The following is a 72,089-nucleotide window of genomic DNA, read 5'->3' on the forward strand; positions in this document are numbered from 1 at the left end:
CTTTTCCTAAATGATAATGGATTGTACAATCATAATCTTTTAAGAAATCCATCCATCTTATCTGCAGCATATTTAAATTCTTTTGAGAGAAGATGGATTTCAAGCTCTTATGATCTGTGTATATTTCGAATTGCGCACCATATAGATAATGCCTTTACATTTTCAAAGCGAATACTATTGCAGTCAGCTCCAAGTCATGAATTAGATATTTTTTCTCATATTCTTTCAACTGTCTGAATGCATATGCTACTACTTTCCCATATTGCATTAATATACAACCCAAGCCTTTATATGAAGCATCACTACAAATCACAAATCTCCCACTCCCCTCAGGAATAGTTAAAATAGGTGTTGAGTTAATTGAACTTTTAGTTCGTGAAAACTCTCATCACATTCACTTGTCCACTCAAATTTGACATTTTTCTGTGTCAATCGAGTCAATGGGGTTGCGATTCGAGAAAATCCTTCTACAAATTTTCTATAATATCCTGCCAATCCCAAAAAGCTTCAAACTTCAGTCACATTGCTTGGTTGTTTCCAATTAACAACGGCTTCAACCTTTGAAGGATCAACTGATAGACCTTCATTTAATATGACATGTCCTAAAAATGTCACTTGTTCAAGCCAAAATTCACATTTACTAAGTTTGGCATACAATTTCTTTTTTCTTAATATTTGCAAATACCATTTTAACATGCTGCCCATGTTCCTTCTGATTCTTGAAATAAATGAAAATATCATCGACGAATACCACAATAAATTTATTCAAAAAGGGCCTAAAGACCCCATTCATCAAATCCTTAAATGCAGTCGGCGCATTGGTTAATCCAAAAGGCATGACTAAAAATTCATAATGGCCATACTTTGTTCTGAAAGCTGTCTTGGGAATATCTTCACTTTTAATCTTAAGCTGATGGTATCCAAATCTAAGATCAATTTTTGAAAACACTTGTGATCCTTGTAATTGATCAAATAAATCATCAATTCTAAGTAATGGATACTTATTTTTCACTGTCACTTGGTTCAACTGTCTATAATCGATACACAATCTCATGGTCCCATCTTTCTTTTTAACAAACAATACCGGAGCACCCCAAGGTGACACACTGGGCCTGATAAAACCTTTAGCTAATAATTCTTCCAATTGTTGTTTAAGTTCCTTAAGTTCTGCAGGTGCCATTCTGTAAGGTGCCTTAGAAATTGGGGCAACCCCTGGCAATAAATAGAGAATTCAATTTTCCTGTCAAGCGGTAATCCTGGCAATTCTTTAGGAAAAACGTCGGAAAATTCTCGGATAACCGGAGTGATATCCAAATTTATTTATTCTTTCCTATCTTCTTTGATATAAGCAAGAAAGCCTTGACACCCTTTTCGAAAGAGGCGATTAGCTCGAATACAGGAGATTAAATATGATAGGGAGTCTTCTTTGATACCATTGAAGTAAAATACCGGTTGATTCGGAATACTAAAGGTAACCACTTTCTTACAACAATCAATACTTGCATGGTATGCAGAAAGCTAATCCATGCCTAAGATTACATCAAAATCTTGAATTTCTAGAAGTATTAAATCAACCAATATTAAATCAACCAACAGTTCATTTTCTTCTATCTTCATTACACAGGATTTGTACACTATATTGGAGTCACTTGAATTTCTCATCGGTGTGGCTACCTCTAGAATGTATTCTAATTGTTCTGGTTCTACCTTTAAGTGGCATGCAAAGTGTGGTGACACAAATGAATGAGTAGATCCAGGATCAATCAAAACACGAGTTACTTTTTGGAAGATAATAAGAGTACTATGGATCACTAATTTTGAGGCCTGAGTGTCTTGCTGGGTGATCACAAATACTCTTCCCTTCATCTGAGGCTTTTGAGCTCTCTCTCCCTGCTTTGTAAGCTGTTGCATCGGTAAGCTAGGACATTCTCTAGTCTGGTGCCCCAATTTTTAACATTTAAAATAGGCTCCGGTATTCCAATAACAAGCGCTCGATCCATGGTTTTTCTCATATTTTTTACATGGTTCTATTGGGCTTTGAAGTGGCAAAAACCTTGGCTTCTTGTTTGCCCTTTCAAATTGATGTCGATTAGATGGTGTGGGTCTAACCTGACTTTTCTGATTTTTCGTCTTTTGGTAATCTTCAAAATCTTTTTCGACAATTTGGGCTCGATCAACTATTTCAGTATAAGTTCTCAATTTTAAGACTGATATTCTGCTTCTAATAGCTGGTCTGAGACCCCTTTCAAATTTATTCACCTTTCTTGCCTCATTGTTAATCATATGTGGTGCAAACCTGGCCAATTCAGTAAACTTGGCCTCGTACTGTACTACTGTCCAGTTTCCTTGGATTAATTCCAGAAATTCCATTTTTTTTCTCGAATAAAATCTGAGAAATACTTTTCATTAAATTCCTCTAGAAATACTTCCTAAGTCAATGGTTTATTTTCTTTGACCAATACTCCTTTTGCCATTCGCCACCAATGTTGTGCTTCACTTTCTAACATAAAAACTGCCAAGGCCACCTTCTTATCATCAGGACATTCCATAATTTCGAATATTTTCCCCAATTACATTATCCATCCCTCGGCTTCCAGTGGGTTTACAGCACCCTTAAAAGAAGATGGGTGCAATTTCTTAAATTGTTCGATATCACTCCCACCATTTCCTGTAATTGACTGCCTGATGAATTGTTGTTTTCCATCTGATGATGCATTAGAGCAACCATATTTTCCAAAACTTTGTGAATTCCTTCCATATTAGCTTCAGCTATTCTGGATCTTGACTTCGTCCCGGTCTGTACACGCAATAAATGTGATTTTAAGTACATTCTTTTTAAATTTTCTCAGAATCTTAAACATATTGCTCGATACCATAATTGTCACGCCGCAAGAATTTACAATACTGGTATTCTTGAGATGTGACAGTCAAAACATATATACATCTCATTGATCGGACAAATTTACAGTGGTGAATTCTTAAAAAGTAACAAAACAAAGTTTAAGCACAACTACAGTATCTTCCAAAGTTGATCCTGACGAGCACTCAAAATGAAACCGCAGTTGTCCTGAAAAAATGTTTACCATAATTTGATGAGTTTGGCTACTCAGTAAGTGATCATCATAATCCAAAAAATAATCATCATTAAAATATATCAATATTTTCAAAAAGGAGATCTATTAACAGAAATGCATCAACAGTTTCACTTTCAAAAAATACATAATTAGGTATAATCCAAATAATTGAAATGCATGTAACATTTTAATGGCAGTGCATAATTCAAAGGATTTCACAAAATACCCTACTGGTGTCCCAAGTAGGTCACCTATATACCCCATCAGCATCCTGATGGGTCCATTTAATCCCTATCGGCGTTCTAGATAGGTCCACTTAATCCCTACCGACGTCCCAGATAGTTCCACTTATACCTCACCGGCGAACCGGATGAGTCCACTTGCATACTTAAAGTATTTCTAAATCTCTTTAAATATTCGAAAGCAGTAATATCATGTACTCAACATATCACTGAAATCATTAATATGAATTTCACTAAAACCATTAATAACAGTCACTTTCAATAACATTTCAAAAATAACCAATCAAATATTTTGGGCTCAAATTTAGAAAGGTAGCAGTTCGTAAAGACATTCTAGCATAGTTGCTAATGTATAGAAAAACTTTTATAGAAATTCAAGAATACAGAATTATCACAATTTATAGGATGTCAATTCGCAAATAAACATTTCACAGACAATGCTATAATCAATTGCAAAAATATCAGTTTTCAGATAATAAGGCAGTCATTTGCACATGATTTTTACAATGTCTAAATATTCAAAAACAGTAGAAAGAAATCTCAATATTTTAGTAAAAGCGGAACTATCACATTTATTTCTAATAATTTTATTTCTAAAATTTTCTAACAATAGACAAGAAAAATAAATAAATAAATTTATTTATAAGATATTACAGCATTTAAAATTTCTAATATCATAATTTTATTAAAAAAATTATTTTTCAAAATAATGAGGTCGCTTGCGCATAAAATTTATCGCGCCTAAAATTCATGATAATAAGCATATATAATTATTTCATTTCATTTTTTTTAAAAAAAGGATTATTTTTCAAGATAATAAAGTCACTTACCTAAAATATTTGAGAGGGAGCTTCCGATAAAAATTCGGCTAAAGAGAGATCTCAAAACTTTCTAGGGTGGGAATCCTCACCTCTCCGAATTTAAATTCTTATAACATATAATTATATTATTTTATTAAGCTCCACTTCATACCTGAGGTGTTACCTTAATATTATGCGGGAGATGATTAAGGCCCACGTCAACTAAGGACATCGTAAGGGAAAGGAAAAAGCTTAAACCAAAAGCTTTTGAAAGTAATGATGGTCCCTAGGGACTATCATGCTCATATAGACCATCACGTATTAGAAGTTTCTTTTCTCTCTCTTTTTTTTTTTTTAAGGATTATTACAAAATCTCTACCAACTAAAAAAGTAGATATGGCCAAATCAATTCCTACAAACTAGAAAAGTCGAAGTAAATCTCTATAATTAGGAAAATGAGATGTACAATCGTCAATATCAGTTACCACCTTTGGGAAGGTTTTCTTAGGGAGAGAGAGAGAGAGAGAGTTGAGATGGGTTTTACATAACCAAAATGAAATGCGTAGAGAGAGAAAGAGGAGAGCAAAAATAGGCCGTCGAAAGTAACAAAATTTTGATGGAAGAGAGAAAGATAAACGTAGGTCATATGAAGAGCAATAAAAGAAAGGAAAAATTACATAAATATCCATTTTATTTTCCGTTATTATCAAAATACCTAAAACTTTATGTTATTACTCATATGTCCGTTTTTTTGACTTCATAATGATTTTTTTAAAACAAGATCGAATTACCCATTTTTGGTTTTTCAAAAACAAAAATGGGCCCAAATTCGGTTTTTGAAAAACTGAATATCAGGGCCTGCATCACACACAAGTTTCCAAATTATCTCTCTCGTGTTTCATCCTTGATTTTGGGGTTTTAGAAAAAGGAATATCAGGGCAACAAAATGTTGCAATTTTTGCAAGTTTTCTCTGTGGTGATACTTGGATCAGGCCATTGTTAGGGTAAAGTATTATCAGAGCTGGTTGGGTTGATGACGAACCAGATGGTTGTATCGATCAACCTTGGAAGAGAGAAGAGATAGAGAGTAGAGAGATCCTCCAAACCAGTGTAACAACTGCACTGTGTTTTCTAGTCTCTATGGAGTGGACACCCACCATGAAAGTAGAGCATTTCATATCAACTTGAGAGAGAGATTTAGTTGGGCATGTTTGGGTTTGAACAATTAATCTTCAGAGAGAGACTTTTCATTGGGCGAGTTTTGAACATTCTTGAGAGAGAGACCCTATGAACACTGGAAACTAAAGGGTTCACTGAGGAAAAAGGAGAGAGAGAGAGGGAGAGAGAATCATTGAAGAGGAAGTAGATAGAGCAAGAGTACAATTGGAGCACAAAGGATCACTAAACCAGAGATGTGAGCAGCTTTCTTAAAAACTAAAACGCCAAAATCAAGGATGAAACATGAGAGAGAGAATGTGGAAACTTGCATGTGATGTAGGCCCCCATATTCTGTTTTTCAATAACCGAATTTGGGCCCATTTTTATTTTTGATAAATCGAAAATGGGTAATTCGGTTTTTTTTTTTTTAAATAGTTATAAAGTCCAAAAAATGGACATATAGGTAATAACAATTAATTTTAGGTACTTTGGTGATAACATAAAATAAAACGGAAATTTATGTAATTTTTCCTAATAGAAATAATGTTTTTTTTAATGTTATTAGAAGAAAAAATATTTTGTAGGATATGTGCCCATTATGGACTACTCCACCTTTTCTAGACTATCAGGTTTTTTAAAGTACTCCCTCATGTTAGAGACCTGTGTAAGGCATATGTTTTAAATAAAATAAAATAAAAATCTGCTTTAAGAATATAATAATATTTTTTGTCATGAAAAATAAATTTAAATACAGGTTTCATAAGACTGTTTTTGAAGTGATTAGATATGCATCATAAAACCATCGAAGGGCAAAATGTATCATGTATATGATCCCATAGGAGCACACTATATGAATACTCCTAAGGGTTAGACACTTAGGAAATCATATTTTTTTAGAGAATAAAATTAAAATTTTTATCTAACAATATATTCACAAATTTCTCATAAGAATAAATCTATAATACAAACCCGTAAGCATAAGAATAAATCCATAATACAAACCCGTAAGAACAAAAAAGATTTCTTCTCACATTTTATTATGTTTACCACATAAAATCATAGTATGGATTTTGGCTAGATTTGACCTTGATTTTTGGACCCAATAGCACATTGATGGAGTGCATAAGTTCCGCATTGTACTAACACAACTATCGGGCATAAACCGAGTAATGTCGGATTGCCATCTACATAGTGCTTGAGCTTTGGAATCGAGTAACATCTATTGCCAGACCGCCTTTTGCAATTGCGAACCACACTTTGCATAGTATTGGAGCCATACTACCGCACCACATTTTATATAGTGTCAGAGCTTACTATTGAACCACACTTTACACAGTGCCTTACTGCTGGACAGCCAAATAACATCTATGGTTGGACTGCCCTTTGCAACTGCCGACCATACTATACACAGTACTGAAGCCCTATCACCGAACCACACTTACAGTGTTAGAGCCTACTATTGAACTGCACTTTAGACAGTGCGTTACTGCCTGACCGTATTTACACCACAGCCTCTATTTTGGTGGGATAGAGGAGAGAGACATGGATAAAGTAAAAGTTAGGAATGGCCATTTAGGTATTTTTTTATTATTTGATTGCAGGTATTTTACATAAAAAGTGTATTTTGAAAAAAAAAAAAAAAAGAGAAAAAATTAGCTCGGGCAAGATGCATTTTCTAATGTTCCCAAATTTAAAAGTTGCCTCCGGTCTCTAACCCTCGCCCCTCTTACAACCCTCCGCTCAGTCCTCTGTGCCTTAACGCCTAGCCCCCTCCCTCACAAACCCTAGCCCCTCTCTCACAACCCTCTCCTCTCTCGTAGCCGTGCCTTCACTCTCACCAGGCCTCCCTCCACTATCTCTCAATCCTCTGCGACTTCTCTCACAGACCCTCAAGCGAGGACCCCATACACGCTACCTCATCTTCTTCAAGCGATGATTCGAGGATTTATTTGCAGGCTTTCATCTTCTTCAACAAGGTATGGTTGTTTTTTATTTTTTATTTGCTGGTGTTCTTTTATGGTTTTTCTTCATCATAGTGTAAAGATTCTTCACCAAATCTATGAAGTGGCATAGATTTGAGGAAATAATTAGTACCTCCGAATCGCTTCCCAAAAGGAAGCCTCCGGAAGATGGGAGCATTGAATTGTGAATTAAACCCCAGATAATGAGTTCTGCAGAATATATTTCTGGAAATGTGATCTCTGTTTGGAATTTCAAAATAACTTTACCTGCAAACAACAAGATAGACCTACTTGCTAGCAATTCACAAAAAAAACCAACAAAAGATTAAGGTAATTCTCTAGGGAACCACATAGAATGGTGTCATTGAAACAAATCGAGGTAATTCTCTAGGGAACCACATCGAATGGTATCATTGAAACAAATGGAGCTACTAAACTGATACAATACATTAGAGCTCAAAATTTTCTCAATTTGCCCCAAACAATCACAACATGGTTTATTTCTTCAAAATAACTTTCTCAATGACGTTTAGTTACTTAAAATGAAATAATGAGTACTTTATCAAGGATATTGGAAACTCTTATCAAGATGGTTTATCGACTCAACATGGTTTTCATTGTCAGGTTTATTGACTGAGAACTGCAACTCAAAATAGTTTTTATTATCAGGTTTATTGACTGAGAACTGCAATTCTGTTTTCTTCCGTGATGAACTCATGCCCCACCATTATTTTGTTTAATTTTATGCTGATTTTTATGTTATTAGATGGTCTACCTTCAAAATTATTTTGTTTAATTTTATTCTGATTTTTATGTTATTAGATAGTCTACCTTCAAAGTTATGGTTTTTATGTTATTAGATGGTCTACCTTCAAAGTTATGGTTGGTAGATTGCGAACTTCAATTAATAAATGTCATAAGCTACATGTGCTTAGTCTAGACTACATAGTCATAAGCTACATGTGTTTAGTCTAGACTACATAGTCATAAGCTAGCTGTTAGCATTATCAACAACAATAATCCTTGCAGGGAATCTTGACTACATGCTGCTAGCTGTAAGCATTATATGTGATTTTTTGTTAGAGTCAAAATGGATTGTTCGAAAAGTGAAGTTTTAGTTGAAAAACCCAAAAAATATTTTAAGGGGAGAAATCATAAGTGCTTTTTCTATTTTTTCTTATTTTATTGAGTATAGAAGCACAAATTTGCTCCGTAGAAATTTGTTGCTTTTTGTTTTTTTTGTCTTGTTGGTTTTGTTGTATGGGTTAAGCATACAAGCACAATTTGCTTTGTAGAAATTTGTTGCCTTTTTTTCTTATTTTTTTCTGGTTTTTTCTTATTGATTATGTTGTTGGCTTTGTGGCTGGTTTTGTTGTTAGGGTTGTGCATACAAGCACAATTTTCTCGGTAGAAATTTGCTGTTTTTTTTATTTTTTATTATTATTTCTTGATGGTTATGTTGCTGGTTTTGTTGTATTGGTTTCACATACAACACAATTTGCTCTGTAGAAATATGGATTGCACATTCAAGCACAATTTGCTCTGTAGAAATTTGTTGGTTTTTTTTTTTCAATTTCTTGCTGGTTTTTAAAAATGTGGGTATGACTTATCAAATACTTCCTGACTATTGTTTTGGTCTCCTCAAGTCCTTGAACAGATAAATTTCATATCCAAAAAAAAAAAATTTGACATGCTTTTACCATATCTCAAAGAGGCCTCTTGGACTCACAGGGCTGCTTACTGGTTCAACCATTTCCAATGCAACCTCCCAACCATTCCTTAACATTGCAGCCACTTCTCTCATGAATGGCTCACTACCTCTTTCAACAAGCACACTCTCACCACCTTTGCAATCACAAACCTCCTCCTTCAGCACATCACCAACCACCTCATCTAACAGCTCCATAGAGCCTTTTAACATTCCCCGCCTCTCTAGTGCATCTGCTTACTGATTTCTCTATGTTTATAGCATTCATTTTTTATCTCTTTTGCTATGCTGAGTTATTTTGTATCAGGCTATTATTCTTTGGCAATGATGTGTGTTTTGGGCATATAAACCACTATCATTTCTTTGCATCAATATTGGTTTCTCAGCGTATGAATTTGAGTTGGGCTTGAACTTAATCAATATGTAAGATAGATGTGAGTACCAGTTCGTTCTTCCAAAATCCATGCAACCACTAGAAGAAACTAATTTGGTCAGTGAAGGATTTGGAATTTATTGATGTCTTGAGAATCAATATATGGGTTTTTGTTTTTTACTGCAATTTCTGCCATGAAATTTATAGTCTAGAAACGTATTGGCAATCCAAAGGTAGTGACAGGAGACAGCTAAGGTTACAAGTATTTTAATGGAAAATATTCATTTTAATATTTTCCATGTATTATATTATTTTAATATTTTTCTTCTTGAGTCTGGAAATGGTTACAAGTATTTTAATGGAAAATATTCACTTTAATATTTTCCATGTATTATATTATTTTAATATTTTTCTTCTTGAGTCTGGAAATACTGGGTTCTTGATATAGGTTCCAGGTATTTTAATGGAAATAATTTATTTTAATATTTTTATGTTATTTATTGAGTCTATGCAGTTTTGGGTTGCTGATATTCAATGAGATAGAAGGTTTTTGGGGTCTGATATTTCTTTATTTTATTTACTTTTTAATTGTGATTTTAGGGGTTTTATTATTGTGGGGCCTTGGATAGGCTGGAAACAGCAGGGATTGATCTTCTTGAAACTGTAATTATGGGGTCCAGTTTCAGTAATTCACAAATAAAACATGGCCACGGAGGCTGTTAATTTTTTTACTCCTTTTGTGGCCCTTGTTTATTTTGTTGGGAACTATTCATTCCTTTGAGTACAGAGTGGAATTACATGGGCTTTGGTTACTGTAAACCTAATCATTGAAGCAGATAAAATTCAATTCAAGGATACTGTGGAGATTGCAGGATCAATAGTATCAATTGATTTATCATTGCTTGCCTTTCATAATTCTCATTTAGTTGGCACAAAACTATGTAATTTGTACCATTTGTGTATTGATTGATCTATCATTGCCCTTATGCCATTTTTTTAGTTTCTGGTTGATTACTTTGAAGGATTAGAAAATGTTTCTTTAAAAAAATTGTGAAATATGCCTTATATTATCCCATCCATTGGTCAAACTAAGATAACTTCATAGGTATATATGACGATCTCTATTGTAAAATGAAGTGCTTGGATGCGACTCCTCTTATGGCTCACGAGATTTCCCCATCATAACGAGTATCCCTGGCTTGCTTAAAGCTAATTCGTTGTGAAAGGGTAACAATTTGCATCTTTGGCTGTGGTGTGATGTGGATGCACCACAAATAAATACCCACAATGGAGATGGATTTTGGACCTGAACATAGGGGCTCAAATCCTTATTTTCTTCCACATCCATAATCATGGAGGTGAGGAGGATGGACCTATAAAGTTTTGCGACTTGTAATCCATTTCCAAGGTGGTTTTTAAGGTGCATCTGCGTGGAACTATGGTCTTGCCATGACCTACCCTTTTCCCAAATGGAATTGGACATGCACCATGTGTGAGTAGGCAAACCTTTAAAACAGGGCACAACTTCACACTTGTTTAGTTGTGCTTAGTTGTGCATTTTATGCCTACTTATGGGTTCCTATTCATCATGGGGTGACGTATGCTTATGCCTATTTCTTAAGTCTCACTTTAGATATCCTAAAGTAGGGATTGATGTTGAAGGCATGCTTCTTCACTTTACTATATGCTTGGTGATATGGGTTGAATTTTTTATATACTATCTGTATTAGAAATCTGATTCAAATATACAGTTAATTTCCTGGAGTTGTGATTTAGGTTCATAAAAATCACATTCACCAATAGATTACTCTAATGCATTGGAGTTCATTCATCAATAGATTACTCTAATGCATTGGAGTTCATTCATCAATAGATTACTCTAATGCATTGGAGTTCATACACACATGCACACAGAGGGAGGGAGGCATAGTATAGCTGTTAAACTGAGAAATAAAGTGAATTTTGGTTGATTGCTAGAACCCAAAGCAAGTGTATAATGTAAAAAGATTCCACGATTTTCCTTTTTAAAATTTTAAAATCCATGTAATTAATTTTTTCCTTTTTTCAGAAATAATATATTTTTATCTAATTTAGTTCAAAGTTTTGATCTTTTACTGACTTAGGTTTTAAACATGGCTCATATATCCTTTGGAGCCTCAAGGTCCTTGCCTGTTTTTCTTATATGTGTATTGCTTCCCCATAAAGCAAGGGCTTGGTGCTTCAAACTAACAACATGTTAGATCAGCAGTGTAAAAGTAAGCAATTCCAGTTTGATAGGTTCACAGTACGACTACCCGCTGCGTTGTAATTCGATGCATCACAGTTTGCTCACTTACGTACATAACCTTGCCCCTGACAGGGCTGTAATGTCTAGTAGCATTTCTGATGAAGTCCTTCTTTGCACAAAAACTTCAGGGCAGGCATTCAGGCCTTCAGAGGTGTTTTTCAGCCTAGTTTGCTGGCCTTTAGGGCTGGCATGATGTTTTTTATTGTATGAGTTTGCATCGATTTCATTTTCTACATTTTCCAACTGTGGATATTTATTTCGTTCCTCCATTAATTGTGCAGGCTCATGCTGTTCTGAAACCTTTTTCTAGTTTTGTCATTTTGCAGTCACTTTCTAATAACTGGGTGTCTTTTGACCCTTCATTGTGTGGTTTGCGTACCATAACACATTTTTATTTTATTTTCCTTTTGGAGCCTTATGGGACAAAAGGTAAACGCAACTTTGGATTTTCTTTATGGCAGGTTGAAGCCTCGCTTATTTGTCTTGCAATTCTTATCATTATATTGGTGTCTTACACTCCTTACCTACCTCATCTCTTTGCTACTACTGCATACAACAGAGAGATGTTTTTCCATTGATCATGCAATGATTTAAAAGATAGTCAAAGATTATGACTCTAGAACTTATTGGGTAAACCCTAACCAAACTCATTAAATGGAGGCCTGACATTTGATGGTGCTGGTGTACTCAAAGTAGCAGCTCAAGTACCTTACAAGTACACTATAAGTGGAATTGTCTTTGGAGTTCTGATTATGTTCCTTCATTCCCTTCTTGTGAATGTTTGTAGTTGTCTGGAATACTCTAAATATGTGTTCCTCAGGTATATGTCAATTAACAGGGAAATCATTGTTGGGATGTTAGAAGTTAATCTTGTTTACTACTTTCTTGTTACTCTTCTTTAAGCTATTCCATCACATTTCACTTACTGAATAATCACCTATTATTAGTGAAACTTTGATTTCCTTCATTCTCTCCCTAAGCCTCTCTCTGTAACTGCTTCCTGTAGATAACATGGGTATTTAGATGTCTAGGCCCAATTCTGCCTCCAAACGCTGGAGCACAAAACCGGATAAGGTTGTCCCTGTGGGTGCTGCTGCCACCAAAGGTCGTCCCTGTCGCTGCTGCTTCCACCAAATGGAGCACAAACCCAACTAAGGTCATCTCCGCTGCTTCCGCCACCGCCGCTGCTGCTGCCACCGCCGCTGCTGCCACCGCTGTCGAATGTTTGCCCCCTAAGGTCATCATCACCATCAACAAACCCTGCTCAAGGTCGTGATCACCATCAACTGCCCTGCTAAGGTCATCATCACCGTCAACTGCACCTAACAGAGGCATGTTCTTGAGAGGAAAGTTCCATCAAGCAATTGCCTTTTGGTTGAATCAATTGAGAAATGGATGCCCCCCATATATTATAACTCCCTCTATCCTGGTTGAATTACTATGGAAACATTGCCGTATAGAAAGGCATAGAATGAGCGATGGAGGTCTTAGATGAATTGGAAATCAAGGGTTGTTATGTTGACGTAGTTCTGTATAATTCTCTTATTAGTTCTGCTTGTACAGTGCTAGTTTGACGATGTTGGGATGTCCCTTTATGATTTTGTTATCGAGGGGGTTAGAGCCCAACGCGATAACGTTCAACACTTTGCTCCATTTTATTTGTATCCTTGGCAGATGGCAAGAGGCTGAAGAACTTTTCCCTATTATGGACCAAACTTCAAATACCCCAACTATGGTTACTTAAATATATTGATCACTAGCCTGAGCAAGTTTGGTCCATAGTTACCAGAATCTCTTTATCGATCTTGCGTTTTCGGTTTCGAAATCCGATTTCGTGTTTTCGTTAAAAAATCTTCACGGAAACCGTTCTTTGGAACCAATGAAACTTGATTCCTTAATTTCGGAATCTCGAGTCGACACATCTTTAAAACTATTTTTCGGAATCAAGGAAACTCGATTCTTTAATTTTAAAATCTTGATTTAACACATTTAGAAATTTGAAGTCGTTAATTGTGGGTAGATATTTTCAAATATATCGAATTTGGATTTCAGCGATGATTAAATCTTGATTCCACATCAATTGGAGTAGAAATCTTCTTTGGACTGTTTCTAGTAGTTGTCGGGTTTTATTATTTTACTTGTGCCTGGATGGCTTTTACTTTAAATTTAAATATAACTGATAAATACAATAGATACAATTAAAAGTAAAACTATGGTGTAGATATAATCCGATTGTCTCTATAATAATAGAGTTGAAAATCACTATTGAGAAATATTTGTCTTTTGTATATAATGATCATAAGTTCAATGGTCAACACAATCATTTTAAAATTTGAGAAACCTTTTAATATATGTTCTAAAGTTGATGAGGTTCAAGATGTGCTTGTTGTTTCATTCTTCATAAAAATGAAATCTCGATTTCTAGTAGGCGTCGTTAAACGCATTATATAGTTTATATTATTGTAAATCTCGATATCAAACTGGCATGGATCTTTGATCCATATACTTCAGAAATTTGATTCCAAATATGTTAAATTCATGATTTGAAACAACATATTTCTGTTCCCCATATGTCAGAAACTCGATTTTATAGATGTCGGAAACTCAATTCCACATGTTAATGAATCTTGACTCATGGAGTGTCGATTTCAGGGGGATGGAGATTTTGATTCCTAGGACGGATCTCGATTCCAAGGACGGATCTCGATTCCATATGTGGATGAAACTTGGAACTATTTCGGTTGAAGCACAATTATCAAAAATTAAGAATCTCGTTCCTAGCGATTCCTATTGTACGGACAACGATTCTTAAGACAAATCTTCTAGTCGGCTGCGATTTCGGTTCTTAAAACAATTTGGGTTCCCAGACGTTTCCAACAACTATGGTCTGGTCTATTGGATCGGGCAATTGATTTCTTGGCTCAAATGGTTTATCAGGGACGCTCACCAGACGTAATTATGTATAATACCTTTTTAGGTGCCATGGGCAAAGACCTTTTTAGGTGCAATGTGTAAATAGGGTGTGATGGATGATGCCTTTGATGTACTTTATGTTTTAAAAAGCAAGGATGTTTCTCTTGTCCAAGTTATATATAATATTGTAATTGATGGTTTGGTGAAGGAAGGTGGTATGGGAAAAGCTTTAGGGTAATTAGGTAAGATGATTGTTGGGTATACTTCAGTAATATATAACACAAAGTACATTTTAACGAACCCTCAATAATGATTGAGGTGATTATGAGACAATGGTTAATGCACGCTCGATGAATGTCTTAATAATAGATAAGCCTGACGAATCCAGAAAACATGCCTTTGGTTGGGTATGTTTTTAATTCTCATATGAGGGTAAGTGTATTCTAACCAACCCTTGATAAAATGTCAATTTAGAAAGTGTTGAACCGATGCTTGATAGAGGGAGTAATACGAGCACATGTTTTAAACCGACGCTGGACAAGCAGTAGTTTTATAACGAACGTTGGATAGGTTGTCTTAGCTGACATTGGATGAAAGACGAATGAGCTGAACAAGCTTAGCCTTTGAAGATATATTTTGGATGATAAAAATGTTTCCTAGTCCTTATATAAGACTAAGTGCGTTTTAAGGAATGCTTGATAGATTGAAGATGTCAAATAGACAACAAAGTTGGTAATGCACACTGGATAACTGTCTTAACAGACAGTCTCTAAGATACGAGCTTGATTCTTGATAACACTTGCTCATATATGCTCCATGATATGAAGATATGATATGCATGATTCATGATATGAAGGCCCTAACATGCCTTCAAAACCCTGACTTGTCAGTCTGCTTTTATATGTTCTGACTTACAACCAATAACATATATGATAGTTCGTCAGTTAAGCATTTTCAAGTTTAACTACTGTTAATGATTAGATATGAAAGCCATCTCATTGTCAGAAAGTTCTAGGATATATATATTCCTAAGGCCCGATATGCTTATCCATGTGATATATGGAGGAATCTGATGCGGTTTGATATACATATTTCTTGAATCCGTCGTTAGTTACGCATGTGCATCATAACATAAGGTCTGTAACAAGAGATTATAAAGACGTTTTAATTTGAGACGAAACTCTGAGATACATATACTCCCATGGCACATGGATGCCTCTCTACTGGATATTAGAGGAGTTTTGGGTGAGAAACGATATTGACTATTTTAATCCATCATTAATTAAGAATATAAGATTTTAACAGATAGTGCATAAAAGAAACCTTGCAATATGTTGATATGTTGAGGTAAATCTTTGAAGGTATACATGTTGAGACCTTATATGCCTTGATGTCCAGGAGTGATGTAACTTGGGCAATATTTGGACTTGGCTTAACCCATGTCCATATTCACCATTAGTTAAGAAATGCCTTGATTGACACCGCATAACCTCATGTTTTGGAATTTAGCCAAGACTCTCAAGGGCTAATGTTTGAGGCATCATAGCCCTCATCTTGAAGTTTCGTATCGCCTGGAGGTGAATTCGTTCATTATCCGCATAGCCTGGTAGTTAAAAGCCTTAAATGCTTCATGCTCCGTGCATTATAACCAAGACGACACCCGGTCACTACAAAGAGGGTTTCTCTCTTAATATGAGGAGTTTTCTTATGAGGCCAGGACCACTGGATTCCTGACTCATGCTTTAACACTTTTAAAAGGAGTGGCATTAATTGATTTGTATACAGAAGAGGTTGCATTCACAATTGACTGTTATTGCTGAGAGTTGGACCATCGTGTTCTTCTATGAGCCATCTGTCAATATTCCAAATTTCATGATCAAAGGACTAGCCGTTTGAAAGCGGTTGAGGAAATATGGAAGCATGTTGCAACTGCTCTGTATAGCTGAACTTCCGGGGGATGGAAGAAGGATATAACAAATTTCTTGATTTTGCTCGTCAGAGGATTTTGCTGAATCTAGAGCCTATGAATTCAAAATTGCATAGCATAAAGGATAAGCATTGACTAAAAACAAGTGGTTATCATCAAGAGATGTTTGTGCGCATATAGATATATTCAAATCATACGATCATCATTAAAAAACAATGAGATAGGGATGCGTGATCTGCAGTTCCGTGATTTTAAAGAGAAGATAAGAGATGAAGGGTGCATATTAAAGAGATAGCATATGCATGATTATCCGTAAGAGATTATGGCTTATCAATATAAGAAAAAAGGATAAAAACCCATCTCTCGATGGGAGAAGGGTTTGCATTTTTAGAGGGTTCTCATTCTTTTCAAGAGAGACGCTTTTAGCTCGCATCTAAGAAAAAGTTAGCATGTCACGAGGAGTGGACCTGCTTGAGTTTGCTTCTGTGAGAACAGATAAAGTGATTGATATACACCAAGTGAAGAAGAGGCAGTCCCATATATAACTGTACTTCGAGAGTAATTAATAGAGATAGAGAGAGAAAGATAGTAATTTCCTGCAATCCACTTGAAGCCCGTTCTCGAAGGAAGACTAGACTTGAGGATTAGTATCCCTGCATGCAATCACATGTATAAAGGCCAATATGCCTTTTGATATTATTCACCCTTTTAATATGTCTGTATATTCTCTCCCTTAGAAACAAATGTATAGATTTCAATGCTAGAATCAAGGGTATTTGGCCTATTTTCCATTTCTTTGGCTAATGTAAATTGAGGATTAAACATCCGAAATTGTTCCGTTCCTAGTATATGATATGAAAAACCTGGTTTCTATGATATAAAATGCATGAGTAACTTTGACCTTGAGTGTGATGTCCTCTGGTCACTTGTTTGCAGTCTAATGTTTATTTAAACATTTTAATTAATCTAAGCATTGCATTTTCAGAGTGTCCAATGATTAAGGCAAAAATTGAACCTGATGAAATCACTTATACTTTGTTAATTGGTAGGCTTTGTAGGACTAATATGGTGGAGGAGGTTGTGAACATGTTAATGGAGATGGTAATGAAAAAATTTAGGCCTCGAATTGGTACTTATAATACAATGATTAAGGGTTTGTGCATTGGGAACAAGGTGGATGCTGCTATAGATATACTGGATATGATGGTTTCTAGGTGGTGTAGGCCTAATGAAGATCGCAGAGCCTGGATTTTCTATCCCTTCACTTTTAGAGAGAGAGTACACATTTTTCTTGTTGTAAACATTTTCTATCTGGCTTCTCATTTTATAGGGAGAAGAAGGGGTAACCATTGTATTTCTCCAACAGGTCTCTGAGAAATGAAATGGTTCCTTGATATCCAACGTGTGTCTGAGAAAATGAGGGGTTACGTTCATATGGACGTTAAATCATATGACCATTGGATATATTTGATTCCCACAAATGTAGGCTAAGATACGTAAGACCTCATAACCATATATGTCAACATCTCCCACTTGGCTATGACGATCGAGTATAATAAGTCACATGCATACTCCCACTTTTGAGTATGACCTATAAAAAAAATATCTTGTCTTGAGGTTTTCTCACGCAACTATGGATATGCATCTCATAACAAATGTCTATCATGAGGATTTTCACGCTAATGCTGATTTTTCACTCATGAAAACTGTCCGACTTAAACATTTTTAAGTTCTATTAAGCTAGTGTGCTTAGACAATACCCTTTGTTAATGGATCAACGATCATATATGATGAGGGCAATCACTAACGGTTACTTCATTTTTCTCAACTACATCATGAATGTAGTAATATTGGACATCTATATATCTTCCTTTGGAGCTATTTGCTCCACTTTCAATTAATTTAATTGTGGCTTGTTTATCACAAAATATTTAGATCGGTCCGTCGATTATTTGCACTTTCAAGTCATCTATGAAGCGCTTTATTTAGACGGCAAAAGTACAAGCAGTGCTACATGCAATGTATTAAGCTTCCTGTTTGTACCTAGCTACACACCCTTGTTTCTTGCTGGTCCAAGAAACATCTGCCCCTCCTAAGAGGAAAATATGTCATGAGATAGACTTACTATCATCCTTATCCGCAGCAAAATTTACATCGCTTATCTGCTTGAAAACACAATTTTAGATGCTTTGTTCCCTTAATGTAACTTAGAATTCCTTTTACTGCTTTTCAATGAGTTATGTCTGGATTACTTTGATATATACTAACAAGTCCTACGGCATAACTCAAATTTGGCATTGTACATCTTATTGCATATACCAAGCTATCAATAGCTTGTGCATGAACGTTAGGCTTTTCTTATCCTTTTACTGGTCAATCTTTCTTAGACAACTTTGATCCCTTTTCAACTGGAGTAGACAATGACTTATAATTTTTCATTTGAAATCTTTGAAGAACCGAGTCAAGATATTTCTTTTGGCTCAAGCACAACATTTTTAACTTTCTATATCTAGTTATTTTTATGCCTAGATATATCTTTCATCTGAAGAAAACCATGATTTAGTCTTATCAATCATTTCTAAGTAATTTCCAGCTATTATGATATCATTTATATATAATGAGGGTATTGTGAATTTACTCCCACTCTTCAAAACATGCATACAATGGTCCATTCTATTTATTCATATCCCATATGTTGAAATGTTAAGTACCATTTGTATTGAATATTCTTTTCAACCATATAAAGAATATCGTTGCTCGCCACTTAAAGTGGCATACACCTATTTTTTGGTAGGGAATCTTTTAAAGGGTTTGGACCCTAAAAAATTGACTCACAACTCACTTGAAAATAAAATAAAATTTTCTTTTTAATAAGGACAGGGCATCCATTAGTTGAGAACCGCATAGACTACTTGAAATTTTTTTTCCAAAACTTCTAGCATGGTGCATGATAGAACCAGGCAAGCCATCAATCACCCACTACAACCTAGGATATTTTGGGGTGTTAGTTGGCTGGGCGGATGCTGCTAGTCTGCCTTATGGGTGGAGCCGATATGCAAATTTCAGCGTCTGTATCATAAACCAGACTGATGGTAAGGCCACGAAAAGAGAAGGCAGTATCCTCTCCTTTTGCCGCACTGCATCTACAACAAAAGCATGTCAGGTAACACTAGTACCCAGAACTGCAAAGGAGCATCCATATCATTATTAATATTATTATTCGTATCACTTACAACTTTAGACGCATTACCTGAACAGCGAGTAGAAGATCACCCTTAGAATCATCAAATTATGTAATTTTGACATTATGAGTGTGGCAGTCACATTGTGCAAATAAATGGAATAAGCTATGTTTGCTGCATGCATGCTTACACACATGCAATCGTATATATTAAGAAGCTATGTTTAGTGACGAAATTGCTTTTCCTCCTCTTAAGGTACTTCTACGAACAAGAGCAGTTAGTCTTTTTATTATAATCTAATACACGTAAAAACAATCAGCCTCAGAAGCTGAGCCAATAACAATGCCCTACTTTATTTTCTTCCTTACAATTTTATTCTTCAGAATAATTTTAGGTACATAGAAGAAGATTAAGCTCAAAGAATCAATAATTCACAAAGAAAATGCAATGTAGTAGAACGTGTGTTCACTAAAGAATAAAACAAAAACAAAAAGTAGGGAAGATGACACAGAAGCAGTAGTGCTCACATAAGACCTTAGAGAATTTAAAATCAATGGCGAGAAAATGAATAGAATAAATTCAAAACCAGTTAAAAAATCCCCTTGCTGCATCTAATGTTGTACATACATGTTACTTGATTACTGAAATTGTCAAGAGAGTTCCTAAAAACATGTCAGACACCACAAAACCCATGAACGACCTCTTTAGGTTTTTATTTTATTTTATTTTTAAATCATTTCATGGTGATGTATCCCAAAGCATCATCCCCTTAAAGTGCTAAAAGCCGACTCCCATTTGTCGATGATAACTCTAGATCACCTTCTAATCAATCTTTTGATACCGGCGTAAATCTTTAAATAAATTAATATATATATATGAATAAGCTGAGAGGATTCTTCTCTCTCAAGCCAAGGTCACGTCTCAAGCCAAGCCAAAGGGCACATCTCAAGCCAAAAGCCAAGCCAAGGGGCACGTATCAAGCAGAAGGGCACGTCTTAAGCTTAGTCGTTTGGGGCTAAAGCGAGTTTCGACAATGGGTTTTTGGGCTGTCAGGATTCTGATGATTATTTGGTTTAACCGATACACCTGGTGCCAATATCAGGAGAGATTTACGCGGAATCCAAATTCACTTGGGGTGCAATATTTTGGAACTGATAAAGGTGCAATATTTGGAGAGATAATTGCAGTGGAGTCACGTTGTAGGCTTTATCCTCATCTTTATCCTCACGCACTGCTTACCTCAGATGCATCATCGTTTATCGAATTCCTATAATTTTGCACTTCAAGCAACTCTCTTAAATTAGAGTAAATATTATTCTCAAGTATATGATAAACACATGAATCAGATACCTCTATAATTAATTAGATTTGCCACCAACTAGGTCATCACCTAATAATACATGCATATCTGTGTAGTTGAATCGCTTAATATATTCACAGAAAAATACAGTGCATAAAAAAAAGTGCCAAAGCACGATCTATACGCAGGAAGAAAAAAAAAAATATCTCAAGCATGAATGGTGAAAAATATACCAGTGTAGGTAGATTGTAAATAAGAAAAATTGGCAACTTCTTTTGTATCGTGTGAAAGATAGTCATATTCCCATTATCGTGATGTCTGGACAAATCTCATTTACCATGTTCCATGAGACATCAATGAGCCGTGGGTTAGATTCAATTTTTTGCAAAAATATAGAATCCATGCAATTTTGAAATCCTAGATTTGGATGGTACTTTGTAGTTCCTGTTTTGATGTACAGAATCTTCAGAGAAATGTAAATGAGTTGATGTAAGAGGGATCAGAACCTCCTATGTGAAAGGATGCAAACAACAAAAAATGAACCTTTTCTCTCTCTCTTTCTCGCGTAATTCTTTTCAATTGCAAGGAATGGGGCCAGTTTGCTCATAAAAAATTAGGTAGTCAATCCCATATTACACAATATCATATATCTATATTACAACTTATCAGATAAAGCAAACAACAAAATTGTAACCGGAGGCAAATCACCCTCACAATTCAAACACTAAATCAAAACCCATCAAAAAAATGGGATAGATGTGATTCGAAATTGATTAATATAAAAAGAGTGCATGCATACTTATCTTTTAATTAATTAATACTATGAACCAAGATAACACTGTGAACCTAGATAACACTATGAACCAAGATAGGATAGCAGCAGGTGATATTTTGAAGCACGATTTATACACAAAAATTGAGCATAGATCGTAACAAACAAATGTATATTTAGAGAAATAAATCACATAATCTCTATCATTAAAAAATTCAGAGTAAAAAAAATAGGGAAGATGGAGCCTAGTTGCTCTGATATCGATGTAAGAAAATATTGTTGGAGTGTGGATTAAACTAAACCCGAGATCAGAGAAGGGGTGCCGTGAGGCTAGATCGTAGAGCCCGGTTTTTCTATCCCTTCACTTTTAGAGGGAGATTACACATTTTCCTTATTGTAAACACTCTCTCCGGCTTCCTATTTTATAAGAGCAGAAGGGGTAACTGTTGTATTTCTCCAACGGATCTCTGATAAGCGAAAGGGTTCCCTGATATCCATTGAGTGTTTGAGAAAACGAGAGGTTACATTCATATGGACGTTAAACCATATGACTGTCGGATATATTTGATTCCCACAAATGTAGGCTAAGACACATAAGACCGCATAACCATATATGTTAACATGACTTGTGCTAGTAAGACAAAAGATGCCATTGAGTTGCATAAAAGGTTTATAGAGCGGAAGGTTCTTAAGAAAGATGTTAGAGAAAACTGAATATATTGGTGACGTCCTCTCAACAATATTTTTACGGAGAACGCTTAAGTGGCCCCTTTAGTTTCAAACCAATAGCTAGTCTGAACCTTCACCTATGCTAGGTATTTAATTATACTTTTTTTAAATTTTCTGTTCATGAGCAGCATCTTGTTTTTTCTTAGAATATTGTTGTGGTGAATTTATTATGAGAAGTGGAGGCATGCTTATATTGTGGGAATGCTAGAATTTAATATCTATGAATTTTGTCAAAAATATATAGAAGAATTTTTGAGACCATGCCATAGAGACTATGGCCTAGTTGACACTCCTCTATTTTTCAAATAATGGACATAAGCTGGTGGTTTGAATGATTTATTCCATTTAAAAGAGTATGGGTGTGAAGTGCACATCTTTTTAATCTTGCTTTTCCAATTGTGTACGTGCATGAGAGAGAGAGAGAGTACATCACGGGGGAAAAGATATGCATGCAGCAGGGCACAGGGCGCCATTATTAATGTTTACTGTATGATCGCTCTTGGAGAGTGTAAAGGAGGAATTTACTACATTAATCTTCTTTCCTCTATATTATCTCCTTAATTGTAAAAGAATAAGTTCGTCAAAAGTTGCTCCAGCTTCTTAAATTGTGCAAAACATTCCGACTTCCGCAAAATGCTCAACTTTTTCTCCTAGCTGCCAAAATTTCATTGCTTCACTTCTTGCCTGAAAAATCCCTATTTCCATGAGTCGGTCTTGCCCCCTAAAATCTCTCAATTTCTTTCTAGTCTTTGGCCACATTCTTTTTGTATCACATGGTTCTCACCTTTATGTGGCCCAAAATGAGATCTTTCCAAAAATAACGAGACAAAGAACTTGGGCAAACTAAGTTCACCCTGCTATGGGGCTTTTTACGTTGATTGGGAATTCAGTTCCAAAGTACATCGGACACTCTGTAAATTGCATTGTTTCATCAAAAAATATTTCTCTATTGATTAAATCATTGGTGAAGAAAAATTGTATTAAAAAATCGAAGAAATTAGTTACACGTGGTGGGCATGTTACCCTATACACTTTATCGAGGCAATTGCTCTCTCTTTCTAGTTCTTCAAGGTCTTTTTGTGGTTCATAGTATATTCTCTACAGTCTCTACTATGCTCTAAAGTCCTGAATCTCGAATCTCCAAGTTCTCTAAGATCTCAGGTTCATTTTCTAGAACTCAAATCTCCAAATTCCATCCTTTTCCATTTGGGAGAGGTTTCCTTTTATTTTCATGATCTTCTAACTAGGAAAAGAGGAAATGGCTATCAAGTGGTTTTACTACGCATTCTGCACGTGTTATAGGATTGATCCATATATCGGATGACTATGAGAGTGGGTTTATTATCTCAAATCCCATGTTCTGCAAGGCTATCCCATGTTTTTGTTTTTTTTGTTTTTGTTTTTTTTTTTTGTTTTTTTAAGCATTATTGGGAGTTGTATTACTATAATTCCGAAGTCACAACTGTTGGAGGGCCACAATGTAGAGCATATGGGCAAAAAGTGGTGCTTGAGGCAACACAATACACAAGAAATGGTACCAGTGGGAACACATTGTACAACCGACGAATGTAAATATAGACTGCGAAAAATGTGGACCCATGAACAAAATCACTGATTAGATTCCACTAGATTCCCCAGTTGTAGGTCCCTCCTTTGTTAGTGATCCGCTCTAGAGTTGGCCTCTTGCGCTGAATGGAGATGTATCCCTGCAAAGAAAGGAAATTTGCTAAAACAAAAATGTGATGGAGACGCCATGGGCAGGTGGAAGCACCAGAAGCCCAAGCAATGACATTTTCGAATCGTCTTCGATTAATGATCCCCCCTAATCATTTCTTTATCCCTTCAAGAAGAGCTAGCGTTTCTGCAGGGTTGTCCCCATGTGTATAACTAAATTCATGCTTCCTCACTCCCATGATTTGTAGAATTACCGTATTCCATCACACATGGGCATGTTATTGCCCATCCCTATCGCAATTGCCCTTTTCAGATTTGTCTGAAGAAGGTATAAAGAAGTGGGTACTTTGCTTTGCGCAACTCCCATGCTTAGAGAATAGGGTTGGGGTTGTGGTGGTAGCACTGCTATGCGCCAGTTAAGGTCCGGGCTTCCATTTTTCACCTAATACCTTCAAAGAACCACTAACGATTTAAAAAATGGGTAAGGGCTCGTCATCCCTACTGCATTACCCAAGAAAAAAACCAAAAAAAGCTTCCACACTTAGCAAAGTCTTCCCATATTGGTTCTTGGGTTATGCCCGACTCCCACGTTTGGAGGGCTATCCCATAAGTGTTATTAGGAGTCTATATTTCCCTAATATAATGTTTTTAAGGTTATCGCGTATTGTTCATATGTAGGCAAAATAACGGCCCTTACGTTCTAGAATTACCCTTTGCAGCTTTTGATCACAGAATATGGTAGCTGCGAGGTCTTTAGTCTTATGTTCAGATGCATCTTGCTTTTGTTCATGCATCCATAATGTCGCGGCTGTAAACCCCTTATGTGCAAGTGGGTACCTGCAACTTCCTAGGAAGCCGGATTTCAATTTGGTTCAGAGGAGCATTTATCCAATTTGCGTGCTATTGAGCGACATTTCATTCGATTGACCGTAGGAGGGCGATCAGTCTGGTTGGTTTTGTGCGCAGAAAAAGCTATTGATTTTTCATTTAATAATATTCCGGCTGCAAAACATTGGTAAGTTGGTTCCAAAAATATGCAGTCCTGCAATAAAGTCACTTAGCGCATATATAATACATTCACTATTCAAGGTGACAAAGGAAGGGGGCTAAGTACAATCATGCAATCGTTCTATTCTCATCAAACTAACGCTGGTGGAGACCTTTGAAGTCGTATCCAAGGGAATTGTTACCGAGGTTTTAGTGACACTGAGTCTTTGGTCCGGAGGGGAAGTCCACCTTAAACCACAAGTAGGGGTGAGAATTGACCTGATATGGGTCCAAAACTCAGATTTCAGATCCTATTCGGATCTGGGTATAGATCTAAAATTTGGATATGAATTTCAGATCTGGACCTAGGTCTGAATTAAAATCTGGATTAGATCTGGGTGCAGGTGGAGTTGATTCGGATCTGACTCGGATCCAACCTTTTTTTTTAAATTGTAATTTTTTATTTTATAATTTTTTAAAATAGTATATATGAAGTAATCCGGATTCTTATCCGCATCCAATGTATACTGTTTGGATTTGGATCCGAATCCAGATATCTAGGATCCGGTTTGAACCCTGATCCAATTTAGATCTGATATATATTATTCGAATCCGAATCCAAATCTGGTTAGATCCCGCCCCGATCCAACCCATTCTCACCTCTAACCACAAGACTCTAGGTGAATCTCGATAACTATCATGTATTGGCTTGGATTAAAAGTGGATGCCAGGAATTGACTCCTTCTCAGGCTGTATAGCATATAGTCGGTTTGAATTATCCAAACCTTAACTTTAGATGATATATCCGAACTCCCCGACCATTTGGCTATAAGGTGGGACAAGGTCATCATTGTCAGCTACAAATTGATTCCATAGTACCGCACTACCGCAGTAGTCATTACTTTGTTTACCAATAACGTAGGGCATAGCCATGAAGCGCATAGGCATGAAGCACATGGGACATGAGCCATGCAAGGCATAAGTCACCTAGGACATGAGCTCTGCAGGGCATAAGTCACATAGGACATGAATCATGCAAGACATAAGCCATAAAAGACATGAGGCATACAAGGCATAAGCCACCCAGGGCATGCGCATTGCAAGGCATTGACTATATGTCACATAAGCCGTAGACTCTAGAGGGCATACTTACATGTCCTAAGCCTTACGAGGCATTACTTCTCTGATAGGATCTCAATTTCTCGCCATTTATTTGTTTGTTGTTTTTTATTTCCATGTTATCATTTCAATTTTTTTTATTTTTTTTTGTAAACTTTCACCCATTCAATCTGTCATGAAACTGGTGTTTACATGCTGTTACAAATTTGTTATTATTTGTTCAGCCTTCATTTGATGCTTATGTGCTACTTGGTGATCTTCACGTGAGTGATATAATAGGTTTAAAGACCTTGAGGTTTGGATTGTACTTTCTTTTTGATATCTAGATTTTAGAAATAATAGTGATAACAATATATTATTATTTCAAGAACTGTTATTATTAATTTCACTTTATAATCGAGGATTTAAATTTAGGACAAAATTATTTGTGAATTTTCATGATTCTAAAAATTGTTTTCTATGATTTTAAATATTTTTATTGAGAAAATGATAATTGTTCCAAACAAGCATATCAATGTATAAATTATTTTCAAAACATAGAATTTTTAACTTAAGTTTATTTCACATTCTACACTCCTTAAAAATCAGGCTAGTAAGTCATTAGTGAAAATTAAAATCATAAAAGTTTCCAAACTAAAAATTGAAAGTATTTTAAAAGCACCATTATTTTTAAAATAATAATTCAAAAAATATTTTAAAAAACTTTATCAATTTATAATTAAAAATCCTTGAAATTCTCATAAACGTTTTTATTGAAAATTGAAAAGGGAAAAGAAACAAAGCTCTTTGCCTGTTCTTATGTAATTCTAACATGTAGCATCCCAAGATTTTACATGTCTAGGATTTTGACATGTAAAAACTTGAAACTTCTTGAGTCACATTTCCAATAGGATCTCTCTCCCATTTTCCAATTTCTTTAGATGACTTTATTATTATTAGATGAATTATGTTAAAAAAAAGAAAAAAATGATGTTAAGTTTGTAAAGGCTAAGATCTTGAAATTCATAAAATGAATGGTCTAGATTTGTTGTTGGAGGTGACTCATTGTGACCATATCTGGAGTTCAAAACAAACTTTTTTTTTTTTTGAGATTAATTATTGAGATGAAAAGAGTATGTGTACAAAATCTTGGGTCTTACAAATACTACAAACATTGTTTTCTAGAAGTGTGGTTGCATTACACTATGATACAACCGCTGCATTATATCATTGCTTGTATGAAATGTAATTTTCAAGTGAAACGGGGTTTTAGTCCCGTGATAATGAAATAGCCCGAAAATAGGTCATTATTACTTGGAAGGATGCATATTGAATTTTTTTATTTTTTTTCAAGTTTAACCCCGGACCAATGTTGTAACCATCAGACCGCTTCGTAACCATCATATTCTCTATAGGACTGCATTTTGTTGATTTTATTTAAGTGAACTAAAAAATCCAATGTTAAAATCATCAGATCACATACTCTCCTTATCTTTTTATAAAATAAGGTTTCATGGCCATGAGAATACATATCAAAAAGGCTATTCTCACTAGTTCCAAAAAACCCTGGGCTCTCTATGATATACTATTCAAGCACAATTGCCATTAAGATATGAGATTTTCGTGAGTTGTTCATCTACTTTTCCTACAATTCGACTTGTAAACTGATCGTTATTTCCATCTTTTCTCCCTTAGCTCCTGAGAAAAGCATATTTCCTTAGGCATGTCTGCAGAGACAGATTATCCTCACCAAACTACTGCAAATTTAGAAAGTAATATTTTAGAGGGAGGGAGAACTATTATATATATATATATATATATCTGAAAAAAGCTCCAGGTAGCCCATAGGCTCATGGAACAGTATAAGTCCAACAACTCAGATTGAATCTGAACCTATCCAATGATCATAATTGTATTTTGTAATTGAATTTTAATTGTTTTTCTACAAATCCAACTTACTTGAAATTTAGAGCGTCTATTATTGAAGAATATTCGAATCTAATAAAAATATCAAACAATAATTCACATAAATTAAATTGACCAAAATACTCTTGAAATGTATCAGGGGTATTTTGATCAATTAATTTTATGTGAATTATTTTTTTAATATTTTTATTAGGTGTACCTTGATGAGAAGAGTTTATATTCCAAATTTCATGCTATTTGGAATTATATAAAAAATATTAAAATTATATTACCGATATACAGTCTTGACCGTCAGATCAGCCCAGATGCAATCTGAGCCCTTGGAATTATACTGTTATATATATATATATATATATGAAAAATGCTGAGGTTAAACCATTAGCTCATATATATATATATATATATATATATATATATATATATATATATATATATATATATATATATATATATATATATATATATATATATATATATATATATATATATATATATTTCTTTTTTCACGGTAGAATAATTTTGTTGAGTAGGATTCTAAGCTTTCGAAGTATAGCGGACTAGTTATTCATTAGAGTTTATTCGTTGTTTTAAAATACCTCATAATCCTAATTCAGAAGCATCACATTCTATTATTTTGAAAGCATTCGGATTAGCTAGATTTAAACAAGGTAATTCTTTAGCTTTAATTTTTATTTTCTTTATAGCTTGAGTATATTCCTCTGTCCATTTAGGAGGATTCTTTTTAAGCCGTTCGTATAATGGTTTAGCACCTATAGCCAAATTTTCATAAAAGTCTACTGTATAATTTAAACATCCTAAAAATCTTTGTAATTCAGTTTTGTCTAAAATAATATCAGGAAATTTATCAGCAAATTGAATGGATCTTTCTATTGGTATAATTGTACCATAATGAATATGGTGGCCTAAAAATCTTATTTTTGTTTGGAAAAGATTTATCTTTTTAGCAGATACTACTAAACCTGCATGTTTAATTGCTTGTACAAATGTATGAATATGTTTAAAATGTTGTTCTATAGTATCTGAGAAGACTAAAGCATCATCAATATATACTATCATAAATTTATAATATGGGTTAAATACTTCATTCATTATTTTTTGAAATTCTGATGGAGCATTTTTTAATCCGAATGGCATTACGTTCCATTCATATTGTCCAAATGGAACATTGAATGCAGTTTTATATTTATCTTCTTCTTTTATCTGTATTTGCCAATAACCAGATTTTAAATCAAATTTAGAAAAGATTGTAGTAGTAGCAAGTCTATCTAGTAAGTCTTTTTTATTTGGTATTGGATACCTAATCCATTGTAAAACTTTATTTAAAGGTTTATAATTTATTACTAATCTTGGTACGCCTCTTTCTTTTTCCGCATTTTTATTGACATAAAAAGCAGCACAGCTCCAAGGAGATGCACTTATTCTTATTAGATTTTTGCTTTGTAATTCATCAATTTCTTTTTTACAAAATTCCAATAAGGTTGTATTCATTTGTACTGGTCCAGCCTTGGTAGGAATTTTTGATTCATCAAATCCCTTTTCGTAAGGGAATCCTACTATATGTTTCTTTCTTGCCCAAAAGGCATTAGGAAGGTTACTACAAATTTCTGTTTCTATTTGAGTTCGAAGATTATTAATTTTTGTTATTATCTCAGGGTTTTCTAAGTCTTCTTCTATTTGTTTATATTTTATTTCTATTTTAAGGGAACATAGAAACTTTTCTTTATTATCCATTTTGTCTTTGACTCTATTGATTTCTTTAAGTTTTGGTTTTTCTAAAAATTCAAACTTAATTGTTTGTCCTACTCTAGATGTTTCTATTCCTGTAATATTAATTGTTATGGGATATAGTAAGGTTAGGAATGGAATTCCAAGTATGACTGCCTGACTTAAGTTTTTTACCATAATAATAGGTGTTGGAAAACAGTTTCCATTATTCAATATCATGGCATTTTATAATTTATATTTAATAAATAATCTACTACCATCAGCAGTATTAAGTATTTGAGTAGTTTTATCAAAATATTTTGATGGAACTAAACCTTCATTAATACAATTTAAATCTGCACCTGAATCTACTAAAGCTAATGTTTGAAAATTATATTCCTCTTCGATGACAATTTTTACTAATATAAATCATTTTTGAGAAATAGATTTATTTACTAAGTTTACCGATATATTTTCTTCAACTTCTTTGGTTTTGAAGGTTTCTGTTTCTTTATCACTAGGATCTGCTAGTTGATCGAATTCGATTTCGTCTGTATCAGTTACAGCTCTTGATATGTCATTCTGTAATTCTAATATTTTTATTCTAGTTTTTAATTGTCTTATTTCTGTTTTTATTTCATTTACCTCTTTTTTTAATTCAGATATTGTAGGTTCTCTTTGAAGTATATCTTTTTTATTAATTCGTTTGAGTATTTCAGCAAAATTGTAATCCTCTGGTGGTTTGAGTAATAGAATTGGTTTATTTTTTGCTTTTGTTAATGTGATAAATTGGGTAATAAATTCTCTTTTTTCCTTTGGATCATTTATTTTTTCTATAAGGTCTAATATTAATGTATCTTCTTTGGATAGCATATTACAGGAACATTATTCTATATTCTGTTCAGATCCAGATTTTATAATAATACTTTTTTCAGGAGGGTGAATACTTGTCATTGTATTTCCTTCAGTTGTTTCATATGAAGCATATTGACTTTGTATTGTATTTATTTCAAAATTAGGAATATGTATTTTTCGTTCCCTACATATTTCTTTTAACCAGACAAAAAATCCTTTGTTATATCATTCTCTTTTTCGTGCCTTATTGTGCTTTATATGAAATAATTCTACTAATCTAGGTTGAAAATGTTTTTTATACCAAGTTCTTATCTCTTTATTTTCTTCAGATAAGTAATCATGTTCTATAAATTGTTTGCTAAGTCTTTTTTCTTCTGTAAGAGTTAAGACTTGAAAATCCATTTCTGAGTCAGTTATTTCTGGTTAAGATTTTTGTATGGACCTATATTGTGGGATGATAATATTTTCTCTTGTTCTATATAGACTTTCTAAGTTTGGATTTATAGAAGAAGTAGAACTTCTTGGTAATTGTATTATAGGTTTTTTAGATGATTTTATTTCAGAATCATCTTTACTGTTATTTTTTCGATTGTTGGTAAATTGGATTTCTATTTTACCATTAGGATTTTCTAATATTCTTTCTGGAATATTATTTATTCTTGGGGCTTGGTACTGATGATTTTCATTGTAGATTGACCATAATTCGGGTAGAATAATTTCTGACCATTCTATGGTTTTTGGTATAATAGTATTAGATGTTTCAATATTGGTTTGGAAAAGTATTGTTTTTCCTTTTGTATCATGTTGTAAAACATTAGGGCATAATGTGGTCATAACTTTGTAACATATTCTATATACTATGGCAAAATTCTGAGATCCTGGGATCATATCGAATCCTTGGGTTTTCAGGTTTAGGGTTAATACCTTAAGGATATTTGGATCTTTTAATCATATAGAATAATTTGGGAAGCAATTAAAGTAAACTGGACCATTACATAAACTAGATTCTACCATACCTAATAAGGAATCATTAAACTTATTATGTCTAGTATCTCTTAAACATACTAATATTTAATTATTAAGTCCTAACCTAGTTAATGGTTTAATAGCTACTTGTATTAAACCTATATGAAGGTAATTGTAACTTTTGTCATTATGGGATTGTATTATTTTATTACTTAATAACTGAAAGTCTTCCTGGGTACTTGTTATTGATAAAGTTTGTTCTACGGTTTTTATAGAATAACCTACTTTGAAGTTAAAAGATCCTTTCTTATATATATCACTTATAGGGACTTTAGGTATATTCCAGTTCTGTATTTGGTTTTCAATACTATCTATTACTATCTCTTCTTTATTTTTTATCCTTAGAATATTACTAGTTTGGGGTAATGCTTTATTTGATAGATTCCTAATGAAATTCTCCATTATTAGGTTGCGGATGAGTGTTATCTGGACAGTCCTCTTTGACTACCTCTTATGTCTGTTTAGACCTCAGCGGCTCTCCTGGCCTTAACGGTCTTTAGACTGGGTGTCTGTGCGTCTCTAACTTCAACCTTCAGGCCAAGTTTCTTTAATGGAGGAATTTACTTAGGTTTCTTTCTCCTAAAGTATTACTCTTAGTAGTAATATTTTTTGGATACTTTTTAAAGAAGACTATGGTGTGGCTGTGATACCAATTCTAACCAAGATCTACCATTCTATACTATCAGTCTTAGATAACCAAAATAGAGACTTAATATTATGATAATAATGAGAGATACAGGAGTAATATCAATAGTAATCCATTTGATATATCTTTATGCTACATGCAACACGTATTATCATAACAACAACTGTAAACTATTACAAACTTGAAGCAAACTGAAGCAAACTTAATACAGACTGAAATAAACTCGAAAATAACAAACTGTTACAGACTCATAAAATAAAAACTTACAATGTGCAGATACAGTAACTGCATAATAGTTTCCACTCGTCTGGGTAATAATCTGGTTACAGTCACACATAGATGGTTTTGAAAGAGAAGAGAGATGAAAAAGAGAAACGGGGTTGTTCTCTGAGAGGAGAGTGTGTTTCAATGTTTCTCTTCCTCCCTGTTTATAGAGAAGTAAGAGATGTAAGTGGGTGCCACGTGGTTGGTCCTTGTTGTAGGATTATCCATCCTTATATTCGGAAATCTTGCTTTAGTTGTAAAAGACCAGTTGATGAGATGGTTGGAGCATCTTTTGAGTAATTGTAGAGACAGGTGGAGCTTCGTCGGTAGTTCGAGCATCTTTATTTGGGTCATATCTGGGTCACATCTATTTTATTTTTTCTTTAGGTCACATCAGGTCATATCAGCTTTGCTTTAGGTCACATCCGCTTTGCTTTAGGTCACATCAGCTTTGCTTTGGGTCACATCAGCTTTGCTTAGGGTCACATCAGCTTTGCTTTGGGTCACATCAGCTTTGCTTTATGTCACATCAGCTTTGCTTTGGGTCACATCAGCTTTGCTTTGGGTCACATCTTCGCTTTATGTCATATCATATGGTCACATCTTTGCTTTATGTCATATCATATGGTCACATCTTTGCTTTATGTCATATCATAAATATTATGGTATCCATTTTGGGTTAATACAAGGTATGTTTTTGGGACATTCCATGTCCTGATGGGTCTGGTGTATCAAGTGGTATTTCTATTTCAAGAGTGCTTGGTGTGCTGGCAGTTTCTGCCTCTTCTTCAAATATTTTCAGTAGTTGTTTTTCTAGTTCTTCTTTGGTGGCTCTGGGATTTTCCTTTTTCATTATGGTAATATATTTTGTTAGACTATTTGGGTTGGAGTATGAATGAGAGCCATATGCTAATGGGATTCTTTTGAGCTGTATATTGTCTGGTTCAATATTATGGTAGACAAAGACGTCCCACCATTTTATGGCAATTTGTTTGCCTAAACATGGCATATATTCAAAATTATTTGTATTATTTGGGGATATCACAAAATTCCATTTAACGATCCATGGTACTTGATACATAGCAATAAAATATAAGTGGTAATCTATATTGGGATCACTCCCATTGAAGTCAATAAAACGGTTTTGAGAGAGTTGCAGAGGTTTAGGAAGTATTTGGGTTGAAGATTCCCATGTTGCAAACCAGTTACGAAACCAATTTGAAAATTGAGTGTTTATAGGCATTGTAAACTGTAAGAACCAAGTGTGAGAATTATATGGGTTTTGAAGTGTCAGTATCTTATGCCAAGCATCTATGTAATCAGCATGTCTGTAGTATTTATTTGGGAAATATGGGGAATATATTCTCTTGGCTTTTGAAGGGTCTGATCCCCAATCTTCAAAAGATAATACTTCCCTTATTTGTAATTTTGAATATGCTACTATTTTTGAATTCTTTTGATTATAATGTATCAAGGAAATAGACTCTGTTTCTAGGAGAATCATTTCGTACCATTCTCTTGTTTTGGTACCTACAGATGGACAAAGATTATTTCATAAGTAATACTTAGCAACACTATTTGGGTTGTCATTCACATGTCTGGATTCTATGATTGCATCAGCAACAAAATAGGTTTCAAGATATGGAGTTTTGCTGGATAAAGTTGGTTTTTTTGGTGTAGCGGTTTGGAAAACTGGAGTTGGAGGAGAAGCTGAAGGTTGGCTTGAATAAGTTGGATAATTGATATTTGGGGAATAGGAAATAGGACTATTATTGGGTGATAAAGCAGGTTCTATTCTTATTGGTGACTGGGTAATATTTACTGAAATGATATCCAGTGAGGTTTCCATAGGGGCTTTTCCCCTTTGCTCAGGAGTAGAAGTATTATTATTTTTATTCATATTTGCATAAAACAAAGTTAGTGGAAAAGATAAAGCTGGTTGATCAAAATGATCAGTGTTGCTCTCCCTGTAAAAATTCACGAGTAAGAAAATCAGGAAGATGGTTAGTAGTACCTTTTAAGTGTTCGATAGAAAAATCAGAAGATGATAATATTGCCTACCATCGAGCAAAGATTTGCTTAGAGACAAGGTTTTGCACATCCTTAGTAAGAATATCAGTGGCGGCTTTGCAATCTGTTCTAATAAGGAAATGTGTATTAAGTATATCACTTTGAAATTTAGTAACACAATGAACTATGGAAAGTATTTCTTTTTTCACGGTAGAATAATTTTGTTGAGTAGGATTCCAAGCTTTCGAAGTATAGCGGACTAGTTGTTCATTAGGGTTTATTCGTTGTTTTAAAATACCTCATAATCCTAATTCAGAAGCATCACATTCTATTATTTTGAAAGCATTCGGATTAGCTAGATTTAAACAAGGTAATTCTTTAGCTTTAATTTTTACTTTCTTTATAGCTTGAGTATGTTCCACTGTCCATTTAGGAGGATTCTTTTTAAGCCGTTCGTATAATGGTTTAGCATCTATAGCCAAATTTTCATAAAAGTCTACTATATAATTTAAACATCCTAAAAATCTTTGTAATTCAGTTTTGTTTAAAATAATAGCAGAAAATTTATCAGCAAATTGAATGGATCTTTCTATTGGTTTAATTGTAACATAATGAATATGGTGGCCTAAAAATCTTATTTTTGTTTGGAAAAGATTTATCTTTTTAGCAGATACTACTAAACCTGCATGTTTAATTGCTTGTACAAATGTATGAATATGTTTAAAATGTTGTTCTATAGTATCTGAGAAGACTAAAACATCATCAATATATACTATCATAAATTTATAATATGGGTTAAATAATTCATTCATTATTTTTTGAAATTCTGATGGAGCATTTTTTAATCTGAATGGCATTACGTTCCATTCATATTGTCCAAATGGAACATTGAATACAGTTTTATATTTATCTTCTTCTTTTATCTGTATTTGCCAATAACCAGATTTTAAATCAAATTTAGAAAAGATTGTAGTAGTAGCAAGTCTATCTAGTAAGTCTTTTTTATTTGGTATGGGATACCTAATCCATTGTAAAACTTTATTTAAAGGTTTATAATTTATTACTAATCTTGGTACGCCTCTTTCTTTTTTCGCATTTTTATTGACATAAAAAGCAGCATAGCTCCAAGGAGATGCACTTATTCTTATTAGATTTTTGCTTTGTAATTCATCAATTTCTTTTTTACAAAATTCCAATAAGGTTGTATTCATTTGTACTGGTCTAGCCTTGGTAGGAATTTTTGATTAATCAAATCCCTTTTCGTAAGGTAATCCTACTATATGTTTTTTTCTTGCCCAAAAGGCATTAGGAAGGTTACTACAAATTTCTGTTTCTATTTGAGTTCGAAGATTATTAATTTTTGTTATTATCTCAGGGTTTTCTAAGTCTTCTTCTATTTGTTTATATTTTATTTCTATTTTAAGGGAACATAGAAACTTTTCTTTATTATCCATTTTGTCTTTGACTCTATTGATTTCTTTAAGTTTTGGTTTTTTTAAAAATTCAAACTTAATTGTTTGTCCTACTCTAGATGTTTCTATTCCTGTATTATTAATTGTTATGGGATATAGTAAGGTTAGGAATGGAATTCCAAGTATGACAGCCTGACTTAAGTTTTTTACCATAATAAAAGGTGTTGGAAAACAGTGTCCATTATTCAATACCATGGCATTTGATAATTTATATTTAATAAATAATCTACTACCATCAGCAGTATTAAGTATTTGAGTAGTTTTATCAAAATATTTTGATGGAACTAAACCTTCATTAATACAATTTAAATCTGCACCTGAATCTACTAAAGCTAATGTTTGAAAATTATATTCCTCTTAGATGACAATTTTTACTAATATAAACCATTTTTGAGAAAAAATTTTATTTACGAAGTTTACCGATATATTTTCTTCAACTTCTTTGGTTTTAAAGGTTTCTGTTTCTTTATCACTAGGATCTGCTAGTTGATCGAATTCGATTTCGTCTGTATCAGTTACAGCTCCTGATATGTCATTCTGTAATTCTAATATTTTTATTCTAGTTTTTAATTGTCCTATTTCTGTTTTTATTTCATTTACCTCTTTTTTTAATTCAGATATTGTAGGTTCTCTTTGAAGTATATCTTTTTTATTAATTCGTTTGAGTATTTCAGCAAAATTGTAATCCTCTGGTGGTTTGAGTAATGGAATTGGCTTATTTTTTGCTTTTGTTAATGTGATAAATTGGGTAATAATTTCTCTTTTTTCCTCTGGATCATTTATTTTTTCTATAAGGTCTAATATTAATGTATCTTCTTTGGATAGCATATTACAGGAACATTCTTCTATATTCTGTTCACATCCAGATTGTTCTGTTGAGGACATGAAATAATCTTCATCTTCTATTTGTCCTACGATTGTAGTATCAGTGGAAGATTCAGAAGAACCATCATCATATATTTGTATAATATCATATAGTTTATTTCTAATGGATTCTTCTAAGATTATAGTATCTATTTTCTTTTTTATTTTACATTGGCTTTTATAATGGCTAACTTTTCCACATTTATAACATACAGGTAATTTCCTTTTACCCTTATGGTACTTGCATTTTGGAGAGAATCTTTTTATGAATTTATCTTTCTTGTGTTTTTTATAAGATTTCTTTTCTTTTCTTTCTGTCTTATATTTTTTCTTTTTATGAAATTTATCTTTAGATTTTTCTATATGATATCCGAATTGTTCTCAGAAGTCTCCTAATTCTTTTTTACCAGTCATTTTTTGTTTATCTAATTGTTTCTTTAATTTCATGTCAGTACATAGGGCTAATCCTTTTGCACATATCTCTGCAGATAATTCTCCTAATGTATAAACAGAATATGGTATGATTCTCCCATTTTCATTTTTTAATCTAGTTTTTTCTTTTTCTGCAAATAAATATGGTAATCCAACAATAAATTTTTCTTTCCAATGATCCTGCTGGCTATCTTCTCTGCTTAATAGTCTGGAAAAGAAAACATCTTCGTACCATTTATAATGGGATAGGGTTGGACATCTTAAATTAGATAACAAATCTTCAGATCGGGCTTCAAGTAATGCTGTACTCCCCACAAAATGAAGTGTGATGGTGTAAATGAGAGTATTAACAACATCACTTTCGGAATATAGGACGTCTTGATTATTTTCATTTTTAACAGTCCATTGGCGAGTATTATTCAAAATTTGTTGTTTTGTATTTTCTGGTAAGTGAAAATCCCACCAACCTCGAAGCCATCCTGTGAAACCACAAACAATGGCTTTGGCGACCTCTTGATCATGGTTGCCTACCATTTTGCACGCAGAGGCATACATGGTCATATGTTTCATAGTGTCTAATATTTGTTGTTCAGATAATCCGTCTATATTCCAATTTACTATCGATCTTCTTGAATAGGAAATATTCTGGGCTACCAAATCTTTTTCGAATTGTATATCAACAGGGGTAGGTCTATGATGATAAGGCCTAGCTGTTAAAGGCTTCCATGATTTTCCATATACTATTCTTTGAATATTATTATTATTTTGTTCATGACTATTTTCCGTAAAGGCTTCTTCCATATTTTCTATTGTGTTGGTAATCATAGGTGTCTCTTCTTGTAAGGTTAATGTAGACGATTCAGGGATTTCTGTAGCAATTTTCTCTTTTCCTTTGTCCTGAATGTTAAAAGTTTTTTCTTTAATTTCTAATTTAGATAATTTTGATATTAATTGATCCATTAGGGTTTTATTGTCTTCTCCAAAATTAAATTTTTCTTTATCAAGTGATGGAGGTGGTTTAAATAAAACATTTTTGGTTTCTTTTATTGGTACAGGTCTAAACGTATTTTCAATTCTGGATGCTTGCCGTCCTAAAGATTGCATATATAAATTTGTATAGTTATTTTGTTCTATTACATGTGGAATTAATTCAGCTTTATGTATTATTTCTCCTGTGGTCATTTTATACGGTATAGCCTTTGTTTTTAATTTTAATTCTGGTTTTGATCCTTTTATAATAATACTTTTTTCATGAGGGTGAATACTTGTCATTGCATTTCCTTCAGTTGTTTCATATGAAGCATATTGACTTGGTATTGTATTTATTTCAAAATTAGGAATATGTATTTTTCGTTCCCTACATATTTCTTTTAACCAGACAAAAAATCCTTTGTTTTATCGTTCTCTTTTTCGTGCCTTATTGTACTTTATAAGAAATAATTCTACTAATCTAGGTTGAAAATGTTTTTTATACCAAGTTCTTATCTCCTTATTTTCTTCAGATAAGTAATCATGTTCTATAAATTGTTTGCTAAGTCTTTTTTCTTCTGTAAGAGTTAAGACTTGAAAATCCATTTCTGAGTCAGTTATTTCTGGTTCAGATTTTTGTATGGACCTATATTGTGGGATGATAATATTTTCTCTTGTTCTATATAGACTTTCTAAGTTTGGTTTTATAGAAGAAGTAGAACTTCTTGGTAATTCTATTATAGGTTTTGTAGATGATTTTATTTCCGAATCATCTTTACTGTTATTTCTTCTATTGTTGGTAAATTGGATTTCAATTTTACCATTAGGATTTTCTAATATTCTTTCTGGAATATTATTTATTCTTGGGGCTTGGTACTGATGATTTTCTTGGGGCTTGGTACTGATGATTTATTCTTGGGGCTTCGGGTAGAACAATTTCGGACCATTCTATGGTTTTTGGTATAATAGTATTAGATTTTTCAATATTGGTTTGGAAAAGTATTGTTTTTCCTTTTGTAGCATGTTGTAAAACATTAGGGCATAATGTGGTTATATTTTTGTAACATATTCTATATACTATGGCTAAATTCTGAGATCTTGGGATCATATCGAATCCTTGGGTTTTCAGGTTTAGGGATAATACCTTAAGGATATTTAGATCTTTTAATGATATAGAATAATTTGGGAAGCAATTAAAGTAAACTGGACCATTACATAAACTAGATTCTACCCTACCTAATAAGGAATCATTAAACTTATTATGTCTAGTATCTCTGAAACATACTAATATTTAATTATTAAGTCCTAACCTAGTTAATGGTTTAATAGCTACTTGTATTAAACTTATATGAAGGTAATGATAACTTTTATTATTATGGGATTGTATTATTTTATTACTTAATAACTGAAAGTCTTCCTGGGTACTTGTTACTGATAAAGTTTGTTCTACGGTTTTTATAGCATAACCTACTTTGAAGTTAAAAGATCCTTTCTTATATATATCACTTATAGGGACTTTAGGTATATTCCAGTTCTGTATTTGGTTTTCAATACTATCTATTACTATCTCTTCTTTATTTTTTATCCTTAGAATATTACTAGTTTTGGGTAATGCTTTATTTGATAGATTCTTAATGAAATTCTCCATTATTAGGTTGCGGATGAGTGTTATCTGGACAGTCCTCCTTGACTACCTCTTATGTCTGTTTCGACTTCAGCGGCTCTCTTGGCCTTATCCGACTTATTCAAGCCAACCTTCAGCTTCTCCTCCAACTCCAGTTTTCCAAACCTCTACACCAAAAAAACCAACTTTATCCAGCAAAACTCCATATCTTGAAACCTATTTTGTTGCTGATGCAATCATAGAATCCAGACATGTGAATGACAACCCAAATAGTGTTGCTAAGTATTACTTATGCAATAATCTTTGTCCATCTATAGGTACCAAAACAAGAGAATGGTACGAAATGATTATGTTAGAAACAGAGTCTATTTCCTTGGTACATTATAATCAAAAGAATTCAAAAATAGTAGCATATTCAAAATTACAAATAAGGAAAGTATTATCTTTTGAAGATTGGGGATCAGACCCTTTCAAAGCCAAGAGAATATATTCCCCAGATTTTCCAAATAAATACTACAGACATGCTGATTACATAGATGCTTGGCATAAGATACTGACACTTCAAAACCCATATAATTCTCACACTTGGTTCTTACAGTTTAAAATGCCTATAAACACTCCATTTCCAAATTAGTTTTGTAACTGGTTTGCAACATGGGGATCTTCAACCCAAATACTTCCTGAACCTCTGCAACTCTCTCAAAACCGTTTTATTGACTTCAATGGGAGTGATCCCAATATAGATTACCACTTATATTTTATTGCTATGTATCAAGTACCATGGATCGTTAAATATAATTTTGTGATATCCCCAAATAATACAAATAATTTTGAATATATGTCATGTTTAGGCAAACAAATTGCCATAAAAAGGTGGGACGTCTTTGTCTACCATAATATTGAACCAGACAATATACAGCTCAAAAGAATCCCATTAGGATATGGCTCTCATTCATACTCCAACCCAAATAGTCTAGCAGAATATATTACCATAATGAAAAAGGAAAATCCCAGAGCCACCAAAGAAGAACTAGAGAAAATATTTGAAGAAGAGGCAGAAACTGCCAGCACACTAAGCACTCTTGAAATAGAAATACCACTTGATACACCAGACCCATCAGGACATGGAATGTCCCAAAAACATACCTTGTATTAACCCAAAATGGATACCATAATATTTATGATATGACATAAAGCAAAGATGTGACCATATGATATGACATAAAGTAAAGATGTGACCATATGATATGACATAAAGCAAAGATGTGACCATATGATATGACATAAAGCAAAGATGTGACCCAAAGCAAAGCTGATGTGACCCAAAGCAAAGCTGATGTGACCTAAAGCAAAGCTGATGTGACCCAAAGCAAAGCTGATGTGACCCAAAACAAAGCTGATGTGACCTAAAGCAAAGCTGATGTGACTTAAAGCAAAGCTGATATGACCTGATGTGACCTAAAGCAAAAATAAAATTGATGTGACCCAGATATGACCCAAATAAAGATGCTCGAACTACCGACGAAGCTCCACCTGTCTCCACAATTACTCAAAAGATGCTCCAACCATCTCATCAACTGGTCTTTTACAACTAAAGCAAGATTCCCGAAGATAAGGATGGATAATCCTACAACAAGGACCAACCACGTGGCACCAACTTACATCTCTTACTTCTCTATAAATAGGGAGGAAGAGAAACATTGAAACACACTCTCCTCTCAGAGAACAACCCCGCTTCTCTTTTTCATCTCTCTTCTCTTTCAAAACCATCTATGTGTGACTGTAATGTAAAAGCCTTACCAGATTATTACCCAGACGAGTGGAAACTATTATGCAGTTATTGTATCTGCACATTGTAAGTTTTTATTTTATGAGTCTGTAACAGTTTGTTATTTTCGAATTTATTTCAGTCTGTATTAAGTTTGCTTCAGTTTGCTTCAAGTTTGTAATAGTTTACAGTTGTTGTTATGATAATACGTGTTGTATGTAGCATAAAGATATATCAAACTACTTATAATACATGGATTACTATTGATATTACTCCTGTATCTCTCATTATTATCATAATATTAAGTCTCTATTTTGGTTATCTAAGACTGAAAGTATAGAATGGTAGATCTTGGTTAGAATTGGTATCAAAGCCACACCATAGTCTTCTTTAAAAAGTATCCAAAAAATATTACTACTAAGAGTAATACTTTAAGAGAAAGAAACCTAAGTAAATTCCTCCATTAAAGAAAGTTGGCCCGAGAGTTGAGGTTAGAGACGCTCAGACACCCAGTCTAAAGACCGTTAAGGCCAGGAGAGCTGCTGAGGTCGAAACAGACATAAGAGGTAGTCAAGGAGGACTGTCCAGATAACACTCAGCCGCAACCTAATAATGGAGAATTTCATTAGAAATCTATCAAATAAAGCATTACCCCAAAGAAGTAATATTCTAAGGATAAAAAATAAATAAGAGATAGTAATAGATAGTATTGAAAACCAAATACAGAACTGGAATATACCTAAAGTCCCTATAAGTGATATATATAAGAAAGGATGTTTTACCTTCAAAGTAGGTTATGCTATAAAAACCGTAGAACAAAATTTATCAATAACAAGTACCCAGGAAGACTTTCAGTTATTAAGTAATAAAATAATACAATCCCATAATGATAAAAGTTACAATTACCTTCATGTAGGTTTAATACAAGTAGCTATTAAACCATTAACTAGGTTAGGACTTAATAATTCAATATTAGTATGTTTAAGAGATACTAGACATAATAAGTTTAATGATTCCTTATTAGGTATGGTAGAATCTAGTTTATGTAATGGTCCAGTTTACTTTAATTGCTTCCCAAATTATTCTATATGATTAAAAGATCCAAATATCCTTAAGGTATTAACCCTAAACCTGAAAACCCAAGGATTCGATATGATCCCAGGATCTCATAATTTTGCCATAGTATATAGAATATGTTACAAAGTTATGACCACATTATGCCCTAATGTTTTACAACATGATACAAAAGGAAAAACAATACTTTTCCGAATCAATATTGAAAAATCTAATACTATTATACCAAAAACCATAGAATGGTCAGAAATTATTTTACCCTAATCATGGTCAATCTACAATGAAAATCATCAATACCAAGCCCCAAGAATAAATAATATTCCAGAAAGAATATTAGAAAATCCTAATGGTAAAATAGAAATCCAATTTACCAACAATAGAAGAAATAACAGTAAAGATGATTCTGAAATAAAATCATCTAAAAAACCTATAATAGAATTACCAAGAAGTTCTACTTCTTCTATAAATCCAAACTTAGAAAGTCTATATAGAACAAGAGAAAATATTATCATCCCACAATATAGGTCCATACAAAAATCTGAACCAGAAATAACTGACTCAGAAATGGATTTTCAAGTCTTAACTCTTACAGAAGAAAAAAGACTTAGCAAACAATTTATAGAACAGGATTACTTATCTGAAGAAAATAAGGAGATAAGAACTTGGTATAAAAAACATTTTCAACCTAGATTAGTAGAATTATTTCATATAAAGTATAATAAGGCACGAAAAAGAGAACGATATAACAAAGGATTTTTTGTCTGGCTAAAAGAAATATGCAGGGAACGAAAAATACATATTCCTAATTTTGAAATAAATACAATACAAAGTCAATATGCTTCATATGAAACAACTGAAGGAAATACAATGACAAGTATGCACCCTCTTGAAAAAAGTATTATTATAAAAGGATTAACACCAGAATTAAAATTAGAAACAAAGGCTACACCATATAAAATGACTACAGGAGAAATAATACATAAAGCTGAATTAATTCCACATGTAATAGAACAAAATAACTATACAAATTTATATATGCAATCTTTAGGAAGGCAAGCATCCAGAATTGAAAATATGTTAAGACCTGTACCAATAAAAGAAACAAAAAATGTTTGATTTAAACCACCTCCATCACTTGATAAAGAAAAATTTAATTTTGGAGAAGATAATAAAATCCTAATGGATCAATTAATATCAAAATTATCGAAATTAGAAATTAAAGAAAAAACTTTTAACATTCAGGACAAAAGAAAAGAGAAAATTGCTACAGAAATCCCTGAATCATCTACATTAACCTTACAAGAAGAGACACCTATAATTGCCAATACAATAGAAAATATGGAAGAAGCCTTTACGGAAAATAGTCATGAACAAGATAATAATAATATTCAAAGAATAGTATATGGAAAATCGTGGAAACCTTTAACAGCTAGGCCTTATCATCATAGACCTACCCCTGTTGATATACAATTCGAAAAAGATTTGGTAGCACAGAATATTTTCTATTCAGGAAGATCGATAGTAAATTGGAATATAGATGGATTATCTGAACAACAAATATTAGACACTATGAAACATATGACCATGTATGCCTCTGCGTGTAAAATGGTAGGCAACCATGATCAAGAGGTCGCCAAAGCCATTGTTTGTGGTTTTACAGGATGGCTTCGAGGTTGGTGGGATTTTCACTTACCAGAAAAAACAAAACAACAAATTTTGAATAATACTCGCTAATGGACTGTTAAAAATGAAAATAATCAAGACGTCCTATATTCCGAAAGTGATGCTGTTAATACTCTCATTTACACCATCACACTTCATTTTGTGGGGAGTACAGCCTTACTTGAAGCCCGATCTGAAGATTTGTTATCTAATTTAAGATGTCCAACCCTATCCCATTATAAATGGTACGAAGATGTTTTCTTTTCCAGACTATTAAGCAGAGAAGATAGCCAACAGGATCATTGGAAAGAAAACTTTATTGCTGGATTACCATATTTATTTGCAGAAAAAGAAAAAACTAGATTAAAAAATAAAAATGGGGGAATCATACCATATTCTGTTTATACATTAGGAGAATTATCTGCAGAGATATGTGCAAAAGGATTAGCCCTATGTACTGACATGAAATTAAAGAAACAATTAGATAAACAAAAAATGACTGGTAAAAAAGAATTAGGAGACTTCTGTGAACAATTCGGATATCATATAGAAAAATCTAGAGATAAATTTCATAAAAAGAAAAAATATAAGACAGAAAGAAAAGAAAAGAAATCTTATAAAAAACACAAGAAAGATAAATTCATAAAAAGATTCTCTCCAAAATACAAGTACCATAAGGGTAAAAGGAAATTACCTGTACGTTATAAATATAGAAAAGTTGGCCATTATAAAAGCCAATGTAAAATAAAAAAGAAAATAGATACTATAATCTTAGAAGAATCCATTAGAAATAAACTATATGATATAATACAAATATATGATGATGATTCTTCTGAATCTTCCACTGATACTACAATGGTAGGACAAATAGAAGATGAAGATTATTTCATGTCCTCAACAGAACAATCTGGATGTGAACAGAATATAGAAGAATGTTCCTGTAATATGCTATCCAAAGAAGATACATTAATATTAGACCTTATAGAAAAAATAAATGATCCAGAGGAAAAAAGAGAAATTAATTTGTGTTGGCAATTATAGGTGTCTTTTCTTGTAAGGTTGATGTAGATGATTCAGGGATTTCTGTAGTTATTACCCAATTTATCACATTAACAAAGGCAAAAAATAAGCCAATTCCATTACTCAAACCACCAGAGGATATAATTTTGCTTAAATACTCAAACGAATTAATAAAAAAGATATACTTCAAAGAGAACCTACAATATCTGAATTAAAAAAAGAGGTAAATGAAATAAAAACAGAACTTAGACAATTAAAAACTAGAATAAAAATATTAGAATTACAGATTGACATATCAGGAACTGTAACTGATACAGACGAAATCGAATTCGATCAACTAGCAGATCCTAGTGATAAAGAACCAGAAACCTTCAAAACCAAAGAAGTTGAAGAAAATATATCGGTAAACTTAGAAAATAAAATTATTTCTCAAAAATGGTTCATATTAGTAAAAATTGTCATCGAAGAGGAATATAATTTTCAAACATTAGCTTTAGTAGATTCAGGTGCAGATTTAAATTGTATTAATGAAGGTTTAGTTCCATCAAAATATTTTGATAAAACTACTCAAATACTTAATACTGCTGATGGTAGTAGATTATTTATTAAATATAAATTATCAAATGCCATGGTATTGAATAATGGACACTGTTTTCCAACACCTTTTATTATGGTAAAAAACTTAAGTCAAGCAGTCATACTTGGAATTCCATTCCTAACCTTACTATATCCCATAACAATTAATAATACAGGAATAGAAACATCTAGAGTAGGACAAACAATTAAGTTTGAATTTTTAGAAAAACCAAAACTTAAAGAAATCAATAGAGTCAAAGACAAAATGGATAATAAAGAAAAGTTTCTATGTTCCCTTAAAATAGAAATAAAATATAAACAAATAGAAGAAGACTTAGAAAATCCTGAGATAATAACAAAAATTAATAATCTTCGAACTCAAATAGAAACAGAAATTTGTAGTAACCTTCCTAATGCCTTTTGGGCAAGAAAGAAACATATAGTAGGATTACCTTACGAAAAGGGATTTGATGAATAAAAAATTTCTACCAAGGCTAGACCAGTACAAATGAATACAACCTTATTGGAATTTTGTAAAAAAGAAATTGATGAATTACAAAGCAAAAATCTAATAAGAATAAGTGCATCTCCTTGGAGCTGTGCTGCTTTTTATGTCAATAAAATGCGGAAATTGTTCAGATAATCCATCTATATTCCAATTTACTATCGATCTTCCTGAATAGGAAATATTCTGGGCTACCAAATCTTCTTCGAATTGTATATCAACAGGGGTAGGTCTATGATGATAAGGCCTAGCTGTTATCTGTTTCGACCTCAGCGGCTCTTCTGGCCTTAATGGTCTTTAGACTGAGTGTTTGAGCGTCTCTAACCTTAAATTAATGAATGAAGTATTGAACCCATATTATAAATTTATTTAAAGGTTTATAATTTATTACTAATCTTGGTACGCCTCTTTCTTTTTCCGCATTTTTATTGACATGGAGGAATTTACTTAGGTTTCTTTCTCCTAAAGTATTACTCTTAGTAGTAATAATGAATGAAGTATTTAACCCATATTATAAATTTATGATAGTATATATTGATGATGTTTTAGTCTTCTCAGATACTATAGAACAACATTTTAAACATATTCATACATTTGTACAAGCAATTAAACATGCAGGTTTAGTAGTATCTGCTAAAAAGATAAATCTTTTCCAAACAAAAATAAGATTTTTAGGCCACCATATTCATTATGGTACAATTATACCAATAGAAAGATCCATTCAATTTGCTGATAAATTTTCTGATATTATTTTAGACAAAACTGAATTACAAAGATTTTTAGGATGTTTAAATTATATAGTAGACTTTTATGAAAATTGGGCTATAGATGCTAAACCATTATACGAACGGCTTAAAAAGAATCCTCCTAAATGGACAGACGAACATACTCAAGCTATAAAGAAAATAAAAATTAAAGCTAAAGAATTACCTTGTTTAAATCTAGCTAATCCGAATGCTTTCAAAATAATAGAATGTGATGCTTCTGAATTAGGATTAGGAGGTATTTTAAAACAACGAATAAACTCTAATGAACAACTAGTCCGCTATACTTCGAAAGCTTGGAATCCTACTCAACAAAATTATTCTACCGTGAAAAAAGAAATACTTTCCATAGTTCATTGTGTTACTAAATTTCAAAGTGATATACTTAATACACATTTTCTTATTAGAACAGATTGCAAAGCTGCCACTGATATTCTTACTAAGGATGTGCAAAACCTTGTCTCTAAGCAAATCTCTGCTCGATGGCAGGCAATATTATCATCTTTTGATTTTTCTATCGAACACTTAAAAGGTACTACTAACCATCTTCCTGATTTTCTTACTCGTGAATTTTTGCAGGGAGGGCAACACTGATCATTTTGATCCACCAGCTTTATCTTTTCCACTAACTTTGTTTTATGCAAATATAAATAAAAATAATAATACTTCTACTCCTGAGAAAAGGGGAAAAGCCCCTATGGAAACCTCACTGGATATCATTCCAGTAAATATTACCAATAAGAATAGAACTTGCTTTATCACCCAATAATAGTCCTATTTCCTATTCCCCAAATATCAATTATCCAACTTATTCAAGCCAACCTTCAGCTTCTCCTCCAACTCCAGTTTTCCAAACCTCTACACCAAAAAAACCAACTTTATCCAGCAAAACTCCATATCTTGAAACCTATTTTGTTGCTGATGCAATCATAGAATCCAGACAAGTGAATGACAACCCAAATAGTGTTGCTAAGTATTACTTATGCAATAATCTTTGTCCGTCTGTAGGTACCAAAACAAGAGAATGGTACGAAATGATTATGTTAGAAACAGAGTCTATTTCCTTGGTACATTATAATCAAAAGAATTCAAAAATAGTAGCATATTCAAAATTACAAATAAGGAAAGTATTATCTTTTGAAGAGTGGGGATCAGACCCTTTCAAAGCCAAGAGAATATATTCCCCAGATTTTCCAAATAAATACTACAGACATGCTGATTACATAGATGCTTGGCATAGGATACTGACACTTCAAAACCCATATAATTCTCACACTTGGTTCTTACAGTTTAAAATGCCTATAAACACTCCATTTCCAAATTGGTTTCGTAACTGGTTTGCAACATGTGGATCTTCAACCCAAATACTTCCTGAACCTCTGCAATTCTCTCAAAACCGTTTTATTGACTTCAATGGGAGTGATCCCAATATAGATTACCACTTATATTTTATTGCTATGTATCAAGTACCATGAATCGTTAAATGAAATTTTGTGATATCCCCAAATAATACAAATAATTTTGAATATATGCCATGTTTAGGCAAACAATATATATATATATATGAGCCCAACAGTTTAGATTAAATTTGTGCCATTCTGACGGTTACAACATCATTTCGTATTTGAATTTTAATTTTTTTTTCTACAAATCCAAATCACTTGAAATTTTAGAAGTGTATTATTTACAAATAGTAAAATATTATAAAAATATCAAAAAAATAATTTGTAGAAATAAATTGATTTTAATACCCATGAAACATTTCAAAGGTATTTTGGTCAATTTATTGTTTACGAATTAGCTTTTAGTATTTTTATTAGGTGCGCTTTGATGAGAAGAATGGACGCCTAAAATTTCATGTGATTTAGATTTGTAAAAATAATAATTAAAATTCAAATACAAAATGAGATCGTGACCATCGGATCGGCCCAAATTCAATCCAAACCGCTGAACTCATATATAGATATGAGGTACAAAAAATTCATAAAAAAATAAAAATCATAAAACTAATTTCATTTGTATCTCGTCATCACCTGAAATATATTAATTTACACACACATTACAACGGGCAGATGACCACATTGTCGTTTCTCAGATACAGGAAAACAAAAAAAAAACGACAAAAAGTGATGCTGGTCATATGTTACAAGCAAGATAACCTCTTTCGTAGTAGGTAATTAAATAATCAATTCTTTGCTTTTTATCGCTGAATTATGAGACACCATTGTCGACTACATAATGATAAAACCACATGAACTTAGGTCACACCCTTTACACAATGCAATAGTAATGTACATTATTTAACTTTATTTATTATACAAGATATGGACTCAAAACACATTGAGGAATCCCTTCCATCAAATTTCTAGCTAGAAGTATCTCCCATTTGCACCACATTTCTCCAATTTTAAATCTTCTTCTTCCAAGTTCCACAAAGAATCTGTATAGTAGTCCGATGGACCATGGGATGAATTCCAAAACTCAGCTTCATCATGTGGATCAGCAATCCATTTCTCATCCATTTGTAGACACGGTAGCGAACGATCCGCATATAGAAAATAATCATCAAATGTTGTGACACTCTCAGATGATGGCGAACTGCTACCAGATAGTGAATTGTCTGGTGCGAAATCCTTCATATGAGCATTCGGAGGCTCCTTGTCTTTGGAGTGAGAGAGGAGAAGAGAAGTAGGGTCTTGGAAAGAAGATGGAGAGGTGGCTTGGCATCTCTCTTGGGCCTCCTTCCTCAAATGGGTCCTCCAATAGTTCTTTATCTCGTTATCAGTCCTGCCAGGCAATCTCCGAGCAATTCGAGACCACCTACAAAAATTTAGCAATTAATTTTCCTTTCGAAAGCAAATAATTTGAGACCAACTCCCAAACAATTTGAGATTCACTACAAATTTGTAGTGATCAACTTCCCTAACCAACTAGGCTTTAATCTTATTGTTGGCCATTGAGAAGGCTTAATATTCTCCGATCTCGCAATACGTTATGATGTAAATATTTAGTTATTAGTACTAAAAACTTACTTATTTCCCCATTGAGCATGGAGCTGGAGAACTAAACATTCCTCTTGAGCAGTCATTCTCCCCTGTTTCAGGTCCGGACGAAGATAATTCATCCATCTCAACCGACAACTCTTCCCGCTCCTCTTTAGACCTATAAGAGTCAATTTCCAAACAAAGAGATTCATAAATCCAAGAACAAATATACAGGATTTGTATCTCCTAGAAATTCATATCGACGAAACGAATCAAATCTAGGAATGAGATACGATTCAAATCAAACATTCCCTTAAGTACTTTCACCCACCTGATACCTGAGCTATGTGATCCCATCTCCTCTCTCCTATCAATTTCACAGACATTGCCAACTTTATGTCCTCTTCCTCCATCCAAGGACCCCTGCGCCTTTCTTCTTTCTCACCACCCATTCCTACACGACAAAGAAGAAGACTGCAAGCCCCATATATTGTTTTGGCTATTTATATGTATATGTTTGTCTCACTCTCGTATATCTATGATATATGCACACACATTTGGAAGTTGTTTTTCAAGGATAAATCCATGTTTTTAAACTTAACACAAAAACAACACAAATTTGGAACTTTGCATGTTCGCGTGGTGGCTGTCGGGGCAAGATTATGTAAAGATAAAAAGTTATGTCATACATGTTGTCACCACATATATTTATGTATATTATCCATCGCTTCCTTGAGGAAACCCTAATATGGATGTTATAAATAAGGGGCCTTTATGTAAAGATATACATTTATGTATATTATCCATCGCTTCCTTGAGGAAACCCTAATATGGATGTTATAAATAAGGGGCCTTTATGTAAAGATATACATTTATGTATATTATCCAAGTGGCTTCCCTAGTCAAGTTGGGGAAACCCACATATAGGTTTTAGAAATGGGTGTGGTTTGTATAGAGCCGAGGCTCTAAACAATAAAAAAAAAGCGCATCATCAAATAATGTCGAAAAATGTGGTTTCAGTATTGGAAGTCATTGTGATAACCTTAAAATATATTTTTATAATAAATTATAAAATTTAAAGCTTAAAAAATAATATAGATCAAGAAGACCTATGAAAACATGAAAATCTTGAAAATTGATGCTCCAAAAATGTGTCACAAGATGTACTATTTTCAAAACTCGGAATCCATTTTTTTCTCAGTCCAAACATCGTGATGTCGAGATGATCAATTTGAGGATATTTATGCATCAAAACAACCACTTCTAATGAAAATTTTGAAGTGGGCTCTAATTTGATTGTTTAGAGCCTCGGCTCTATATAAACTATTTCCTTTAGAAATAAGTAAGTAGAAGTATCCTTTTTTCAATATAGTCCAAAGCATTAAACTAAGGAGAAGAGGAAAGATTCAAGGTTCTATTCTCTATCACATGGGTGGAAACTATTTGTATGGGAGTTGGACATAGACAGGTGCGCAAACCGGGGTTTTCTAGAGGACTAAGATAGGTGGTGGTGGCCAATAAATGGGAAGCCCCTACCCTAAAAGACCATTAAGTCCTACGTGGAGGACACTAATTTGTGGGAGCTCCACCTCTCTCCTTACTTTTGTCTTCACTCTCGTCACCCTGAAGATTATGTGGTCTCGGTGTCCTTCCTCATAGCGCACACACTCTTGTTGCCCTCTCCCCCTCCATCACCTATGCACAACGCACCATTGTTGTGCAACTGTCGACCACGGCATTGCATATTCATGGCGTTGCTTCTGTCCCTCTCTCTCTCTCTCTATATAAATATATAAATATATAAAAGTTAACGATAACTAACTGCATATATATTTTATTTTTTCAAGTAAGGCTGTTTTTGTAAGTATAATAACTAAAAGAGAATAAACACTTGTCATCTCCATAAATGGTAAAGTTAAAATTTTTATAGAAGGACAATGTTACTTTACAAATAAACTTTCAGGATACTAACTTCCAAAATATCATTGTATTTTTGTATAAATTTTAAATTTTTCCTTACTTAAAGATTAAGTTACCTATTAAAATATTTTTTTAACAAAAAAAGTATTTTTTGATAAATACACCACCATCACAACCAAATCTAATATTGACTTTTGTGTTTTGAGGGAGTTGTTAATTCATTCTCTCTCTTTCTTTCTCACTCTCTCTCTCTCGATCATCTCTTCTAAGCTATTATGATATATATATATATATATATATATATATATATATATATATATATATATATATATATATATATATATATGGCAAGCTTTCTATGCTTCTCCTACGGTATAGAAGTTCTATCCTCCCCCTTATCCAACCGTCCATTCTGAATGGAGGGCTAAGATTACCCCAATTACAATGTCACGTCTCTACACTATTTTTTATTTATTTATTTTTTATAAACTACTTTGACACCAAATATTGGATGTCCATTCCTCTATTAAACTCGCACTAGCGAAAAATATATGTAAAACATTTTCAATAAAATAAAATGATCAAAATACCCTTAAAATTTTTAAGGGGTATTTTGGTCATTATATTTTATTGAAAAATTATTTTTAATATTTTTTAGAGGTGTACCCCAATGAGAAAATGACACGTACCAAATTTCATATTCATACAATTTGTATAAAAAAAAACTAAATGTAAAATACTTTGAGACGTCGGATCTAAGATCAAATGGTGAGTGGCTTCGTTGATCAAAATTGGACGGCTGGATCGTAAGGGGAGGATAGAACTTCTATGCTGTAGGGGAAACATAGAAACCTTTTCCATATATATATATATATATATATATATATGAAAAAAGATTTGATGAGCCAGCTCGCCTATAGAAAGCTTGTGAGCCGAACGGCTCAGATCAATTTGTGAGCAATGGACGGTTGTTGGAGAGTTGCCGTTTTCAAAATTTAAAAGCCTTTTTGTCAGAGTATCCTGACAATGCCAGAGAGGAGACACACACTCTCTCTCTACTGCGAAACCCTCTCTCTCTCTCTATTGAGAGTATCAACAACCCAACAAGCTACGAAACCTCTCTCTCTCAATTGGGAAACCCTTTCTCTCTACTGGGAGCATCAACAACCCAACAAGCACTGTGAAAACTATATCTCTCTCATCTCACCCTCTCTCCTTTGCGCTCTTTCATTTCAATGGAACTCCTATGTCGAAAGCCCTCTCTCTCATCTCAGTAAAACTCCTTTGCCGAAACCCCTATCTCTCAACTCAGTAAAACCCCTTCCTGTTAAAGATGCTCTCTCCCTCTACTGTGAAACCTATCTCTCTCTCTCTCTCTCTCTCTCTCTCTCTCTCTCTCTAGAACTCAACGAGACAAGGCTCTCTCTCTCTCGCTCTCTCTCATTTGGGCAACAAGACAACAAAAGCAGGGCACCTCTCTCTCTCTCTCCACAGGGCACAATGAAGGTATGGATTAATGCCAGATTGGTTTCATTTTATGACTTCAAAGATTAGGGCTTTTTCTTCATTCCTTCTAGGGCTTTCAATTTAGGGCTGTTTTTTTTTATTTCACAAAATATCTTTGTATCAGTAGGCACTTAGAAACATAAACAATGATCGTCTAGAAACATTGTGGATACTTTTGTAACACCAGAATATAGAATTGATGTTGCTCTGCCCCTTCCCTATCCCATCCCTAACCTCCCTACACCCCCTTCCCGTACCCCCTCCCTCCAAATTTCTTCGTAAGTGCTTGTGTGGATAATATGTGGGATTTTTTTTCTACAATTTTGTATGCGTCCTATTGGTAGCACAATGACCATTTGCTTATTAGTTTATTAAAGTATTCAAAATTTGTTAATGAATAGGGTTTGGAAAGTAGAAGTTGGAATCAGGATTGGAAATCTCATTTTGAAATCTAAAATGAAAACATTTTGAGTACTAGGTAATTGAAAATGCTTTGTTTGGTTAATCTATCTGGAATTCTAGAGATTTTGGAAACTGTGTTTAGTATAAGCTGTAATTTTACCAACTTTGAGGTATGTAAATTGGCTGATATTACTATTCAATGAAATTTTTTAATGAGATTGATATTTGTTAAGAGCACGTATCTCAGTCAGAAGACCTCCTTGGGAGTTCTTTCAATCTAAAATTTTAGGAACCGCACTACTAGATTATTATTAAAAAAATAATAATTGAAATTTGAGTATTCTAACACTTCTTATCATCTAAAAATTGGATAGTCTCTATTCAATCTTGATACATTATTTTTTTATGTGCATGGAGCATACACTTAGGAATTTTTATTGTTGAGCTTAACCTATGGGTTGAAGATGTTAAATCCTCAAATTTTTGGGCCCCTAAAATTAATATGAGGTGAGGTTTTTCCTTGATGGAGTAGATACACATTACCCAATGGAATAGAATGTGCTAAAGGAAATATATTTTGGCATGTGTTAAAGGAAAAAGTCTATGTAAAGAAGAAGCCCTAAACAATCAAATTAAGAGGCACTTCCAAAATCCACCTTGTTTCGATGCTAAAAAATCCTCAACTTGATCATATCGACCTCAAGATGCTCTGTGAAGTGATTGATTTTTTTTCATTAGGTTTGTTTCCTTTCAATCATGAAGTTTTTTGGCTTGTTAATGGTTCAATTAGGGTGGAATTGATGTTGCTCTATGAAGTCATAATTTTGAGATTTTTTTTTTTTTAAAATTGTGGAATGGCATCCATTGATGTTGCTCTGTTAAGTGATTGATTTTTTTTTCATTAGGTTCGTTTCCTTTCAATCATGAAGCTTTTTGGTTTTTAATGGTTCAAACATGGTGGAATTGATGTTGTTATGTGAAGTCATAATTTGGAGATTTTTTTTTTTTTTTTAATTGTTGAATGGCATCCATTGATATTACTCCATTAAGTGATTGATTTTTTTTTTATTAGGTTTGTTTACTTTCAATCATCAAGCATTTTGGGTTGTTAATGGTTCAAACATGGTGGAATTGATGTTGGCCTGTGAAGTCATAATTTGGAGATTTTTGTTTTTTTAAATTCTCGAATGGCATCCATTGATGTTGCTCTGTTAAGTGATTGATTTTATTTCATTAGGTTTGTTTACTTTCAATCATCAAGCATTTTGGTTTGGTAATGGTTCAAACATGGTGGAATTGATGTTGCTCAGTGAAGTATTAATTTGAAGATTTTTTTTTAAAAAAAGTTATCGAATGGCATCCATTGATGTTGCTCTGTTAAGTGATTGATTTTTCTTCATTAGGTTTGTTTCCTTTCAATCATCAAGCATTTTGGTTTTGTTAATGGTTCAAACTGGGTGGAATTGATGTTGCTCTGTGAAGTCATAATTTGGAGATTTTTTTTTTTTATAAATACTCGAATGGCATCTATTAATGTTGCTATGTTAAGTGATTGCTTTATATTCATTTAGGCTTATTTCCTTTCAATCATCAAGCATTTTAGTTTGTCAATAGTTCAAACATGGTGGAATTGATGTTGCTCTGTGAAGTCATATGTTGGAATTTTATTTTTTTTAATACTCGAATAACATCCATTAATGTTGCTATGTTAAGTGATTGCTTTATGTTCATTAGGTTTGTTTCATTTCAATCATCAAGAATATTAGTTTGTCAATAGTTCAAATAGGGCGGAATTGATGTTGCTCTGTGAAATCATAATTTTGAATTTCGTTTTTTTTTTTTAATACTCGAATGGCATCCATTAATGTTGCTTTGTTAAGTGATTGCTTTTTGTTCATTACTTTCGTTTCCTTTCAATCATCAAGAATATTGGTTTGTTAATAGTTCAAACAGAGTGGAATTGATGTTGCTCTGTGGAGTGTTCTGGGCCTCATCATAGAGGTGGTGATGGTTGTTGTTGCTGTTGTGGTTATTGTTAAAATTATTATTGATATATTTGCAATGAATGTTATGATGTGGTTGAAATACGTACTTATTTAGTCCTTTATAGTATGATATTGATGCGATTATTGTATGCCCTAATAATGTCATCTGATTCTACAAGTAATCGAGGATATATAACTCGACGATGCCCAAAGTATCATATAGATTGTGCTAAGAAACCATCAACAAGCCAAAATAATCCGAACATGATGTACTATAAATGTCCCATATGTGGGTTCTAATACCGCCATGGAAAATGTCAATTTAAGACATCGCAATACACGACAGTGGAATCCAATGCAAGAATCAGAAGAACGTGTCATGCTCAATCTAGAAACAAGTGTTGGCAATAATACGATACTCGTTGCCATAGTGCGCATGCATCAATTCTTACTTGGTGCTTTTGGGTGTTTGCAACAATTTTTTTATTTCTTGTGTATAATAAATATGTGCTTGCTTGCACTCATCTTTTTTATTTTTATAGTCTTGATTAGGAACATGTGATACTTTCTGACTTGAAATTAGTTTTTTACCAAAGGTTGCCTTTTTACTAATGTAATTATTCCCATTGTGGAATTCAACTTATTCTCATTTTCTGGAAAATGTTGTAGTTGAAAGTAACAAAAGGTTCTTTTGGTATTATAAACATATATTATTTGCCATGCAATTTCAATTCAAGGATATTATCTCAAGGACATTATGTATTGATTTTTTATTGTGCGTTGATAGTGAGCGAGAGTTCAAGCATCTATAATTTACTTAAATGGATGGGTTGGTCATTTGAACTATGGCCAGTGCGATTGTGCCATTTATTGAGGGCTATAAAAAAATGTGCTATGAAAGCTGAAATTCAGCCATGTGAAAGCATGACATTCTTTCTTACAGTTGCATGTGAACCCTTGTGTTTTCAGTCATTGCTCTTCAAATTGTGTTGCAAATATATACTTCAGCCTTCATTGAGACGCTTCTATTCTTATAGTAAAACAAAGACTTTTATTTCATTATAGTGGTCAGGTATCACAGAACTTTTATGTATATATATGTAATTTGTTTCTGGTGTTGGTTTGTAGTGATGTTCCAATGGCTCAATTTATTGTGAGTCTAAATGCCTCATTACCCGCTTCTCAAAAATTTATCATTTACATGTTGGACAACAGTGCATGCTCATGCTGGTGAAATGAAATATAGGGAGTGACATATGGATAGTAGATCTTAAAATAGATATTGTCACGTGGCCGCTTATTTGACTTAGAGCTGGTCCAAAGTGTTAATTTGAGAATTGAAACAACTCGAGAAATGTATATCCCTTTAAATACATTTGTCCAAAATTACCATAATAAACCTGTGAGTAACATGCTAGGTACTCACATGTTAAAAGAATGCCCTTGGTAAAAGAATGCCTTTGTGAATAACATGCTAGGTACCCACATGTTAAAAGAATGCCTCTGTGAAAAACCTATCGTAAATTCCAATCCCAATTGGGCATTGCTGCCTATTTTTGGTTTTTCAAGCCATATATCATACAAAATCTATCATATATTCCAAACCCAATTGGGCATTGCTGCCATATATTTGATTTTTCAAGCCATATATCATACAAAACCTGTCATAAATTCCAAACCCAATCAGGCGCTATCCCAAGATAATGAGACAGCCCCATGATAACAAATCAATACAAACAATGAACACACCACAAACCAATTTCGCATTGCCAATTAAAACAAACCAATTCCAGACTGCCAAAGTTCAAAGACATCCATAAAAAGTAAAAGATACATGGTCTGATAAGAGAAAAACATGTCAAATGGCTCCAAAAGGATCACCCTCCAAAAGGTGTAGTATTAAGTTTACAAATAATTAAAATATTCACCTCACTACATTCTAACCTATTCTACCACCACCACCATCTATTGTGGATGGACATGCAAGTAATAACCATGAAACAAGGTAAATTCATCAGAGGTAGTGCAGGCATTGTTTTCTGACTTTGAAACATCAAGTGAAATGTGAAGTCCTCCATCAATCGGTGTCTGCAACTGTATGGCCATCAGTAAGTAATACAAGCAAGGATAGAAGTACCACAATGTTTAAATAAGGTAAATTTATGAATAAACTACATGATAAGAAATATTATTTACCTGCCAACTTTTTGATACAAAAGGATAGCACTCGTTGCATCCACATAAGCATAAGAAATATTTTTTACGTACATTATCTACAACCGCACAAGCATTAGAATTTCAATTCAAACAAATTTCTTACAATGCAAATTCAACGCAAAAAATACTATTTTACTGAATATAATGCAAATCTCTAAAAATTCTTACCATTACTCAGCACGTTCGACATTCTCAAATGACCCATCCATGAATCTTATATTTACATTTAACCTAAACGAAAAAAACCCATTTCATATATTTATATTTAAAGAATTCATATTAAAATCACATAGAATACGATAAATAGAGCAATAGTTCATTCATACTTTGAACGTGCGAGAGATGGACAATGCCTTTTGTCATGTCCACTCCCTTTACAAACTGCACACTTTTTGGGTAGCTTCCTTCACTCTCGCTTTCACTTTCGTTTTCTCTGCCTGTATCTCACTTTCGCTTTCATCGTATCTTTTGTCCACCTCTTCATTATGTAATGCGATGGGATTTAAAAAATATTATTCACCATCAAGATCCTAATCCCATGCCTACAAATAATGCCCAGCGTCTCATACATGTGGCAAGTATAAACAAAAGTTTGGTCGTGACGATTGAACTCTACATTACAGGCCCGTGTTCCACTTTCACGTTTTGATACCTTAAAGATTGCAACTGTGACATTGTCTTCAATAATTACATTCATGTAATTGATGCCTTTTGCAACTTCTTTTCCAAACAACTGTGCCACTGTCGTGTATTGCAATGTCTTAAATTGACATTTTCCATGGCGATATTATATTCATCACGCCATTGGAAGAACCTACATATGGGACATTTATAGTACATCATGTGCGGGTTATTTTGGCTTATTGATGGTTTCTTATCATAATCTATATTGCACTTTGAACATCGTCGAGTTTTATATCCTCGATTACTTGTAGAATCAGATGACATTGTTAGGGCATACAATAATCGCATCAGTACCACACTATAAAAGACTACATAAATACGTATTTCAAACACATCATAACATTCATTGCAACTATGTCAATAATAATTTTAACAATAACCACAACAGCAACAACAACCATCACCACCTCTATGATGAGGCCCAGAACACTCCATAGAGCAACATTGATTCCACCCTGTTTAAACCATTAACAAACCAATATTCTTGATGATTGAAAGGAAACAAAGCTAATGAACAAAATGCAATCACTTAACAAAGCAACATTAATGGATGCTATTCGAGTATTAATTTTTTTTTTTTTTTTTTCCAAATTATAACTTCACAGAGCAACATCAATTCCACCCTGTTTGAACCATTGACAAACCAATATTCTTGATGATTGAAAGGAAACAAACCTAATGAACAGAAAGCAATCACTTAACATAGCAACATTAATGGATGCCATTTGAATATTAAATTTTTTTTTCCTTCCAAATCATGACTTCACAGAGCAACATCAGTTCCACCCTGTTTGAACTATTGATAAACCAAAATGCTTGATGCTTGAAAGGAAAAAAACCTAATGAATATAAAGCAATCACTTAACAGAGCAACATCAATGGATGTCATTCGAGTATTTATAAAAAAATAAAAAAACATTATCCAAATTATGACTTCATAGAGCAACATCAATTCCACCGTGTTTGAACCATTAACAAAACCAAAATGTTTGATGATTGAAAGGAAACAAACCTAATGAAAAAAAATCAATCACTTAACAGAGCAACATCAATGGATGCCATTCGACAATTTTTTTTAAAAAAACTCCAAATTATGACTTCACAGAGCAACATCAATTCCACCATGTTTGAACCATTAACAAACCAAAATGCTTGATGATTGAAAGTAAACAAACCTAATGAAAAAAAATGAATCACTTAACATCGCAACATCAATGGATGCCATTCGACAATTTTTTTTAAAAAAAATCTCCAAATTACAACTTCACAGAGCAACATCAATTCCATCCCTGTTTGAACCATTAACAAACCAAAATGCTTGATGATTAAAAGTAAACAAATGTAATGAAAAAAAATGAATCACTTAACGCAGCAACATCGATAGATGCCATTTGACAATTTTTTTTTTTTTTTTTTTAAATCTCAAATTATGACTTCACAGAGTAACATCAATTCCACCCGGTTTGAACCATTAAAAACCAAAAAGCTTCATGATTGAAAGGAAACAAACGTAATGACAAAAAATCAATTACTTAACAGAGCAACATCAATGGATGCCATTCAACAATTTAGAAAATAAAAATCTCCCAAATATGACTTCACAGAGCAACATCAATTCCACACTAATTGAACCATTAACAAACCAAATAGGTTCATGATTGAAAGGAAACAAACCTAATGAAAAAAAATCAATCACTTAACTGAGCATCTTGAGGATATGATCAATTTGAGGATTTTGAGCATCAAAACAAGGTGGATTTTGGAAGTGCCCCTTAATTTGATTGTTTAGGGCTTCTTCTTTACATAGACTTTTTCCTTTAACACATACCAAAATATATTTCCTTCAGCACATTCTATTCAATTGGGTAATGTGTATTTACTCAATCGGGGAAAAACCTCACCTAAAATTAATTTTAGGGCCCTAAAAATTTTGAAGATTTAACATCTTCAACCCATAAATTAAGCTCAACAATAAAAATTCCTAATTGTATGCTCCATACACATAAAAAAACAATCTATCAAGATTGAATAGAGACTATCCAATTTTTAGATGATGAGAAGTGTTCGAATACTCAAATTTCAGTTATTTTATTTTTTAATAATCATCTAGTAGTGCGGTTCCTAAAATTTTAGATTGAAAGAAGCCCTCCCAAGTAGGTCTTCTGAGTGAGATGCGTGGTCTGAACAAATATCAATCTCATTAACAAACTTCATTGAATAGTAATATCAGCCAATTTACATACCTCAAAGTTGGTAAAATTACAGCTTATACTAAACACGGTTTCCAAAATCGCTAGAATTCCAGATAGATTAATTAAGTAAAGTATTTTCAATTACCTAGTACTCAAAACGTTTTGATTTCAGATTTCAAAATCAGATTTCCAATCTTGATTCCAGCTTTTACTTGCCAAACCCTATTCATTAACAAATTTTGAATACTTTAATAAACTAATAAGCAAATGGTAATTGTGCTGGCAATAGGACGCAAATAAAATTGTAGAAAAAAAATCCCACATGTTATCCACACAAGCACATACATAGAAATTTGGAGGGAGGGGGTACGGGAAGGGGGTGGAGGGAGGTTACGGATGGGCTTTCAAATTTTGAAACGACAACTCTCCAATAACCATCCACTGCTCATGAATTGATCAGAGCCGTTCAACTCACAGGTTTTCTATAGGCTAGCTGACTCACCAAATCTCTTTCTTATATATATATATATATATATATATATATATACGGAAGATGCTAGGGTGAGCCCACAAGCTCACAAGCAAAAATGAGCTCAACAGCCCAGATTAAATCTAGGCCGATCTGACGATCACGGATGTCTAGTAGTGTTTGAATTTTAATTTTTTTCTACGAATCCAAATCACTTAAAATTTGGAGTGTGTGTACATCAAAAATTGGTGAATCTTTGAAAAATATAAAAAAAATATTTTGCATGAAATAAATTGACCAAAATACCCCGAAAAAGATTTGGGGGTATTTTGGTCAATTTTTTTTTGACAAATTATTTTTATTTTTATTTTTATTAGGTGAGTCTTGATGAGAAGAACGCATATCTAAAATTTCAAGTGAATTGAATTTATAAAAAAATAATTAAGATTTAAACACTACCAGATATCCCTGATCGTCAGATCGGCCCAGATTCAATTTGGGCCGTTGAGCTTATTTTTTTCCTGTGAGCTAATGGGCTCACCTAAGATTTTTCCTTTATACATATATATATATATATATATATATATATATATATATATATATATATATATATATATATATATATATATATATATATATATATATATATATGAGAGAAATAATCCTATAGGACTCTCCCCCACCCAAGTGTGAAGGACCCCAAATGATCACCATTAAATTTGTAATGGATCGATAGAAAAGTCAAGTCCCATACCCATGTGATAAATTTTCTAGATATCCATGCCAACTTTAATGGCAATCCTTTGGGGTCCTACACACATAGGTGGGGGAAGGTCCTATAGGATCTTTACTATATATATATATATATATATATATATATATATATATATATATATTGAAAAAGCTAGGATTAGCCCACTAGCTCATATGAACATATAGGCCCAACAATCCAGATTGAATCTGAGCCGATTTGACGATCACAGATGTCTGATAGTGCTTGAATTTTATTTTATTTTTCTACAAATCCAAATCACTTGAATCTTTAGGCATGTTTTTATCAAAAATATCAAAAAAAATATGTTACATGAAATATATTGACCAAAATACCCCAGAAACGTTTTGGGGGTATTTTGGTCAATATATTTCATGTAAAATATTTTTTTTGATATTTTTTTGATATTTTTGATTAAAAAATGCCTAAAGATTCAAGTGATTTGGATTTGTAAAAAAATAAATAAAATTCAAATACTACTGGAAATCTGTGATCGTCAGATCGGCCCAGATTCAATCTGGGCTGTTGGGCTCATATGTTCATATGAGACAGTGGGCTAATCCAAGATTTCCATATATATATATATGGAAGATGCTTCGGTATGCCGATTCTTGTACCGCTACGGTAAATGCTGACCGGCCCTGATCGAATCTGGGCCGATCTGATGATCACAGATGTTCGGTAGTGTTTTATTTTTCATTTTTTTTCTAGAAATTGAAATGATCTGAAATTTGGAGCGTGTATTCATAAAAAAATGTGAATCTATGAAAAATATGAAAAACATATTTTACATGAAATAAATTGACCAAAATACCCCCCAAATGTTTTAGGGGTATTTTTGTCATTTTTTTTTAGAATTATTTGTTTATATTTTTATTAGGTATGCCTCATTAAGATGTACACACGCAAAAAATTTCATATCATTTGGATTGGTAGAAAAAGAATTAAAATTCAAACACTCTTGGACAACCGTGACCATCAGATCGGCCCATATTCGATCTGGGCAGTGTTGTGGTATGCACATGGGCGTACATCAAATTTTTTCATATATATATATAGGAAAACTCTTCCCAATGCTTATAGGCGAAAATGAACAGTGATTTTCCCTACTTTCATCACCACCTAAACTTCGTCACACGGTCACAATTGTCTAGTAGTGTTTCAATTTTCATTTTTTTCTTACAAATCAACCTTACTTAAAATTTGGAGCGTGTATACATCTTAGTGAGATGCACCTAATAAAAATATGAAAAAATAATTTGTAAAATGTAAATTGATCAAAATACCCCTGTAGAATTACGGGGGTATTTTGGTCAATTTATATTTTGCGAATTCTTTTTTTTATATTTTTATTAGGTGCACCTCACTAAGATGTACACACGCTCCAAATTTCAGATTATTCCGATTAGTAAAAAAAATGAAAATTGAAACATTACGGAACAACAATGATCGTGAGATGAGTTTAGATGGTGATGAGGGTAGGCGAAATCATTGTTCATTTTCGCCTATAGGCGTTTTGTAGCATCTTTATATATATATATATATATATATATATATATATATATATATAGGGATAATCTAAACTTCACAATCCTTTAAATTACAAAGGTTCAAGATAGAGAGTGTTGTAAAGGGTGGAATTATTAATTTTGTAATCTATTTTTTAAAAAAGTTACTTTTGTGGGGATATTTTGTAAATATTACTGCAAGATAAAAAATACTTTTGTCATCTACACAAGGGGTAAAATTGAATTTTTAACTAAAGGACCAGAGCACTCTATAAATAATGTTTTAGGATACTAACTTCCAAAATGCCATTATATTTTTGTGAAAATTTAAAATTTTCCATTGATTAATGGTAAAGTTATCTATTTAAATAATTTTTTTAATAAAAGAATAATCATTGTTTTGATAAATACACTGATCAGAACCCCTTCTAACTTGAACCTTCGTATTTTGAGGGCTTGTTAACTCTAGACAAACCCATATATATATATATAGGAATGGATGTTGCTAGCCCACGGGCTGACTGTGACAGTGTTAGCCAACCAATGGCCCAGAGTGAATTTGGGCCGATCAAACCGTCACAACTTTATTTTGTATTTGAATTTTTATTTTTTTTCTAAAAATCCAAATCACTTGAAAATTTATGCGTACATTCTACTTATCAAGGCTCACTTAATAAACATATAAAAACATTAATTCAAAAAATATAAATTAACTAAAATACCCCCAAAATAATTTCGGGGTATTTTGGTCAATTTATATTTATTTCGAATTATTTTTTAAAATATTTTTATTAAATTCTACTATTTTTTAAGAATAGACACTCAAAATTCAAATAATTTGGATTTGTATAAAAAATTAAAATTAAAATATGAAATGAGGTTGTGACCATTGGATTGAGCTCAATTTCAATATGGGCCGTTGGCTGATATTGTAGTTACGCCCGTGGGCTAACATGATATTTTCCCTATATATATATATATATATATATAAATATATTATTGTGCCATATGGGTTTAACTTTTGCATACGGTTTATATGATGCTGCAACCATATTTGTAGTAATAAGGTTTCAATACTTTTATTTGGATGGTATATATCTAACACATCTTTTAATACATGGGTAAGTATAGAATGAGACCATTTACCTTTGGTACAAGGTGAGATATTAATCTTGACAATTGGATGTGAAATTGGTTGGCTGCAATTATTCCATTGACCAACCTTAAACTTCAAAAGAAATTTTCTCGAATTTTGTGACACATCCAAGCTATTAAACTTCACATCGAATGGTTGTAACTAATTGCAACCACCTTGTATCAAAGGTAAATGGTCGTATTGTATAATATAAGACATCAATTTTAAGATAATATCCAATCTATACCGTCCAAATAAAATGGATGGTATAAATTAATACAAATTTATTTTTGCAAATAAGGTTGCAAATGCATATAATCGTTTTTTTTTTTTTCTTATTTTTTTTTCTTTTTAATGTAGTTCCATTTAAAACTAACGGCTTTTTGGTATAACTACTAAGGTTCATGTTTCATTTTCATTTTTGTCTTATATTAATCTGGAATAGCTTCCATCTAAATGGATGCCTCAATTGAACTTATGGCCTCTTTAAAACGACGGACTCATCATCAAGTTCTATATTATACTCATAATAGTATACGTCCAAGCAATAGTATATGTCAACTACCTAATCTTTGATGGGACGGTTGAGAACAATAGCCTTTTGATTAGGATAGTTTAGGGATGGTTAGGTTTTCTAATATATTTTATATTTTTCGAAGTGTATTATGGTTGTGGAAATTATAGAAACTTGTATTTATTTATTTTTATTTTAATTCAACCAAATGTAAAAAAAATAAAACTAAAGTATATATATATATATATATATATACTCTCAATCATACATGAGGATAATTTGATCATTCCATTTTTATTAAATATTTTTCTAAACTTTTCACGAGTGTGCATGGTGAGAAGTATAACCACTCGTAAGTTTTGCTCAATCTGATGTTTATAAAAAGTAAAATTGAAATACTCATACATGCTCTCAATTCATCCAACACATTTTATCTACCGTGGATCAACTATGGTGTGTCAAAATCTCATTCATTTAACATATATATCCTTCAGATCAATAAAAGTTTCAATAAAAGGTTAAATCTAGCTAATTTCTGGATCTCAAGTTTTACAAAATCTTAGGTTAATGGAGAATTTATCAGAATCCCCAAAATTCCAAATAGTTTAACCAAACGTAGTATTACTATGTAGTAAAAATTCCAGATTCTAAATTTTAGAATAAGGAATTCCCAATTCTAATCCTAACTTCCTATTGCCAAGCCCGGGCTTAATTAGTTAGCGTTTGACGATTTGCAACCGCTACGTCTTAAGTTCAATTCTTACTAAGGTTAGGGGCCCTTTTTCCACTTACTCACCCGACAAAAAAGAAAAAAAAAAAAGGCCTAAATGATAAAAAAAAACAACGCAAAATCTTGAAAAATAACTCTTCCAAAAAAATTTAGTAAAATCTTTGGATAAGGAATTCAATTATAACTCGATGAAAACTCATGAAATTTATGTGGAATTAGCATATAGCTGCTTTTTTTATTTTTTATTTTTGGGTAGATCAGTGGGGAATACAAGGCCCCTACCTGTTTTTAAAAATAATTAGCGGCTTTCAAATGCGTCAGTGGGAATGAAAACCTAGACAGGTAGTTGAAGCTCAAGTGGTGCTACCACCACGACCTCAACCCCATTGAAAGAAAGTAAATGAAAGTCATGCAAAACTAAATTAAAACAAATTTATATGCTCTTCGCTAGTTACAATCTATGTAGATAATAGAAATTTTACAAGATAATTCAACACTTTTCCTGATGAAGTATGGTTTCCCATTAGATGCAAAAATGACGTAGATCTGTTCTCGAAAAGGTAGAAATGTAAGTAAATCACATAACAAAGGTATTGAATTCTTGTATATCATCTTAAAACGTGTTTGTATCCCTTATGAGTAAGTAGAATTTAGTTAATCCATATTATTTATTAAAAGAGCTAGAATTCGCTAAACAGGGTGCAAATTTTTGAAATCCAATATAAACTGCTATAATTTAGGCATCATTTGCAGCATGTGTGGCAAATTTACTTAAAATAAAGCATGCAGTGGCATTTTACAGGATATTTTAATTTGCATTTGAAAGTACTTATGTAAAAACGGTGCTCTGGGACTCTTCGTGGATATTGTTTTTCCCGAGTTTGCTGTGCATCATGTGTGTATATAACTTACATATATTATTATGTCAATTTTGATGTAAATACGCAAAAAGTGCTTGGTTGGGTAATAGGCATGGTTTCTCCTCATCATATTGAGGGTTCATACCCCCTCATGAACAGTTCTGCACTGGAGGCAAGTTACTCGAATTCACCCGAGTGAGTCGTATCGGCCAAGGGCGAGTGCCTTCGCAAAGCCGAGTCATGGAACACACTGTAAAATACATGATATTGCAATCTCAAACCCAATCTCAGATGCAATAGCCAGCATATTATATTGAAGAATTCTCCTTGACTCCAAAAACCCGCGTTTAGAAATCCCTAGACTGTAGCAGATATCTTTCACTGTCCAACAAAAATCCCAATTTCTTTTCTGAAATACGAAGTTTCTCTGAGGGATAAAATACCAAAATTATATTCTGTTTCTGAAAAATTGGGAAACAAATCATTTTTTGAAGTTACTAAACAGGTAAGGTTTAGGTCAAGTGCCCTATTGTAGTGCATTAACCTTCCAAAATCCATTTTAGAGATGGATTGAGGATCCAAAACTACAAGGGTCTATATTCTAGACCACTAAGACCATGAACCAAAGAAAAAAAAAATGATCCACTATCACTATATATCCTTTTCTTGGGTTATTCATTTCATTTCTTGTCAAATCTACACTATGTTTGGACCTAAAATTTGCGGATCTGAGGTGGAAGTGAATTTACAATAACCTATTCCCAAATCCCATACAATAACTTATCCCCACTCCAAAAGATAGCAAACTAATTGAAATAAGAACCTACCTATTTTTACTAAACCCAAATTCAATTTGAAATATTCAAATTTATTCAAATTGGTAATTAACTAACTGTCCCTAATTATAGCTACGGGTTGCCAAGCATTCCACCCTTCTTCAAATCAAACATGTCCTCAAGGTTGATCAAATCTTTTCTTTTCCTTTCTTGTTTCTATTTTTCTTGACCTTTGAATATTCCTACTTCTACACGATTGGCACTACTTTCGATGATTACAAATGTAATAGTTGATAAAGTGCTGCTTATTACAATTCTATAGGGGAAGATCAAATCAATGAGGATTAGACAAGATAGACCCCAACTAAAATGCTAATTGGGAAAAAGCTTGAGATTCTGGAAGTCGATAGCCCCAAGAGATTTGGAGGATTACTAAGGCTTAGTTTTGATGCTCTTGGACCTTTATTGATAGGTAGAGCAAGGTTTAAAACACTGGACCGGTGACCCGGATTGACCAAACCAAAATCCGTATCGGATTGATGGATCGGCGATTTGGATGGAAGAATCGGCTAGATGAATAGGTCTCAGCCACAAATTTTCAAAAAAATCACTATAAGTTCTCAAAAAGCTAGTCTTTTAGGTTTCAAAAAGGCAAAAAAAAAGTTTATATAGAGCCGAGGCTCTAAACAATCAAATTAGAGCCCACCTCAAAAATTTCACTGGAGGAGGTTATTTTGATGCCCAAATATCCTCAAATTGATCATCTCGACATCAAGATGTACGGACATGAGAAAAAAATAGATTTAAGTTTTAGAAATGGTGCATCTGCTAACGCATTTTTGGACCGTCAATTTTCAAGTTTTATAGATCTGCTCAATCTACACTATTTTTGAAGCCTTAAATTTTATAATTAAAGATGAAAATAAATTTTAAGTCTATCAAAAAGATTTTCAGTATCGAAACCTCATTTCTCGACACTATTTGATACCAAAAAAAAAAATAGTAGCAATTGAATTGTAATTATTCATTATTGTGTAAAAGTTATATAAATATTAAGATCTGTCTTATTTTGAGTGTTAGTTGTCTATTAAATTCGTTTTACATCCAAAATAAAGTTTCTAGTGTAACTAATGTCAGTAAAATTAGTATCTTTAAGTCAATTTTTTTTTTTTTTATATTAATTTATGAGTTTTGATTTTTGAAAGAATCTATATTGAACAATTTTAGTAGAATAGGTTGTTAGTAGAGAGATTGAATGAAAGAGATAAATTGAGTAGAATTGATTATTTGTAGAGAGATAAAAACTACCATTTATCAAGATAATAAAGGTAAAAAAGTACCCACGGGATTATTAAGAAAGTAGTGGTTGTTAAAACGGTTCAAAAAATAATACATTTACTAAGTAATAGAGAGAAAATGGGAACCAACAAATATTGGAGACTTGAAGGACGTGAAGAAGTGAGTGAGAAAAACGTCCCACATCGAGCATGCAAAGGTACAAACATCTTTCCGGTCGTTGTGAGTAGATGGCTAGGATGACTTGAGTCACAATGTCATAAGTTGGTTCTCATATATCATATCTTGATCCGATTGTTCATAATATTTTATGGTTAGTCTTTATTCTCCAAATCATTCAATAGCGAAATTTGGGGTGTGCATACATCCGACATAAATGCATGTGATAATAATAACAATAAAATATTTCCTTTAATAGAAAATTACCAGAATACACCCAAAATTTTTGGTGGCATTTTGATAATTTATTTTGATGAGAAGTAGGTTTTTATTTTTTTCTATGTGCACCCCATTCCCAATAAGAAGAACTGAATAATGCCTTAAAAACATAAAGTTCAAACAGTGTTGTGGCATGATATGAGCAATCCTAGTCATGCAGTGAAATCGAATCGGCTTAAAACTGGGCTCACATATAATTTATACATGGATGGGGGGTATAAAACTATCCCATTAGAAAATAGTGGGTCCAAACTCCAAACTAGCTTATATGAGGAGCAAAGATAGACACCAAACAAAGCATTCATAGTAACAATAATGATGACCATTGCACATGTAACCATAGTCACTATGATTATTATATCCATCATTGTTCCCATTTCCGGACAAAATGCTACAATTGAAATGATATTGAGAGAGAGAGAGAGGAGAGCGTTAACAACTCCGGGGTCAGTAATCTACTCCAGCTTTCATTGCTCTAAACCAAAACAATGGTGGCAATATGATTCGAGTTATTAAAATTGTTCACTCAGTCTTTCTCTAACGTTTTAGAGTGGATTAGTGAAAACCGATTAGTGAAAAGGATTAGTGAAAACCGATTAATGAAAACTTATGTGGCCAAGGTAATCCTCACTATGTTAAACCAGAGTTGGGGTGGATGATTACTAGGGATTCTTCTCCTAGCCTTGCGAAACACCATCTTGCAGTGCGCTCTACCGCTTCTGTTTCTCCCCTTCTTCATAAACTATCCCATTCTCAGCGGCTATGACATGTTTGTTTCGTGAAAGCACTTCCTCACAGGATTAGAAAAATTTAAGAGTGTAGGCCTGGCTAGGTTTGGCATAGACCTAGCCCAGGTATGTGTCCCAGCAGTGGCTAGGCTGGGCAAAAGCGAGCATGACCAGGTTCTGTCTGTGTCCTAGATAAGTGGCTTGACCTGGTTCTGTTATTAGTTCAAGCTGTGGTCCTGCTTGATCCTTGGGTCAAATTTAGTGGCCTAGGTTGGGGTTGTTTAGTATAGCCCATCTTGCTTCTCCATTAGCCTGAAAAAGCACTTTTCACATTCAAATATGCATGAAGCTGCTTTCTTACCGATATACATAGAGCATTAAGAAAAGCAGGAAAGCAATTTCCCTGTAGCTACAATAAATACCACTTTCCTAGAAAATAAATATAGGACAGTGATAATGTAGCTGTACAATGCTTTCTTACTTAGTTTTTTCCGGTAAAATACCTTTGAGATCCATAGTAAAAGATAAGAGGAAATAATATTCTATACTCCAATTACAATGTGGGGTAGTAAAACCTAGCATCCATGAACTGTATTTTTCGATGAATGGTGGGAGAAGTCGCTCGGTTTAATGGTCACCCTTGCTTAGAAACGGAAAAATTAACTTCAAATATGAACAGTTGATGTTGGGTTATGTGTACCCATTACTATAATTGTACAATATTGTCCTGGGAAACATGCAGCACTATGATGGTGTATCGTACTTGTTACAACAAAAGCGCCATTCTTATCATTTTTCAACGCTGAAGAAGGAGATAGCCATTAATCGTCGTATATTTAAATACGTATACTTGCCCTAAACCGTTAATGTCCACCCTTTTTCATATTTGGAATGGGTAGTTAACTCCCTATTGTTCTCATAAGGAATATACACCTATGGCATATGCTATTCTCCTTGAAGTTGATATGGAAACCGTTGACTAACGAAGTGTTATTCGAGTCCGCACCTTGCAAAATATGTAACAGGAATAGAGCTTGAGCTTGAGCTTGACTGATTAGCAATTGATGTTCGCAATATTACATCTCAAGTTTGATTTCTACCACTAAACTACCCCTCAAAAACAAAAAAAAGAAAAAAGATAAAAAAGGAAGTACGTAGTATAGACCTATCCTTCACCTGGTGCACTTTGTAAAGGGAACTTCGGAATCTATCCAGTTAAGCTTTGGACAAATGAAAACAAAAGAAGTTAGATGGGCCTTTTTGACAAACTTGAAGGGTCAGAGCCCTTGATCTCTCCTGATAAACTGATATGCCTCATCACGCCGAAACCTAAGGGGTAAAGGACAAAACAAGAGAACATTAGTCCGTCTATAAGGACTTCATTCGTTTGTTAAGATAGGATGAGCGTTAGCAAGAGCAACTCGGGCCATAGCAACAAAAAAGTGTTAAAAAGTAAAAAACATAAAAAAATATTAAAAAAAAGGAAAATATGTTTAAAGAAAAAAATTAAAATTAAAATGAAGATAAAAAATAATAAAAATTAGATTTTGATAAAAAGCAGATTGCTCCCGGGGTATTTTTGAAATAATTAAAAACTTATCTAAAA

At 33.1% G+C, this 72,089-nt stretch overlaps 1 protein-coding gene and 1 long non-coding RNA gene across 3 annotated transcripts; one reads left to right on the plus strand and one right to left on the minus strand.

The window, feature by feature from the left end:
- The first annotated feature begins 6,427 nt into the window (after positions 1-6,427).
- On the plus strand, positions 6,428-13,348 carry LOC105420022 (uncharacterized). 2 transcript variants are annotated; one of them, XR_016059135.1, is made up of 2 exons: positions 6,428-7,250; positions 12,610-13,348. It is a non-coding gene; the product is annotated as an uncharacterized LOC105420022 (long non-coding RNA). The 2 variants fall into 2 exon arrangements; XR_966415.3 differs by having other exon boundaries at positions 6,823-7,250; positions 12,627-13,348.
- Positions 13,349-49,640: 36,292 nt separating this feature from the next.
- Positions 49,641-50,803, minus strand: LOC18425515 (myb-related protein MYBAS2). The gene is made up of 3 exons (XM_006830056.2): positions 50,683-50,803; positions 50,400-50,529; positions 49,641-50,187 (listed from the first exon to the last, which is right to left on the minus strand). The coding sequence occupies exons 1-3, from the start codon at positions 50,801-50,803 to the stop codon at positions 49,737-49,739; spliced, it is 702 nt and encodes a 233-aa protein (XP_006830119.2). The 3' UTR covers positions 49,641-49,736.
- Between the last annotated feature and the right edge of the window lie 21,286 nt (positions 50,804-72,089).

This window comes from Amborella trichopoda, chromosome 7 (assembly GCF_054954075.1).
Source record: "Amborella trichopoda isolate Santa Cruz 75 chromosome 7, AtrichopodaSantaCruz75HAP2 v2.0, whole genome shotgun sequence".
NCBI classification, from domain to species: Eukaryota; Viridiplantae; Streptophyta; class Magnoliopsida; order Amborellales; family Amborellaceae; genus Amborella; species Amborella trichopoda.

Excerpts from the sequence above, each read along its gene's own strand:
- LOC18425515 (XM_006830056.2), bottom strand. The coding sequence starts at position 50,803 with ATGGGTGGTGAGAAAGAAGAAAGGCGCAGGGGTCCTTGGATGGAGGAA. Across the intron at positions 50,530-50,682 it reads TCACATAGCTCAGGTATCAG|GTCTAAAGAGGAGCGGGAAG; the intron begins GTGGGTGAAAGT and ends TGACTCTTATAG. Across the intron at positions 50,188-50,399 it reads CATGCTCAATGGGGAAATAA|GTGGTCTCGAATTGCTCGGA; the intron begins GTAAGTTTTTAG and ends AAATTTTTGTAG.